Source organism: Vitis vinifera, chromosome 7, assembly GCF_030704535.1.
Source record: "Vitis vinifera cultivar Pinot Noir 40024 chromosome 7, ASM3070453v1".
NCBI classification, from domain to species: Eukaryota; Viridiplantae; Streptophyta; class Magnoliopsida; order Vitales; family Vitaceae; genus Vitis; species Vitis vinifera.
In genome coordinates, this window is record NC_081811.1 from 30295727 (window position 1) to 30356674 (window position 60948).

The 60948-nt window shown below is 32.0% G+C and overlaps 3 protein-coding genes across 9 annotated transcripts in view; 2 read left to right on the forward strand and 1 right to left on the reverse strand.

The window, feature by feature from the left end:
• LOC100257651 (probable magnesium transporter NIPA6) overlaps positions 1 to 6592 on the reverse strand; it is an 11596-nt gene extending 5004 nt beyond the window's left edge. Inside the window, exons 1-6 of one of the 2 annotated variants that reach the window (XM_002270933.4) lie at positions 6137 to 6587; positions 5990 to 6046; positions 4790 to 4880; positions 4538 to 4698; positions 4327 to 4454; positions 4027 to 4164 (exon numbers count right to left, since the gene is read on the reverse strand). In XM_002270933.4, the coding sequence (XP_002270969.1) occupies positions 4027 to 4164; positions 4327 to 4454; positions 4538 to 4698; positions 4790 to 4880; positions 5990 to 6046; positions 6137 to 6308 (747 nt within the window). In that variant the 5' untranslated portion in view covers positions 6309 to 6587. Of the gene's footprint in view, positions 1 to 4026; positions 4165 to 4326; positions 4455 to 4537; positions 4739 to 4789; positions 4881 to 5989; positions 6047 to 6136 lie in introns of both variants that reach the window. The other variant, XM_010654671.3, reaches the window with a different exon arrangement.
• A 15072-nt stretch (positions 6593 to 21664) lies between these two features.
• LOC100244111 (protein PSK SIMULATOR 1) lies at positions 21665 to 41499 on the forward strand. Of its 5 annotated transcripts, none has more exons than XM_010654674.3 (14): positions 21665 to 22143; positions 22586 to 22686; positions 23604 to 23953; positions 26685 to 27010; positions 27137 to 27229; positions 27328 to 27418; positions 29473 to 29563; positions 34119 to 34216; positions 35050 to 35119; positions 37503 to 37606; positions 39922 to 40038; positions 40258 to 40334; positions 40473 to 40517; positions 40665 to 41499. In XM_010654674.3, exons 3-14 carry the CDS (start codon positions 23615 to 23617, stop codon positions 41167 to 41169), a joined length of 1956 nt encoding a protein of 651 aa, XP_010652976.1. In that variant the 5' UTR covers positions 21665 to 22143; positions 22586 to 22686; positions 23604 to 23614; the 3' UTR covers positions 41170 to 41499. The 5 variants fall into 5 exon arrangements, with proteins under 5 accessions (XP_010652976.1, XP_010652975.1, XP_010652974.1 ...); XM_010654673.3 differs by having other exon boundaries at positions 21723 to 22143; positions 22573 to 22686; XM_010654672.3 differs by lacking the exon at positions 22586 to 22686 and having other exon boundaries at positions 21723 to 22143.
• Positions 41500 to 45932: 4433 nt separating this feature from the next.
• Positions 45933 to 60099, forward strand: LOC100249278 (oxysterol-binding protein-related protein 1C). Of its 2 annotated transcripts, none has more exons than XM_002272541.4 (10): positions 45933 to 46719; positions 47241 to 47597; positions 48527 to 48626; positions 48756 to 49201; positions 56088 to 56243; positions 57068 to 57235; positions 57309 to 57449; positions 59153 to 59383; positions 59473 to 59586; positions 59738 to 60099. In XM_002272541.4, exons 1-10 carry the CDS (start codon positions 46270 to 46272, stop codon positions 59906 to 59908), a joined length of 2334 nt encoding a protein of 777 aa, XP_002272577.2. In that variant the 5' UTR covers positions 45933 to 46269; the 3' UTR covers positions 59909 to 60099. The 2 variants fall into 2 exon arrangements, with proteins under 2 accessions (XP_002272577.2, XP_019076421.1); XM_019220876.2 differs by having other exon boundaries at positions 48759 to 49201.
• Positions 60100 to 60948: the final 849 nt, after the last annotated feature.

Genomic DNA, 60948 nt, shown 5'->3' on the forward strand with positions numbered 1-60948 from the left:
CACATTCATACAAGCACTTTCTTCTTTTTTGAAATGCCCTCTTCCCTGTACCCTGCCATGTTCCCAATGTGTTTGGCTCACTTCCATGGTCAAAAAATCAAATTTTTTCAACACTGATCTCCATGGAGCATGCCCAACATATGCCTGCCATATCTTGAAGTCATGCCTGTGCCCTATGCATGTTGGAACCCACTCCTATGCTAGCTAGCATGTCCATGCCACAAATATTAACCATGAAGATGCTAAACAGGCAATATAACCAAAACATTAATACCTAGAGGCAACAAGGTCAACATAGAATAAACAGGACTGACATAAAATAGAATCGAAAACAGAAACATAGAATTTTCTGTTTATGAAAATAACAAGGAAATCTGTCTATATTGGATGAAGCTTGACCAATAAATTGTGCCAGTTTGGCAAAATTCAACATGAACCAAGATGACTCACACCATTTCATAGCAAAGTTGTTGCAAAGTAGATAATATTGCAAAATCTAGAAAAGAAAAAAATAAAGAACAAAATTACTTCTTAAATCAATTTTTTTTTTTTCCTTAGATTTAAGCTTACCCGATGAAATGAACTACTTGAGACATGAATCTATAAAGATATGGTAATGTAAACCCATATATGGAGAACATATATAGTGATCCAGCCCTTCACCCATAAACTCTTTATTGTGATTTCCAAGAGCATCTTCCTTACTGAAATCTATGTTGATACTTTTGCAAGTATTAACTACGTCCCAAGGTCCAAAAACACATTCAACCATTATCAAATATCATTCCCTTAGTTGAATTAGTACCATCATTTAGTTTTTATGTCTTCAACTTCTATAATATTATTAGGTAAAAAAAATGGCACATGGTGATGTAGGACAACCCTAGGATGGTTGCCTACACTCAAATAGGTGGGCTAGGGCTTTTATTTTTAGGGTGTAAGAAGAGGAACAAGGTATAGAGTTTTTGGTAGAGAAAAATAAAATTTAAAAAATAATACAGAGAAAGAAGACACAACAAAGAGATGTAAACCTTAAAGGCTCACTAAAGCTTTCTAGGAATCTCACTTAGAAGAAAATCAATGAAGTCTCACTATTGAGGATTGCAATACTTGTAATAAAAAATTATATATATATATATATATATTAATATCAATTAATTCAATACTTTGATTTACATTGATTAGCCTTATTTATAGACTTCTATAAAAAACCAAAGTCTATTAGGATTCTAATAACCTATTATGACTCTAACTCTAATTATCTTATAACCTAACTAGTTAACCCTAATTTGACTTCAACTAATACTAATCCTAATTTAATTCCAATTAATACTAACTCTAATTTAATTTCAACTAATATTAATTCTAATTTAATTCCAAGTAATACTAATCCGACTTTAATTGTAACTAATACTAATTCCCTTTCTTGATGTATATCTTAGAGGTTCATCCTCATCAATTTCCCCCGACTTGAAAAAAACTTGACCTCGAATTTTAGTGATTTTCCACAGTCAATTGAAATTTCAAGCAATGCTTTCCACCCTTTCTTTCTTCATCGACTATTTACCATGATAAGACCAAATCTCAAGATTTCTTGGACTTGTTCAATTTCATGCAAGATAAATACCAAACTTTGCTAAACTTTCTAGTGTTGTAAAACAAGTTGATAGTTCTCAAAATAATCATGTGTCATCAACAAGCATACGGGTTTCCCACACTTTTCTTGTAAATTGTCTTATGGAATAATAAGATTCTTAAATTCCCTATATTCAAAAGAAATTTCAGCAGATTCTTCATGTTTGCTACCAACAATGATAATGTTTTACCTTGGAAATTCAAGCATCGGTTCTTCTAAAGTTTTAACAACTTCTTTTAGCTCTCCTAAAGATTGCTCTAGAATTGGTTTCATCACCTCTTGTATTCTAGATTCATCATTGACAATTTCTTCCTCCTTACTAGTAACTTCGTATTGCTTCTTAATGGGAGTATTTGATAGCTCTTCTGGTTTCAAGGATGCTAATTTTTCCTCCAGTTGCTTAAGTGATAGAATTTCCTTCATTGGACGAAGGATCTTCTCACACCCATTGTGCACAAGCGTGTAACTGTTCTCACATCCATCATGTTAGACCCTCTCATCAAAAAGCCAGTCTTCCAATCACAATAAGAGCAACTTTCATCGGTAAAACATCACACCATGCTAATAACTCAAAATTATTATTGAAATTAACTGTTACTAGACAACCAAAACTCACCAAATTAGATGTTTCATTTACCCATGCTATTTGATAAGGATTTAGATGCTCTTCTGTCTTTAGATTAAGTTTCTCAATAAGCTCCTCTAAAGCTAGATTGGAACAACTACCTCCATCAATAATCAAAGTTTGAAAGATGAGTTTGAAAGATGCTAGTACATCGCTTATCCTCCTCTTTGTTTAGCCTTGCTATGTTCACCTACAGTTGCATAAAAAGGTTGTAGCCTTCAATCATGGTTACATATGTTGCTCCACTCCTCAAATGCATACACTTTCAAGCCAAGAACTTTCACTCTAATACCAAAACTAATGTAGGTCAACCTTAGAATGGTTGCCGACACTCAAATAGGTGGGTTAGGGTTTTTATTTTTAGGGTGTGAGGAGAGGAACAAGGAATAGAGTTTATGGTAGAGAAATAAAAAATAAATAAATAAATAATAGAGAGAAAGAAGATACAACAAAGAAGAGATGGAAACCTTAAGAGTCTCACTAAGGCCTTCTAAGAGTTCTCATCTAGAAGAAAATCAATGAAGTCTCACCTATAAAAAAATTAATGAAGTCTCACCATTGAGGATTGCAATACTTGAAAAAAAAAAAAAAAAAACATAATATTATTAACATCAATCAATTCATTACTTTGATTTACCTTGATTAGTCTTAATTATAGGTTTTTCTAAGAAAACCAAAGTCTACTAGGATTCTAATAACCTATTATGACTCTAATTCTAATTATCTTATAACCTAACTGGCTAATCCTAATATGACTCCAACAAATACTAATCCTAATTTAATTCCAATTAATACTAATTCTAATTTAATTCCAACTTATATTAATCCTAATTTAATTCCAAGTAATACTAACTCTAATTTAATTCCAACTAATATTAATCTTAATTTAATTCCAACTAATACTAATCCAACTCTAATTGTAACTAATACAAATTCCCTTTCTTGATGTATATCTTAGAGATTCATCCTCATCACATGGTCTTTGATTTATTGTTAAGGGAAAACATGAAAGGCAAAGAAAAAGGAGGAGCAACAAATCAAACCCTCCAAGCTAGCATGTCATGGAAAGGGAATTATCAAGCTCTATTGCATAAAAATGTTGGACCAGCAGAATGCAGATAATAAAGCATATTTCACCAGCTTCCGCAAATACAGATCTGTCCAAAGATTCCTAGAAAAAGAAAAACACTAATCGCAGAGCTCAAGACAACCATGAAAACTGTTCCCTTGACTTGAGTGGATATGTCTTTCAATGTTTCCTTGCATCTCAAAGGAATTCTGATGGTGGGAAATAGAAGAAACAAGAAGAAAACAATAAACTCTTGTTTACAGGTATAATTAATGAGATAGGATGCTACTGGAAGATGCTGTAAAATATATTCATACATATGGTTATGAAGCTGCACCTAATGAAGATCTCTGAACTCTCCACACTTTGGTAACATTAAGCAAAAAAAGACACCACATTCTGCATTGAAACAACCTCAGAGAAATCTCCATCGGATCTATAACTCCATTAATTGTTTTATTTAGAGGTTGGATGGATTTTTTATTTTATTTATTTATGTATTTGTCAAAAACAAACTATTCATTGATATGAATTTAAGTACAAGCAAAGGATGAGAAGTCCTTCCAAAATCCAATGGATGATTAAAAAAAGAAAAACCTAACAAAAGCAGCAAAATAACTATACCAAACAAGTATGAGACAAGAATGTATACAACATATGCAACAATGTGCAACTCAAAGGGATAAAAATACTAACCATGTTCAAATAATTTAATTGGGTCATGATACAGGTAACTGAAACCATTAAAAAGACCCATGCTTGGAAGTACTTAAACTGATTTGTACCCTCCAAAGTGAGTTCTATGGCAATGCCAACAGCTTTTATACTCATTACCTGCATAAGGGGAGAAGCTCAATTAGAATCAGCAAGCTAAATCATGTGTTACTTAAGGATTTAAATGTCATAAGCTCACATATACAGTGACAAGACAGAGCCCAAAAATAGAAAAGCAAGAAATTTTGGAAATAAGTTAGCCACAAAACCATGATTACTTACTGTCAATGATCCAATTATAGAGCATATGCCAATATAAACCAAGATATTGGTTTGGCCATACCGGGGCGCACAATACAAGATGAGTACAAGTGATACAGCTATTGCGGAGGCTGTATATAATAGAAAAGCTGGATACAAAAACACATCAAGCCAATCAAGAGGTATAGAATGATGTTAAGAATAAATGGAATAAAAAATCTCATCAGCATACCTGGTTGGATAGCTAATTCCCAAATTTCTTCTACTGAGGCCAGGGAACTCTCATCAGATGCATGGAGCACAATCACTACAGATCCCACTATGCATAGAAGACACCCCAGCATCCCCATTTTCTGTAGTTTCTCATTCAACAAAAAGTGCGCTAAAACAGCACTATCCATTGGCATACATAGTACACACATCCTGTTAGAAACTTTTAGAATAAAGAAAAAAGAAAAGAAAAATCATCAAGAAATAAATTTACCTAACAATAATGCTCAATGCACCAAGAGGCGTTACAAGCGTAGCAGGGGCAAAAACATAAGCTACAAAATTGGCTATTTCTCCAACAATCACTGTCAATTTTCACCCAAAAATAAAGAGAAGGAAAAAGAAAATCAAATCGATGCTTCCCAATCCTGCCTTCAGTAAAATAACAACAAAAAAAAAAAAGTTGTTTCTTCAAAACAATAGAATCAAATTTACTCTATTTGGCTAGGAATAGAAAAGACATTAACACTTTAATCTCAAAATTTTCAACAGTTATAAAAATGAACACAATGAAGTTCTGAATGCAGGAGTGGCAATTGACCATTTCTGCGTCAGTCACTGACAATTTTCTAAAAAAACAAAACATCAAATCATCATTTCCCAATTATGTCTTGTCCAAAACCAATAAAACCCAGGATTATTTCTGTAGAAAAAGTAATGAAAATTGCTCTACTTAGGTAATAGAAGTTAAGGAAAAGAAAAGAAACAAATATGTTGAATCTTGGATTTTTCAGCACTTTATCAAAATTCTGATACAATAACTCACTAGTAACATGCCCATCCACCAAAAATGAAACCAGATTTGTTCTCAAAAGAATAGCATAAAAATTGATGTGTTTGGCTAGCGACAAAGTCAAGCAAAAGAAAAAAAAAACTATAATCTTTATCCTCAAAATTTTCAGCAATTAATCAAAATTCAGATGCAGTAACTTACACCAAGACCATCCACCAAAAACAACCCAGATTTATTCTTAAAAGAATACCATCAAAATTGCTGTGTTTGGCTATGAGAAAGTAAAGGAAAAGAAATGAACTAAAATTTTAAACCTCAGAATTTTCAGCAAGTCATTAAAACTCAAAACACAGCAACTTCTTAGTGACCCTGCCCGCCCACCAAAAACAACCACGATTTTCTCAAAAGAATGGCATTGTAATTGCTGTGTTTGGCTGGTGAGAGAATTTAGGGAGAAAAAAAGAGAAACTAAAATCCTGAATCTTCAAATTTTCAGCAGTTTATCAAAACTCAAATACAGTATTCAACAAGACATCAAATCAAAACACTTCCCAATACCACCTTTTCTAAACCGAACAAAATCCAAAACTAATCCTGTCACTAAATCAAATATGCTCTGTTTGGCTAGTGAGAAAGTGATGGAAAATGGAAGAAATTAAAAACCTAAACCTTAAAACTTACTAGTAATCATGCCCATCCACCAAAGTGGCTCCAACAGGTACCCATATCCTCCAACACCTACCAAAACACCAAAAACAACAACAAAATCAATTAGGGCTAGTAAAAAACCCAGATTTTCTGAAGTGGGTATTTCCCAATTAGACTCACTAGCACGAGGGCCAGAGGCACCAGCCTTCTTGAGACCCTTCTTCTTGATTATGAAGCTGGATCCAATGAAAGCACTGGAGACAACAGCAAGAAGAACCCCTTTGAAGTTGCTGCTATTGAGAAGTGAAGCAGCCATGGATGGCACTGGTAGTGGTGGTGGAGGTGATGCCATTGAGGACCATGTTCATTTATGGGAATATGCTCACTGCATCAAACCCCAGATTTGTGTGATTCTCTCTCTTTCTATCGCCTGTTGGAGGGTTTTTTTTTTCCCTTCTTTTCTTGGGTTTGTTTTTCTTGTTCTTGCTGCCTTGGTTTCATGGGGATGATGGGGTCGTTAAGAGAAAGGTTAATTTTCTCCTACCTGCCAGTCCACTCCAATGAAGAGACTGACTTTCCTTTGTTGACAGTACTTCTTGCGAAGAAAAATGCCAAATCACATGGAAATTTCACAATCCTGGTTGGATCCTCTTTCACGCTTCAACAGCCTTTCCCATGTAAATTTACACATATGCTTCAAATAATTTTAACAATATTTGGATATAACTCTTCAACAAACATTTGAGTAAATTTTGAGAATAAATTTTACATTTTTTTTTATCTGATTTTAAACTCATTTTTTTAGATAATGAAAATTTTAAAATTATGTTCAAATATTGAATACACTTTTTTGTTAAATTAATCAACAAAATTCGTATGACAAACATGTAAACAAATTAAACATATTCAAACATATCATATATAAGACAGATCAATTTCATCTGTCGGCCACACGGAATTGTTTTAATTAATTTTTGGCCGATTCTAACAAAAAACATTAATTAGACATATGGAGTTTTAGACGAATAATTTATTAGATATTTAGATATAATTTAGAGTTATACAAGTATCTCAACAAAATACAAAATTATATCAATTTCATTTGTTTGTGGTATAGGGTTTTCTATTAATTTTATGCATAGTAGAGTTAGAATACCTCATTTTCCAATAAGCACAATTAGAGTGAGTTTAAAAGTGATTTTAGGAAGCATTTTTAACATTTTTAATACTTGAAAGATAGAATTTTCAGGTGCCAAAATTGTTAGAAACGCTTTCTAAAATCACTAAGAGTATTAATTGTTAATTAGATAACACTAAAAATAAATATTATCTTAAACGCGGTCAAATTTTATTAAAAGAGCTTATAATTAAAAACACTTAATATGAAAATAAAAATTATTACTTATTATAAAGACTATATTTTAACTTATACATAAAACTATTTTATATTTAATTTTTTAATTTAAACATTATAATTTATGACTTTGATTGAACTTCAACTTCTAGTTAAAAAGTAAACAATAAAAAGTTGTCACAAACAAATCTAAGAGCTTTTGTTGATTAATTTTATTAGCAAGGTTTTCTATTTAAAAAAAAAAAAAAAACCTTAATATGAAAACCAAGAAAATGTTTTTTAACATTGAATCCATTTATGACATGCAACAAAGCTATTTCATATTCATTACATTTTTAACAATATCTATACTTCTCTTTTAAAACTATAGTTTTGGCTTTTTCTTTGGAGCCACTTTTGCTTCTAGTTGAAGCCAAAAAATAAAAGGTTACTTTCGAAAAAGCTACTCTAAGTGAGGTCGAAATAGTTTTTTATGAGTCAGAATAGAGTTTTTATGAAAAGTAATATTATATTAGCTTTCATATTAAACTCGGTTATTTTGGGTTTGTAATTCATAAGTGTTCATAAGGATATTTTGGTAAAAAAATAAAAGGTTATAATGGATCTTATGAATAGTATTTTTAGATTGAGTTAATTAATTAATTGAAGTCTCCAATTAGGTTAGATCAAGTAACTCAAGCTTAAGTTTTGATCAAGTCACTTAAGTCTATAAAAAAGTCTATATAAAACCCCTTAGGAGTTTAAGACTTCACTTTTGCATCCTTGTCTTTCACATCCCATAAAGAAAACCTTAGCCTCCCCCTAAAGAAGTCTATCCTTCTCTTGTGTCAAAGATAAGTGAAAGGAGAGATCAGATGGAAGATATTTAAGTATACGAGATCTATAACGCCTACGATCTACTTTATTGAATTGGATTTGATCTAAGAATTGTTTAAGAGTCTCCTACGAATGAGGAAACAATCTAATCTACCTTCTCGATATTCCTTTTTAATTTTATTTTTTTAATATACTCCTAAAATCATGTATATGTCATCTTGGTATGTTTAGAAACAGAATTTGGTTGATAGTGTATATACATATATCAATGAAATGAGAACATGAATAAGTCATTCAAACTCTTTCTTATCCCTCATTATTCTTTATATAGTATCAAAGCTTTCCTAGCTCTTACAACCCTACCTTATTTATTTATTATCTTCTTCTTTATCCATCTCATGGTTGCACTCTCTATCACAGATGCCTTTGCCACCTTTGCTCCACAATTAGCCATGGTTTTAATACAAGAACACCTTCTTCCCCTCTCAACACCATTAACATTACTATCCAAGCACCCCATAAACTAACTCAAATCGACTACTTTGCTTGGTGATTGCAGTTTAATACCCTGCTCATTGGCTTAGTTAATAACACTTACCCCTATCCCCTCGAATCAATCACCACAGAAGCAGGTATTACCCTAAATTTGACACATTCCCTTTGGACCTGCCAAGATCAACTCATTCTTAATGCCATCATTGGATTTTTCTCTCCCACCTCTTTCCTTTCATTACCACTACCACCACTTCTCAAGTTGCATGGACCACCCTCTACAACATCTATGCAAAACCATCTTGTGGTCATATCATGACCCTCAAGGGTCCAAAAGTGTTAAAACCATCACCGATTACATGCAACAAGCCAAGTGTTGTAATGATGAACTCCTCATGAAAGTTGCTTATGATGTTAATGAGCTTATGCTCAAAATTCTTCATGGCCTTGGTGAAGAATACTTCCCCATTTCTCATGCCATTGAGTGTTGAAAAATTAATCCATAAACAAGATCTCATGTGGACATTAAAGCATACAATAAAAATTGGGAATTAAGAAAAGCTGACCTTGATTGATCCCATGGAAAGTCATTCCTGTGCTCTTCTGGTGTTCAAGGATACGATCATTTCATGATGGAGAGAAACCCCGGGTTCAATTGGCTCTTCCCTTTCTACACCCAAAATAGTTTGTGTGTGCTCTAAAGAGTTCATGCAGTACGTGCTCTTCTTAGCCCCAAGAGAAAAACAAAACAGGATAGAACAACAAACTATATATATATATATATATATATATATATATATATATATATATATATTACATATCACACATACACAGTTTGGACCACTTGACTTAATGAGCCAGTCAAGTGAATTAGGGTGAGCTCATAAAAATCAAGCAATAATGTCTCCAACTCTATTATGGACCACAATGCAAAAATTAAATTAACACTGATGTATGATATTATATATATATATTACATATCACACATACACATTTTAGACCACTTGACTTAATGAGCCAATCAAGTGAATTAGCGTGAGCTCATAGAAATCAAGCAATAATGTCTCCAACTCTATTATGGACCACAATGCAAAAATTAAATTAACACTGATTTATGACATTATATATATATATATATATATATTACATATCACACATACACAGTTTGGACCACTTGACTTAATGAGTCAGTCAAGTGAATTAGGGTGAGCTCATAGAAATCAAGCAATAATGTGTCCAACCCTATTATGAACCACAATGCAAAAATTAAATTAACATTGATTTATGGCTATATTACATATCACACATACACAGTTTGAACCACTTGACTTAATGAGCTAGTCAAGTGAATTAGGGTGAGCTCATAGAAATCAAGCAATAATGTATCCAACCCTATTATGGATCACAATGCAAAAATTAAATTAACACTAATTTATGACATTATCAAATTGATTATATAAGTCCACATATAAAAATTCCAACATTAAGGCCAAAGACTGCAATTTCCTTTGAAGAATTGCATGAGAAGTTAGCAACTTTCAAGGTTCAATTAAAGCAAGATCATGGCACAAGCATGAACCCCCTACCATTGTCAATCTTGCCTCTAAACCTCCATACCACCTTCGTTAGTCCACCCAACCCCTATGCCCATTTTCATTAGTCGAGGGTCATCTTCACAAACATCTCCACCCCTATTATCTTTTTATTTTATTATCATTTTATCATTTTCTTACTCTTTTTTTTTATTCATTTATTAAGTCTAATAATTTTGTGTTTTTATAGGGAAGTTTACCATTGGATGAGAAAAGGTTGATTCTTGTGAGAGTTTGAGTTATGGAAGGGATCTTTGGGGACGGTTGCTTTGGGGTTCCCCATAAGGGATGGATATAGAAAGATGAGCTAGGGAGAGTCCTTGCCCCTTTAGAGATTGAGATTTCGCTAAGAATATGGGAGGGCACTCTCCATAAGGGGTGCGGTTGCCATTGAGGCATGTGGATGACATAGGAAAGAATGATTTTGGTGGTTCACAGCATAAGAAAGAAAATATTTTTTAGAAAAGAATCAGGCTAGTCAAGGGAGTGCATATGGATGCTTTTAGGGAAGAAAAATCAGCTTTCTTCTCTTTTTTTTTTTTCTTGAAAGAGAAAGGTTCAACTGTGATTTAGGAGCAGATTCAGTCAACATTTTAGGGGGGAATCACGCTGGTCTTGGAGAGAAAGTTTAGCAGGTTTTGAAAGAAGGATGAAAGGTCTTTGAAGGAGGAAGGAAAAAACGCGTCTTAGGGGGGAGAAGAGAATCAGCATGTTGGAGGGAGGATTAGAGCGCATTTTGAAAGGAGATATTGAGAGATGTTTTGGGAGGACGAAGGCTGGTCTTTGAGAGATATTTTGGCCCCAGGTTTGATGATATTGAGATCGTGAGATTAGGAGGAATTCAAGCCATATTTGGAAGAAGATTCAAGCCATGTTTTGGAAGAGACTCAAGTCGTTTTCAGAAGGGTTTTAGGCTACAATTTGGAAAGGTTTAGGCCATAATCTGGAGGTGCACTTCAAGTCGTGTTCGGGAGAGTATTGATCAGGCCACTTTCTTAGGCAATTCAAGACGCATTTTTAAGGAAGGATATTGTTGAAAGGTGGGTATGAAGATTGGTTTATTTGATTTTTACTCTTTTTTTTTTCGATTTTTCTTGTTATTATGCTCGTCATTTGATTCTTATTATATTATTGGATTCATGTTTGGGAGATTTAGCAGTTCTTAGGCTTTTGGTCTCTTTGTTGCCATCCATTGTTATTGTATTAAAATCTCACCTTTGAAAGTTCAGATATGAATAGGTTTTTAAACCTTTTTTATTATGATCCATGTAATTTGATTGTTATGCTATTAAAAATGTCACCTTTGGAAGTTTAGATATTCCTAGGTTTTAATATTTTCTTATTATGATCCATGTTAGTTGATTAGGTTGTTGGATTAAAGTCCTTATTTTCAGATATGAAAATTCTTAGGTGTTTTTTTTACTCTTGTTATTATGCATGCGGGTTGATTATGTTGTTGAGTTAAAAGTTCTCATCTTTAAAAATGATATTCCATACATTTCTAGATTTTCTTGTTGTTATTCATGTAATTAGATTATGTTGTTAAGTTAAAAGTTCTCATCTTTGGAAATGGTAGTTCTTAAATTTCTAGATTTTCTTGTTATCATGCATGTTATTTGATTGGGTTATTGCATTAAAGTTCTTACTATTGGCAATGGTAGTTCTTAGATATTTTTTTTTGTTACTATGCATGTTAGTTGATTGGATTATTGGATTAAAGTTCTTATCTTTAGAAGATTTAGTATTTCTTGGGCTTTTGGTTTCTCTTGTTATTATACATGTTAGTTAATTGGATTATTAGATTAAAAGTTCTCATCTTTGGCAATGTTAATTCTTAAGTTTTTATAATTTTAGTTTTAATTGAACCCATGTCATGTCTTAGTTGATAATTTTAGTTTGATTAATTCTAATTAATTCTTGAGTTTTTTTATAATCGTAGTTTTGGTTAGATCTATGCCATGTCTACAAGTTTGATCGATTCCATTTAATTCTTTAATTTTTATAATTTTAGTTTTTCATTAAACCTATGACATGTCTTCAAGTTGATAATTTTAGTTTGATTGATTCTATTTAATTCTTAAGTTTTTAGAATTTTAGTTTTAATTAAATCCATGTCATGTCTTCAAGTTGATAACTCTAGCCTTTGATTGAACTCTTTTTAATTCTTGAAGTTGAACTTTTTTTTTAGAAAAGAGCTTTTTAAATTGATATCTTGAGTGGAGTCAAAATTACCTTTTTTTTTTCAAAAAAAAAAGAATTTTCTCCATCGTGAATGAGGCTCCTGGATCATGAATGAAAGGTGGCCAAAATGATATTTCTCTTACTTTCAAATCCCTTTAAGTTAGAATTAAAAATCCTTTTTGTGTCTATTGATCGAGATTTATTAATTCACCTGGTTCCTTTTACTCCTAAAATTATTTTCAAAAGAATTTAAATTGTTTAAAAACTTTAAAAGAAAATTTATTCTAGGTTTAGGGCAAAGACCTCACTTTCTTTTTAAAAAAGCATGCAACTCATTTCATCTAAGTTACATCTCCATTTTTCGGTTTTTCAAAGCTTTGTTTTATCCACATAGGTTTGGACTCGTGCTCCCAAACTAATGGGAGTATTCTTAGCCTTGATGAATCTTTTTATTTGAGATTGAGAATGCACAAGTAAAACTTATGAGTATAGAATGAGGACTTGATGGAATCCCTACCTAAAATATATTTTTTCAAAACTCATCCTTGCTGATAATTTCAACTCGTCTACTGACCCTTTAGGAAAAACAATTCGTTTTGATTATTTTGGAATGTTTTAAAAAAAATTCCAAAAATTGCATGATATTACTCACTTTTTGTAGTTGATTCTAGAATGTTATTTGAGTCAAAAAGCTTTTCTCAAAGTTGAGTTATGATATCTTCTTTCATAATATTCTACATTGGTTATATGTTGTACACCCGAGAGCATTTTGTAAAATTAAATTACTATTTCACCTTTTTAATTTAAATGAATATTTTTTTTTCCAAATTCTTAACTTCTTGAAATTAAATTTTGACATAAAGAAATATTGAAATATATGTTTTTTAGAAGGAGATATAACTTTTTAAAATCATATCTACATTACTTGATCGATTCTGGATAACTGATAAATTTGAGTGTTTTAAAAATTCTTTTGAGTACTACCTAATCTTCAATTTATTTTTTTATGTAATTTAAACACCTAAAAGGACATTAGAAACTTATGTGCATAAATTTCACTTTAGTGGAAAATTGCAAAGAAATTTGTAATTTTGTTAATGTAAAGGAAAATGGTGCGCAAACTTGATTTAACCAAGCTCAACTTGTCTTAGGATTTAACTTGATTCGGGTTTAGCTTGAACAATGTCAATCAAGAGCTTGAATGATTTGATCTCAAATTGAAAAAGTTTTCAAATAGATCCAAATCTTGAAGGTTGTTTTTGCCATTCAAATAAACAAATTTTCTTCTTTTCAAATAGCATACCTAACAGCCCATAGTAGTTCCTTTATAATGTAATTGATCATTTATTCCTATTTAAATTTCCTTTCAAATCAGTTGAATGGCTGGTGAGGAATCAACGCCTTTTTATAATGATTGAGGGAGGAGAATACATATAAGAATTTTTGCTGTAAATTCTTGTGTTAGATGCAGTTCGGTCCAAATAAGAAAGGAAAAAATAAATATATTGCTTGAAAAATAAAAATATGTAAATAAAATTGTTGACAATTTATAAATTTTCAAATGGTTGATTCTACATTTTGAAAATTAAATAAAAGTGCAAAAAGAATGTGATGAAAAATAAAATAAATATTTTTTTAAAATTCATCTATGATCACTCATTGGTAAAATAAGAAAAGAAAAAAAATGATAAAAGGTATGTTTGGAACTATTTTTTAGAACGGTTTCTTTAATAATAATAAAAAAACACGTTTAATAATAAAAAAATTGTTTTATGTTTTCTATTCTTATTTTAATTTGTTTTCAAATAAAAATTTTAAGAAATAATTATATAAAAATAAAATACTAAATATAAAAATTATTTTTAAAATTATTAAAAACGAATTAAAAAACATTTTAGATTTCCAAACATACTTTTGTTTTATAAAAATAAAAAACAATTCTCAAAAAACTTGTTTTCAGAATTGTTTTCAAAAATAGCTACCAAGCAAACCGTAAATCACTCCCATAAACAATATCGATTTCTTTCTTAAAAAGACCAAAACAAACAAACAAACTTTACCAACTTCTTTTCCAAATATGCGTAATGGCATAAGTGTAATTTTTCCAAAAATCAGGGGTGATTAATTGATTTATTTTTTTTATTTGTTTCCATTTACAACCACCATAGAAAGTTTTAAGAGAAAATATGAGAAAGGGAAAATAAAATAATAAAAAAAGAAAAATATAATATAAATATGTTTAAAAAAAACCAAATTTAAGTAAATATTTACATAGATTTCAAAATCTTTTCCTCCACTTATTGGTTATGTAGTGTTTGAATCTCAAATTGCGTTTCCCTAATAACATAAGGGAATCCAAATTGATACATAACTAATCAGTATTGATTTTTTTCGATAAAAAATCCTTCGTAATTTTATTATAAGAGCAATTATGAGTATATGTAAACCCCAAAACATAAATTCTTACATAGATATCTAATCAGGTATCTTATCTATATATGAATATGATGTCCATAGTAAATTCAAATGATCGTGTTTCAATTTTCATTGAATAGAAAATAAAAATTTGAATTTTGATAGAGCACGACCTGTGCTGACCTGGCCCGATATTATATATCATAAAGGGGAATGGCTCAGCTAGGTGGGATAGCATAGCCGAGCCAGAAAAAAAAAAAGATTAAATATAAATAAAAAATAAATGGAGTTGAAAAATAAAGGAAAATGAATGTTTTTTAAATATGACCTGACACCAATATGTATGGTGGAACCAAATAGATTCCTACTTCAAGCATTGGATCTCCCGTCTCAGTTAAGAGGGGTCATAGAAAGAACAGGTTCAAAATCACGATCAATTCCTTTTTCAAATCCTACTACAGCTGCATGAGCCCTTATATATATACATCTAGAAACAACTCAAATTAGAAAACATATTTTTACAAGAGGCTTTCCAAGACCATTTTTAGTAAAAATGATTATCAAAATTATAGTAAAACCTCAATAAGTAATATTTGATAAATTGATAATTTTAATTAAATAATTTTTTTTTTGTCGGCTTGGGGCCAAAGTAGTAAATTAATAATTTGAATTCTTAAAATAAAATATTTAATTTGCTTAATTATAATAAAAAGATAACAAATTTTTAAAAAATAAGGAATGCCTTAATAAATTAATACTTTATTAATTTATGGATTAATTATTATTCATTTAATTTTTATATTTTCCTTAGTTTCTAGGCTATTAATTTATCAAAGTTTAATTGTATTTTGAGTTACAGCTTTTAAATAGATTCTTACCATTTATACCATTTTTTTTTACCAAATTTTATACAGGAAAAAAAAGTCATGTAAATATATTGGGTCAATCTCACATAGAGTAATTTGTGCTTGCTTTTGTACCACTATTTTTTGTTGCTATTATTTTGTGTAAAAATAAAATTGAAGTTAAAGTTTCACCATTCCAATCACTAATCATTATGTTCTCACATCATCTACATTATCACTTATACAACATCCCTAAAATTAGTGATATTTATATAATTTAAAATAATAATAATAAGTAACATATTTTTTATCTCTATAACCACCCGCTATCTTTACCTCATGGTTAAGAAGAAGAAGAAGAAAATAGAATTACTTTCGGAAAATTCAAATTCTTAATATGTTATTTCTTTTTGAGATTCTTTTTTCTTTTATCAAATATTATGGACTCTTTTATACACTCTCTAGGAGAAGGGAGTATGGTTCTAGATAGATTTAATATTTCATTCTTATTTTAGTGATTATGTAAAATTAATTATTATATATATAATGAAATTAGGTTCAAATATTAAATTAAAAATAAGTGAGTTTAATGAATTTTTAAAGCTAATTAATTTTCTAAACAATTGGATTGCCACAAGCCCTTGTCGGGTTTAACCATATATATATTGTTAATATTGGAAATTGTCTCAAATTCTATTTTTGAGATTGAAAAGTTATTGATAATTTTTTAATAAAAAATATTATTGTAAGTGAGTTTTCTATTATTATAAGGAATATTTTGATCTTCTTTTAATATAAGAAGAGATTTTAACCAAAATAGTAAGTTTCCTTTTAGGCATAAATTACGCTTTGAGACTTAAGAGTTCTAAGGTTATAATCTCCTTCAACGATAGTGAAAGTTCTTTTTCGCCTTCACCCATGAATATAAGTTTAAGACTGAACCACGTAAATCATTCTATGTTTTATTTTCGTTTTTTACCTCTCCCTATTATTATTTTTTATCATGTTTTTGCACAACAACCAAAACTTAAAGTTTAAGGACAGCTTCTATTGAAATTTGGTGAGGTATATAATAAAGCTCATACCATGAAATAGTAAATAGAAAATAGAAAATAGAAAGTAATAATAGTATTAATTTTAATCATTTAACAAATACTATTAATGCAGTGAAAATAATATTAATATTATGTTGTCTTTTATGTTTATGATAGGCATGGATTTAGTTATTTATAAATTTGAGTGATTTTTTTTAGGTAAGGATTAATATTGCAATAAGTCATTTTATAATTTCACTGTTTAGTTTCTTATGATGATTTTGAAACTTTGGTTACAAGTGGACCTACTCAACAATAAATAAGTTATTGGCCTTCGTTATTCTTGTTGGGGTAGTAATATAGTGTAACCTTAGTTAGTTGGGGTGTTATTGACTTTTGCATACTATTGATTAAAAAACATTCCATCTACCAATTAGAGGTATTATGGGCTTTTTTTTTAATACCATTGATTGAAAATCATTTCATCCACCAATTAGAGGAATAAAGTTAGGTTAGCCACCTAATGCAAAGTTTCGATATTTGGACATAGCATTATTATCAACCAATTAAAGAAAAATGTTTGTTTATGAATTTTTTTAATATGAACTAAGTATGCAACATGTATTATTTGGTTTTATCTTTAATTTAAAGTCCTTAATTTTTCGAAGAAACTGAGTTTAATTTGATAGAATAAACGTGGACCGACAATATATTAAACATTGTCCAAGATTAAGCTATCTTTTAACATGTAATTTCTGATTTAATCTTGAGTATAGGCCACCTAATGTGTAGAGCCCAATGCCATCACGGGCTTTAGATAATGGGCCTAATGCCCGTGAGGCCCAATAACCAATGGGTATGGTCCCTAAGGCAGGAGGGTATAAAAGGCTTAGGTTTGTGTCTTTTGGATCTATCACATCCTTTTGAAAGAACAGAACCGCTTTATCTCCTGCTCCCATTGCTTGAGAGAATACAGTGAAAGAGGTGGTGCCCTCCGTTGCTCTTAGAAGATCCATACCGTCTTCATCAAACACACAAATGGAATCAGGTAGGTACCATTTGACATAGAGATTTATGGTATATTATTCATGTGATTCAACATGCGATCCTGTATGATCATTGTTCAGAATATGGAATCTTACATAATTACCTATTAATTGAATTTTATACAGATGTATATCTTTTATAATTTAATTTTGAACTATATTTAATTCTCCTTATTGAACTATTTTTTTCGATCGAGTTATCAAGTTCACCCTTCAATTGTAAGTGATATTGGTAAGGAGGGATTATGGTAGGAAAAGTGTTTCTATTATATACAATTTTTGTCTTGACTTTGTAATCCTTTTTTTTTTTTTTTTAATGTGGTATTTGATGAGTTTGCCCCTTTTATATAATTAATTTTTATGTGTAGGGTTTTGTTTTTTAAAATGTGTAACTGTAATTAAGAGAGTTTTTTGAGAACTTCACCATTATAATTCTTCTTATTTATTTTGATTAGTAAATTATTGAATATTGGTACAGATGTAGAAATCACATTGATTGTCAAACCATATTAAAAAAAATCTCATTTATTTTATTTTCTGCTCATGTTTGTCATTTGGCTAACAAACATTGCTAGAAATAAAGAACATAAAAGCGGATGGGGCAATAGGTAATCCAAAATATATACTTCCTCCATTTTCTTTTATCAATTAATTTAAACAAGAATATCATGTAACACACAAATCATTTTTCATTGAAAGGACTTAACCCAACCAGGAAAGGTTTGAAAATTAGAAATTTATACAATGTTTGTGTCTTCATTTTTACATCAACATCTTTAACTAGGATGACAACCAAACAAGTTTAAGACAGGTAGTCCCCATTCCAATAGCACCCATTTTATTCAAAATAATTCTCATTCTAATTTCATTAAAAAAATTAAATGGAACAAGGTAGGGTTGAGTAGGATGGGTATACAAATTTCCCATCCCCATTTATTTATTTTTTAATATTTTAAAAATATTTTAATTATATTAAAATAAATATATTTTATAAATAATTAAGATATTATCATTTTTATATTAAAAATTTATTATTATTATGATAATATTAAAATAGGAGAATAAAAATTAAATTAAATTAATTTTTTATATAATCAGGTAGGACAAAGTAATATGTGAACTAAACCCGACCTGTCTTGGATTAAAAAAAAAAAATCATAAATCGGCCTTTAACTTGTTTATTTATATTTCAAATTGTCTCATCGATAGGCACAAAAAAAAAAACTTATAGTTGTCAACCGTTTAAAAAAATAATTATATAAACATGTATCATGATTAAAAATAAAGCTTTAGATGTAAAAAATATTTTTAAAATATTAAAAATAAGTTAAAAATATTTCAAGTTTTCAAATTGTACAAAATATCAAAAACTATTTTTTAGAATTATTTTAAAAAATAATTTCCAAACAAGCCTAAATACCCTCTTGCCTTCCCAGTTTTTTGCTCTTTTCCTATGCATATACATTTTTCTTTGAATCTCTATTTTATCACATTTTAAATAGTCAATTCATTATCATAATATTTCAAGCACATACCTACCTTTATGGAAATAAATGTTTGAACAACTTGAACTTTATCATGGTGATAAAGACGACAGGAAGTAAGTAGTGTTGAATCAAAGCACTAATAATCTTCTTATTTGACAATTTATTTATAGATCACAATAACCCTCCATCCCTACCTAACCCCAATTTTCTCATAATTAGGCCCATTGAACCCACACTGAATATAGTCTTAACTATTATGCAATCTATCACAAAATTAACTCTACCAAGTGCCTCTTCTTTACTTATTCTTTGTACATCGTATGCAATAATGCAACCTACACACACTCAACCATATCCGAGATACAAATAAATAAATAATATACACTTGACAAAGCACCGAAAAAACCAATAATGATATCATATATTGAAAGCAAAAATAAAAACCAAATATCCCTCTCTACCAACCTAAATCTAATATCCTTCACTCATCCATGTTTTGTGGGAGAAAGGTCTAGAGCTTTGACCAAATGATCGTCGAATGTCTCGTATCAAAATAAAATTTATAACCTGGTTATACTATTTTAAAGTAAAATTTTGTCTAATTTTAAGTATTTTTAATGAAAATTACAATAGCATAATGACTCAAGATACAGTTCACTGATATGATGAATGTATTTGGTAACAAGAAAGAAGATACAATTTTTTTTATCAATACATAATTTCATGAAAAATGGATACAATCTTTGAACTACTAGTTAATATCAACAATAAATTTGAAAAAGTATAAAAAAAATACCAAATTTAGATATTTGTACCCTCTTGAAATAAGAAACCATTACATATATGCTAAAAAATATAGTGCGAATTGAGATGACTTTTTTTTTTTTTTTTTTTTTATAATTCAAATAATTTTTTTTTCTTTTTACTAATCTTATGGGCACTTTATCTTCCTTTTATATGGTCATGTCATATATGATATTATTTCATGTATAAAAATTTATGTACATTTTAATATAACAATAATTAAAATTAATTATATTTTTTTATTGATCCATAACTAACTTAATTTGTGCACATTACAAATTATAAAAAAAATTAAATTTTAACCTACCAATATTTTTATAAAAGATTAATAGTAAGCATAAGAAAAAAAAAAATTAAAGTTCAAAACAAGCCTCAACCCTGCAAAAGGTCCAGAACCCAAATTTAAAGTTTAAGTGAGTGTTTGATAAATCAATTTAATAATTTAATAACTTAATTTAAATCATTAAATAAATTAAATGTATTTAATAAAATAACTTAATAGTATGATTTAAAATTAAAAAAAAACAATTTTAAATAATAAGTAAAAATAATTAATTTATTCTTAAGTCTATATATTTATTTTACTTTTTTATTTTCATTTATCCTAATTATCTCAACGATCTCTTTTATTATTCCATAACATTCATTGTTATTCGATCTCATTTGATTTTTTTTATAATTTATGAAAATAATATATGCCAATTTAATAATTTAGAATAAATTTTAAGTTAATTTTATCAAATAAACTTAATATTTAAAGTAAGAACTAAATAATAAGTTTTAAATAAACAATTTAAATATAATTTAACTTAAAGTCAATTTTAAGTTATCAAGTATTAAGTTTTACTAAATATCTCCAAAACTAATGTCATAGTTGAACTTTTCTAAGAGAAGAATCCCTATTGAATATATCTCTAACTTTACAAATTAATTTCTTCATGTTTTTTTCTAATAAAAATGAATTTCCTCATTTTTTTTTTCTCTGGTAAGTTAAAAGAAGATAATTTGAGGTTCTTCCTTTTTCTACTCCCCATAATTATGAAATAGTTATAGTTTTCCAAATTCAATTTTTTCTTAACAAATTGCTTTAATTGTTTTGAGAAACAAAATTATATCCAGGAATTCAAATGTAAAAATCAAATTTATGATTTATTTTGGTGAATCATATAAGGACTTATGTAAGTAAAAAAGTTTTCAAAATATTCTTTATATTTTCAATTTTTCTAGTAGCATTTTGGAGAAAATATTTGAAAGCAACTCAAATTTATTCTAAAAAAGAAGCATATTTTGAACAAACTTTCAAAAAACTATTTTTAGTAAAAAAGATTTGTTAAACGTATTTTTCAAGTTGAAAAATTATTTTATAATCTAAAGAATAAAAAAGTCACGTAGAACCACAAGAAATTGATAATCTCGATTTAATAATATTTTTATTTATAGCCCTAATACTAGACTAAAGTTTGTTCTCCATCCATTGAACCATGAGAATGACGAGTGAATGGGTTAGTCCAAGTATATTTTAAATCATATTTACACCACTTTTTGTTACCTTTTTCCTTTATATTTTTGTTTAAATTTCTATTATATTCTATTTTAAATAGTCATACTGTTCTAACACGGACTCACCTAAGGACATTGAAGTTAATCATGTAAAGTTGTAATACGTCCGTGCCTACGTAATCATTTGAGCAGTTTGAACTTGATCATGGAAGAGGAAAATTCTAGGAAGTAAATACGAAATAGTATCAGGATTAGTGCACGAATGTGACAAAATTTTCAACTTAATCAGCGGCAACATTTTTCCAATCCTTCCTTTAAGGATGGTCGCCCGCGCAATTCCGGAAACTCATCAACATTTTCGAGCATTTTTTCCTTTTACCCAAATGCCAAGCACTGGTAATAGTTAGTCAGCGGGGATGGTTGAATTTTCCAAGCCGTTAGTCGGAGCAGCTACCTTCCTCGCTTTCTACAGTATGCATTCTTTTATTATTTTTATTTTCTGGAGGGGTTCTGGTTGGCTGGTGGACTTTCTTCACTTCTTCTTCTTCTTCTTCATCATCATCATCATTTTCGTTCCCACCCATCTCCTCACAGATCCTGTTCTCCTCCTGCCACTTTCTGGTGAGACACCCTCTCCCTTTGATGTTTTGGTTCATCTCAAATGATTTTCCCCCTTTTTATCTTGATTCTGAAAATGGGTTTTTGTGGACTTTGAATTTGATGCTGTTTCATGTTGTTTTGAGATGTACTGCACTCAGTGGAGTATCATCTGATTTTGATATTAGTTCATGTTAGTTTCGAGTTAATTGAATTCTAAATTGCATTTCTGCTTTTCCATCTTGATTCTGGACATGGGTTTTTGTGGAATTTGATTTGTATTATACTGAGTGGAGCATCATTTGATTTTGGTATTAATTTGTTTAGTTTCGTGTTAATTGAATTCTAATTTGTATTTCTTCTTTTCCATCTTGATTCTGGACTTGGGTTTTAGTGGAATTATGCTGTTTTGAGTTGTATTCTACTGACTGGAGTATCGTTTAATTCTGATAGTGGTTAATGGCAGTTTGGAGTGGATGAAATGCTAATTTGTACTTCTCCTTCTCATCTTGACTCCTGACATGCGTTACATTGAGGGGAGTATCATTTGATTTGACACTGCAAGAGGTTAGTTTTAAGTTAATTGAATTCTAGTTTGTATTTCCCTTTTTAATCTTGATTCTGGACATGAGTTTTTTTGTGGAATTTCATTTTGGTTTTGAGGTCAAGTGCATTCAGATTTGTACATATATTGAATCAAATATCACTTAATTTTGATATTTTCTCTTGTTAGTTTTGAGTTAATTGCCTTAAGATCTGTATTTCTTTGTCTCTTCTTGATTTCGGCGATTGGTTTTTGTGGAATTGATTTTGATGCTGTTTCATGTTGGTTTTGAGCTTTATTACATTCAAATTTGTGTAAATATATTGAAGAGAATATCATATGGGATAATATCTCATCTTATTTGAGCTAATTGCTTTCAAATTTGTATATATTTCTAAATTTTGAAGTTGTATTTGAACATAGTGAAAGGATTTTAGAAGGTTCCAATTATGTGGTTGGAGGCCCATTTTAAATGTGGTTGTTGTTGATTATTTGGCTCTTTTGTGTATTTGTATTCTCATTCAAGTTGATTGCATTTAGATTTGTATATATCAAGTGGAGTGTATTTTGGTACTATTTCATGTTTGTTTTGAGTTAATTGCATTCAAATTTGTATATAATTCCCAATTTCTGAGTTGGGTTTTTGAATACAGTGAAATGATTTTGATACAAATTTCATGCTAAAATTTGAGTTAATTGCATACAAATTTGTCTATATTTCTCAATTTCTGAGTTGTGCGTTTGAATACAATGGAACGATTTTGATACTATTTCATGCTAACTTTGAGTTAATTGCATTCAAATTTGTATATGCTTGTCATTCTTGAAGTTGGGTTTTCCAGTATAGTAGGATGATTGTGGAAGCATGCAATTATGTGCTTGGAGGGTGAAATTTTGTGTAGTTTTTGTTGATTATGTGGTTCTGTTGTGTATTTTGTAGTCTGAGAGGCAATGGGAGGGTGTTGTTCCAAAAAAAGAGTTGATAAGAGTAACTTATATGCTGCTGGCCGTGGTGGTAATTATGGATCTGGTGTGGCTTATCAGCCGACTCAGGTGTCCTTGAATTCAGGTGGCATGAGCCCACAGGTGAGGGAAAACATGGAGAAGGAATTACCAGAATCAGAGGACGTGTCAGAACCGAAAAAATCACGAGAACCATCTCCAAATCATCAGAAAGGCATGCCTGGATATGCGAACAACATGGATGATTTCTATGATGGGATTCCACGATATACAAGGGCTCGATCTCTGAAATCTAGATCATTAAGGTCACAGGGGGCGGTTGCAAAGGTAGGTGCATCTGAGGCTGATATTCTCTTGTATTGAATGGAATATCTAAGCTGGAAAGAATGGAAAAATCAATTGTGAGTGGGAAGTTGCAAACGAATGCACTTGTGTTCATAATGCTTTAAAGTTCCTTAACCAATAGAATATCAGGAAGGGCCACCCATGTCAATAAAAAAAATTATATTGTCCAAGGCAGGAAAATAGTTTTCAGATGCTATGCTGACAATGAAACAGATTTTGTTAGGTTTCCAATAGGGCCTATGTGCCTCTCTTCGATTTAGATTTTCTTTTGATTTTATTTCATCATCTAGTTAGATCAGCTTTTACATTTGTTAGGTTGGAGGTAGGCCTTGTGTCTAGAGGGAAACCATATGCACTTGGGCAGTTGCATCAATGTCTTTTTTGTAGCATGAGTTGTTAGCACTTCAGCTAGCATGTGGTGTATTGGCAGTGGTGGATTGCCATCCTCTCCAAAGAGTTTGTGTATGCTGTGAATCAATGTGATAAGAAAATTCTAGATCATCTGATTTGTGGAGTTTGCCAACAAAGGTAAGAGACAATTGGTACCATCTAACATGGTAGACCACAGTCTTAATTCATCATTGAGTGTCCGCATTAGTAACCAAAAGCTAATGGAAGACAAGAAAAAAAGTCATTTCTGACCCTTTTGTTTCAAATATAGCATCTGTTGCTGATAGATATCTTTGAAGACAAGGGCCCTATTTGGCAATTGTTATTTAAAAATTAAAACAATTTTCTGTTTTCCAAAAAAGAAAAAAAAAAAAAAAGGAAAACATGTTTGACAATAAAAAAAACAAAAAAAACTGAGTGTTTTTAGAGAACATTTTTTAGTTAATTTTAGTTGTTTCACTTGTTTTATGAGGGCTATTTTAAAAAATAATTATACAAATATGAAGAATGATTAAATATAAAGCACTACTAATAAAAGTTATTTTTAAAACATATTTAAAAACATAGAACATAGGCTAAGAACATTTCAGGTTCCCAAACTTTTGTTCTACAGAATATCAAACAACAGTTTTCAAAAGTTGTTATGAAAAACTGTTTTCGAAAATATTTCCCAAACAAAGCTTAGGTTGTTTCTGAATTGGTTGGTCAATTACACATATGTTGGTTGTTAATATAAGGGATCAACTTTAAGGTCATTGTCATGAAGGTTTAGTTCAAAAAGATTTATGTGGTAAGGGCAGAAAATTAGGGAAAATTAGAGTAATTGAAGTAGATGAATGCTAATTGGGGCTTAATAAGGCTTACCATTAGGATAAAGTTTTAACACTGCTCTTATGATAGGGATTAAGGCTTTCTAAGGACTTTATTTAAGGCTAAAGGTCATAGTGGTGGGTCTGGATGAAGGTTTAATTGATTAGACAAATGGTTGGCTTATACTTTAAATTTGGACGTGATGGCAACTAGGATTGGGAGTAGACTTAATATCCTGCCAAGGAAGGAATTAATTGAAGGGTGCATGGGAATTGAAAGTATGTCTGGATGCTATGTAAAGTAGGGATACCTAAATGTGACAACAGCTAGGGGTAGTAACGACTATAGCTGGATGAGAGCAGAAAGAAAAATAGGTGCAATGGCTGCTGGACAAGATCCAAGTTTGACGTAAAATGTTGAAGATCAAAGGTAAATAACAGCCACGTTCCAATCAGAAGAAGCCTGTCAGGGTGTGGCCTAGAGGTAAGGGTGAGTGCTGGGATGTGTGGATGAGGCGCACGGTCTTGGGATCAATTCCTGCCACTGGGAATCGTTGATTACCCTGTGTTGGCTATGGCAGACAAGGTTAGCCCTACGGTTTGGTAAGCATGGGTTGACCCAAAGGACCTTTGCCATGGTGAGGTTCCTGTTATTTAAAAGAAAAAAAAAATTCCAATTGAACAGAAAATAATAGGGAAGTAAAAGAAAGAATATATACCTATTATGACCACAGTACTAGGACCTAGGCATAACCTCTATAAGGGTGTAGATTTTTCTGTCGCATGGACCCCAGCAGAGAATCTGTAATGATCATTCTACTGATCAAAAAAGAGGTTTACAAGCCTATGCATAAGCCTAACTTTAATCCAACCGTAATTTCTGAATGATCTTAAGTTACCAGATGGGTTAACCAATCAAAATAGAGGGAAGAAAAACTCTTAACATAAATATCTAGGGGCTGGCTACCAAATCAGATCCCACATTGGGCTGGTTCCTCCTGGGTCCGCAAAATTGATGTATTATGATGGGTGATAAGCCCTCTCTTGGTCTGCTTATACACCTTAATGGCACTCTATTGGTATTAATTCTGCAACAACAATACATATACCATTTAATCTGAAATGCAAATGTAGATCAGCAGATATGGCCTTGTCATAATTGAGGTTGCAGAAAACAAGGGAAGTTTGTTTCATGTTGTTGTCCTACAGTAAATAAAAGAAGATATGCAAATATTGCACTTCTTCATAGTTCAAGGGACCTTCTATTTCATCCTTCATTTCTTAGATGCATTATATTGACAAACTGTTGATGATCTTTTTTCATGCATCATGCTTTTTCATGCTGTTAAGGTACACTTAGTATGCCTACTGCAATTATACTTGCAAATTCTTGGTGTCTTAACTTTTATACTCTTGTCATTCTGCTTAGTACAGTCAGCTTAATATGGAACTTCACTGCTCAGTGTAAGTTTTATTATTTAACAGTCTTACTAAGAAGTGATATAATATTGCAGGTTTCAGAAGTTAGCACACGTTTAGGTAAAGCTGGTAGTCTTGGGCTTGGAAAGGCAGTGGAGGTCTTGGACACACTTAGTAGTACTGTGATAAATTTGAACCCTACCGGTGGATTTGCTTCTGGGGGTGGGACTAAAGGCAATGAAATGTCAATTTTAGCTTTTGAGGTTGCAAATACAATTGTTAAGGCTTCCAACCTTATGCAATTCCTTTCAAAAAGAAGCATGAGACATTTGAAAGAAGTGGTGCTTCCTTCGGAAGGTGTACAACGTTTAGTATCAACAGATATGGATGAACTTCTAAGAATTGTTGTGGCGGACAAGAGGTGGACTAATGGATACTGGCTAAATAGTTAATATTGCCATCAATGTGCTTGATCAGAATGGTTACTATTGTGTCTATTTCATTTCTGCAGTGGTAACCTTGCTGATTTACGGTATTATGTTTTCAGGGAAGAGTTGAAAATTTTTGTGGGAGAAGTGGTTCGTTTTGGAAATCATTGTAGAGATCCTCAGTGGCACAACTTGGACCTTTATTTTGAGAAGTAATGTTTATACCATTTACTTGCTTTGGTTATTGAGTTTAGATGTCGGATTTGTTTATTATGTTTCTAATATAGTGCCTACTTATTTCATTTTCCAGACACAGCAGAAGTCTTACTTTTCAGAAGCGGTTGGAGGAAGAAGCAGATACAGTGATGCAGCAACTAATGACCTTGGTTCGGTATACAGCTGTGAGTATGATTCTTTGTTCTACTAAGGGATTTTACTGTTGTAATAGTTGTACAAGAAGTGCACTTTCTTTACTTCAGAAGTGTTGTGTTCAACATATTCCGTAACAAACTTATCTGTACTGGGCTTCAATTATCTTTGAAATAGATAAGCTTCATCAGGATGGTGATCAATAACCTTTTGTGTTGTTCTGCTGTCTTAAAATGACATTATCAAACATCCATCTACTATCCAATAGATCAAATTGAACCCTTAAGAAATATTCAGAGCATTTTAATGTGTATTTTATGTATGGAAAAATCAAATTGTAAAAGAAAGTATTTAGCATTTTTACCTCAAAAACAAACCTACATCATCCAAAGCCATTGTAATTCTGAAAGTTGTTTAGTTTTTGCATCTAGACAATGTTTTATCATGCACGTAAGTAAAAAATAACTTCCATTTTTACTCCAATATTCTTTTTTCATGTGCCATAAATTCCTAAGACTACTGGGAATACTTGTTCTCTGAAAACCAACCAATTCATCTTAATCAGAAAAATTCTTCCATGCAACCCACTTACTGGAGTTCCATTCAAGAAACCCAGTTCTGTAATCATATTGTGCATCTTTTCCAGACAATATGGAGTTGTGTAAAACGGAAAATGTGATACATATCCTTCCATATCTATTTATGGTGAAATGAAGGGGATTGATAAAAGAAAATTAATTAATAGAACTTTTCAATGAAGAGATCTTATTGCTTGGGGATTTATCTGAGGTAATATTTCCCTTAATGATCCTGGAGAAGATGCTTAGAAGGATGTGATGGAAATATAATCAATCAAATATCCTGGACCTTTCCTGGGAGCTGAAATTAGAAAAATAAACTGTTTCTTGAAACCAAGAAAACATATAATAATAAGCTATCTTGATAAAAGGATCTAAATCTTTGGGTGATTATTTAATGACCCTGACAGTTGACAAAGTCACAAAGATACGTAGGTAACAACCTGTGATAAGTATCTCTTAAGAACTGCCCTTTCATGCTAGCAAAATATATCCCATAGAAGATGAGCATTCCATGGTTATATCACTTGGACCAAACATCAACCCCTAGGGAGGGGTGGGTCAGTGACCAGTTGAACTGTTGCATATAATTGCAGAGTTTAAGAGGTGTACTGGTAGAAGAAAGAAGTTTGATTTTCTTTATGCAAAAATGCTAAATGTTTGGTTCATTACCATTGCAATGCTCCGCTCCCAGAATGTCAGGAAATGGGAGCTAGGCTGGTAATGACCTTTGTGCATATATAAATAGTATTTATTTTTTATAGGTAAAAGGATATTTTATTAAATAAAAAATATACATGAATAAATAGTATTTATGCATATAGTCTTGTGTATTTGTGCACTTACCCATGTGCGTGCATGCATGTTGATATGTTCTTTTAATCTATAACTTTATAAATTAAATAGTTACAGATATTTTAAAAACTAACATTCAACACACAAACTCATATAGTTGAATTGTTTAGAAGTGCAAATTGGGAGAGTGCTAATTTATTCAAAAAGGCCAAAATCTATGAATTGTCTTCTCCTCAAATTATCAAGTTTCAGTTTAGAAGTGCAAATCGGAAGATTGCTAATTTATTCAAAAAGGCCAAAATTAGGGACACATCCCAAATGCATGTGAAGTACATACAAGGATTGCCCAAAAGAAAAGATGGAAACCAAAAAGAGAAAGATTCACTTAGGTAGTACCCATTCTATCAATGAACTTATAAAAGACCTACTCCCCTTCCATCATAACCTCCAGCACCCACAAAAAGGGATCTCAAGATTATTCTTTTCAACTTCCATACCAGTAACTAGGCTCCTCAATGGGCCTTCTCTTCACATGTGAATTACCCCCACTTATGCTCACCATTATTCATCACTTCTCCTTCATAGACTACCTCTTAAAACTGTTTGCTTGTAATTTTGTTTCCATGTGATGTATGAGTTTTGTTGCAAGCCTGTTGAATAATTGTGTGCCTCAAGCTTAAAAGAAAGAAAAATTTATACTCTTTGAGCCACAGGAGTTATACCATGAGCTGGGTATGCTGGACAGATACGAACAAGATTATCAGCACAAGCGTCTGGAAGATGCTATTTCAATTGGTCCTAAAGGTGATTTCATCATTCACTCATATAAATGCCTTCATTTGAATCTTTGAGTTCTGTTAAAAGTAGCTATTTTTGTTGTTTAGCAGTTGATCTGTATAGAACCAAACTAATCTTGGATATAGCATCTCTCTTTCTCTCTCTCTCTCTCTCTCTTGCAGACATGCCTGTGTACCCCCATTTGAAGGGTGAGTTGGGCCTGCAAACAACAAAAACTAAAAACCAAGTAACACTTTCTTAGCCAACATGGAAATTGACAATTAAGCTCATCCCCTGGGCTATATGACATTAAAGGAAAAGGGCCCCAAGTACATAAATTTTTTGAACACCTAATCTCATGATTCTTATCAGGTACTTCTCCTGTGGAGGAGCATTACTTCCATTAGAGATTTTTTAAAGATAATAAGGATGGTTTTGATGAGCTGTTTCAGACCAAACGGTTGCTTGGTCTGAATCCATCATTTAATTTTTTTAATAACTAATCTTCAATCATCTTGATGCTCAAGTAAGTGATTGTATTTGGGACGATGGTGGTTAGAGTAGGAGTGATTTCCAATTTGTTACCAACTGATGGTGCTAATGAAGTGATTCGGTGCTCCCATGACTATGATACAAAGTTTAGACTTGGAAGGACTTTTGTCAACCAAATCAGATTTTCCAATGTTTACCAAATGGCATTAGTTATATCCTCCCTCTTTCAAATGGCCAAAGGGGTGGAAGCTTCAGGGCCTAAGGCTTTAATTCTTCCTCTAGAAAATTTTGAATAGAGGGCTCTTGACCATTGAGTTTTGGCTAGTTTTGAAGATACCCTCCATGAATTGTACAATTGCCATTTTGATAGGGTCTTTTTGTACCAACTTGATCATCCTTCACTGAATCAAACCTTCTTGGTTGATTCCTTAGCTAATTGATTGTATGCTAATTTTATAAATGATTCTTCTCTCAAGCCTCATGATCTTCTTGGGAAATTAATTTTCAAGGTTCCTATTTGGCAATGATACAAGAAATACGGAGATATTCAATGATACTCCTTTTCCCTTTTAACCTTCCACCTTCTTTCTTGGCTTACTCTTAGGAAACTATGAAATTTATTCTCAAAAAAAAGAAAAAAAAAAAAATCTCCTTCGGACTTTATATTCATTTCTTGGATCTTTCTCATCAATGGGTCATTTAGATATTGATGGTTATTCTAAGAGAACTGGGGGATGGTCATTGGCACTAGTTTGAACTAGGATGATCAACAAAGATGACTGGGCTTTTACTACCATGACGGAGCTTGCAGACATTAGGCAACACCCCATTCTTGCTTGCAAAAAAAGGGATTCTTTGAGGTTATTTGTGAAACAGATGTACATGCTATCATTATTGAAAACCCTTAATTGGACTCTAACGATTCTGTTTTTTAGGACTGTGTGGCCGGCCTTGGTTCAAACTGCAACATGAGCTTTGTACTAAGTGGAGGGAACTGATGTGCTGATTTTTTTTTGTCAATATGGGATCTAAGGACTTTGAAGCTTGTTCCTATTGCAGGGGGTCCTTATGATGCCGACGATATTGATAGGAACAGGAAAATTTGGGTTTATTTGGGATTTTCTTTATTTACAATTATTATAATACATAAGAAAGGTGTGTTACAAATTTTATATTAGGAATGTTTGTAATCGAGAAGTTAGTAGTTTTGACTATGGATTGGTTTCTTTAAGGCCTAGTTGAGTCCTATTAAGAATTATAGAAAGTTTACATTCATAACCTTTGTCCTTAGGCTATATTCTTTGGCTTCCATATCCAAAAATCCCAAAAACTTCCTAAACCTTGACCCACCAATAAAAATAGACAGTGAAGACAACATATTGAAGTTCTAAGCATTGAAGTTCTGAGTTATGTCCTGTGTCAACTCCTCCCCAGAAGACTAACTTGATGATGATCTTGTAGAATTTGTCCCTTAGGGCTTGAGTATTCTTTGTTTCCCCTAAAACAAAGAAAAAATAGCACTTTCCCCATGACCAAAAGTCTTTCTTGGTTGGTGTAGCGCAACCATAGTCTTAGAACATCGAAGTTCACGCCATTTGTATAAAAGGTAGATAGTTGTGCTACTAGCCTCAAGAATAATGTAAGAGCAAAGGTTCACTGAATAAGTAATTAACTTTTTGTAAATTCAATAATTGCATGTTCTTGGCACAAAATAAGAGCACAATTTTTGTTGCCATCAAGGAGAGATTCTGTTAACAGGTGATGCATGTTATGATCCTATATCCATGTGAAAACCTAGAATGTGGCAAAGGCTAAATAGTAGCAATTAAGCATATCACCGACAGATGTCATGAGCCTGTTCTGAATTTCATCATGATCAAATGATCTGCAACTGCCAGTATATGACATGGTAACAAAATGTATTGTTGTGAGGGGTATCAAGATTTAGTCGACGGTTTATATCTCATCCATCAATCCTTCCTAGTCACTTCTCTGATGAAAAAAATCATTTATCAAGTTTTTGGATGATGATCCGGTATTGAATATTTGTCTTGGTAGGTTGATTGGTTATGATAATAGAGGATATGCCATTTCTCCATCATTTTGCATATCAAGAAGGCAATAGACTGCCATATTTTCAGAACTTGCGGTGTAGCTTGTGCATTTTGGGAACCTTAGATTACTCTGCTCCCATGCCTTGGATCTCGTAGGGTACATGTATCTATCCCTAGGCATCTTTAAATCTATCGTAGCGGAAGAAAATGATAATAAAAACATTTTAGAGTAAAAATTTAGAAATTTGAACCCCATACTTGGATTTAAATGTTCTTAGATCAATTCCTTGCGGTGAAGAACATGTCTGAATAGTTTGGAAATCTCGTACATCCAAGATCTTCTGTCTGATGACTCGAACCATGATCTTGGCACTCCAAAGTGTGGGCTTTGGAAGGGTGGAAACATTGGCTTTCTGTCTCTCTAGAGATAGAAGACGACTAACTAAAGTCATTAGGAAACCTTAATTCATAAGGGGATATTTATAGGATTGCCCATTGGGCTTAAATGACTTGAGCCCATCTGGGTCGGTAAACTAATGAAGTTAGATATTGTAAAGTCTTTAGACAACATAGATCATGGGCTTTTAAGTTTAGGTTATTTAATCTAGCTCAAAACAAGTCTTAATTAATTAATTAACTATATAAGGCCATCTAGTTAATCAATTAGCCTAATCCAAAGACCTTGTTCATTATCCCTTGTGCAACTTTGTGTGATTACCAAAACGCCCTTATGCATAAGAATAAACCTAGAGTCAATTTAACACTCATAAACCGTGCCATCATGATATATGAGCTTTAAGCGGGTACTACTGGGACCCATAGGAGTATTGGTTCTCTCTGAATCCAATTTTGAAGTTGATTTAATATTCCACTAAAGAGAATCAACTGCACTTTAGTACTCTATGTAAATAACCACGAGACAAAGTTTAGGTCCGTGACTTACTATCCACTACATGTAGACTCTCCATGAATTGGTGTTCGTAATCTAACAAGGTAGTGTTATCACCTATCAAGATTATTTCTCAAATTCTTGAGTTACAAATCCTACTTATTATGTGATTAATTGATATACTCTAACTCCAAGGAGCATGCCAAATTCCACTAAGAGAATTACTGCGACGCTATAGATTTTATGATCACATGTTCTTTGGGCCACCCAAGGAGACACACTGTCTCAATTCCATGAGATATCATGATGTTTTTATTGAAAATACCTGTTACCATTAGCCTCCATTAATAGTGACCCTATCCATAAGGATATGTGACCACTTTAGGATCTCACTCATAGGTCAAAGCCTCTTATTGATTTTGACATAAGTTCAATATCCTTTCAAGGTTGAGAGTTCATGTAGTGTAATAACTTGATGAATCATGACAATTGATATCCTTGCATTATGATTCACTGTAGGTCCTATCCAATGTGCACTCACCATGGGAAACCCATCTTGACAACCAAGACAAGTCATCCTTCTAATTTGGAGGTGGTTCACTATAATCTTTATTGGATTGCCCAAATCCATGCACCAATTGAGAACAATTTATCTACTTACAAGGAACCTATGACTTGTATTTTATGTGCAACTCCTAATGCACCAAAGTCATGTACAATGTAAAAGATATGGGTTAAATGTTCAAATTAATGTCAATACACCAAAGGGATAGTGAGGAGATAGTTAAGTCTAACTTTGTTATATCATGTCTTGCTTTTAGGGATTCAATCCCAATGGCGCATGGTTCTAGTTTCTATCTTATGGGATTTTATGTTCTATGCTTAAAGGTAATTGATGGCATGCTTTGTGTTGATTGAGTTTAGGTCATTACATGTTAATGTCTGTTTATATATTTCAATGGTTGTCTATGTTCTAATGGTAATAGCCTTGATGGATTTTATTGATATAAGCTTTTGTTGGAACTTGATAATAGGCAATGGTGTATGCTCTAGTACATTATTGAGGTTATAGTTTGAATGTTATTTCCTAAAAATACTTTCTTTGTGACCCTCAATATTTAATTGGGATCTTTCTTTTGTCATGTAGGTGGGGGCCTTGCAATCTTGAGGTCAGAATTGAAAAACCAAAAGAAGCAAGTACGAAATTTAAAGAAGAAGTCACTCTGGTCCAGGAGTTTAGAAGAGGTAGCTGAACAGTACTGTTTTATTAGCTTTTCTAGGGAAATCATCAAAAGTGTATATTTCCCCCCTTTTTTTTCCTTCATAAGAATTGGAAACTCCATTAGTATTGAAGAAAGGTACAAGAGAAGGATGAGCTATCCTTCAAGCCAAAAGAAAAGTAAAAATTACTAGAGGAGAACCAACAATAAACCAAAGGGATCCTAAGAAAAACCTGCTCAAGAGGAAAGGAAATCCCTGATAAAATTCTCCTGCACTAAAGCTCTATGCTGAACCATATTGACTGTGGTCTAGTTGGCTGCTCTAGATATCCATGTGAAGGAGCAATGCCCTCTCCAAATATCAATAATTTTGTGGAACCAGCCATCCCATCTCCAAGTATCTCTCTTGGGTCGAGAAACCCAAGAGATAACAACAGCAGAATCATCCATCGAAAGATTGTTAATGCCCAAAGAATATGCCACCTACCTTCTAGTAAGGCTAAAATTTCAGCTTCAGTGGCTAAGAGAAAACCCTATGACTGCACTCCATTGGAGATTTCCTTTTCCTAAATGTACAGTAACCCCACATGATTAATTAAAATGCTTTTAGCAAGCATTTACTGCAGTTGTGATGGTTCTTAGCTTTCTTATTTGGTCTTGATTAATTTTAACAGTTATGAACTGTTTGTTATGTGGCTAACTTCATTCTTTTCCAATTGCCTTGCAATGCCAATTTCTATGAATAGAAGAGGACACTACTGAATACAATCTGGAAAGTCATCATTAGAAAATTGTGAATTAGTAAATAATTAGAATTTGAAATCTCTTGGAGGGAGATCTAACATGAGCAGACTGCAGGTGATGGAGAAGCTTGTAGATATTGTCCACTTTTTACATCTGGAGATACGCAATACCTTTGGCACTGTAGGTATGTATGCATATCTCAAGCAAAAACATATGTTTATTCTTGTCTCATCATCTTTTCCCAAGCCATTAAATCATATGTCATTGAACACATAGAACTCTTGTAATATTTAGAGTTTTAGGTAGTTCATTAGAAAGGAGTATCTAAATCACAAATATAATTTCCAATGGACATTTGCAAGGATTGCTGCTGCTATCCCATCCTATATTATTTCCTTAACGGTCTCAAGCAAATCAAAGTTGATTATCTTAGGATTCAACACCAAAAAGGGGGGAAAAAGAAAGAAAAGCAAAAGAAATTTTTTATGTCTTACATGTTTATATCTTTACTTTTGCAATAGGGCCACTCTTTGTCTCTCCTCTTCACAAATATATGCATAACTGACTCTGACAGTGCTTGATTAAGATGTTTCAAAATCTAAATACCTTGAAAGTGGGAATGAGGAGATGAATAGTGTTTTGTCAGTAGTCTATGGTTGTCACTCCTGTATGCCCTCATTTCATGAAATATATACAATCATGTCATTCGCTGTATTTACAACAATGCCACTCACTATGTTTACAATAATGTTGTGCTGCCATATTTGCAACAATGTTAGTCACTATATTTACATTGTCATCTTACTATCATATTGTAATTTTATTTTCTAATATTAAATATTGGTAATAAGAAGCCTGCATAGTCTATGAATCTCAACAATTTCTTTCTTTTAGCCCATCTTAATTTTCAAGATAGCCAAATTTTAAAGTATAGATTTTTAATTACTTTCAAATTTTGAAAAACCAATTATTTGAATGAACTAAAATTAGTGTTTTTTTTTTTAAAAAAAAAAAAAAAACCAATAATCTTGAATATATTTTTAATGGTTGGTATGTGAAATTTGAAACGATGCATGCATCATGAAATTATTATTATATAATTTAATATTTGCACTTGAATATTTTTTTGTAACATCTGACAAATTCCAACACATTAAATTGATATATTTGCATTATTGAATTTATTATTTTATATAATATCGAACATATATTATAATTGTATTTTTATTTTATAAATTATATTAGTTAGACCTAGATTTTCTGCTCTAAGGTGGGGAAAATTTTGACATTTTAAATAACCATAAATTGTCAAAGGAGAAATAAAAAAAAAATCAAAATAAAAAAAATACATTTTCTATTAACTTATATCATAGAAAGATAATAAAATTATAAATTTATCTTTTTTTTTTTAAATTATTATTATCCATAGATCTTTTTTATTCTTTGAAATATCGTTAAGCATAGTTTTTTGATAAAAAATATTTGATTTTTTAAACAATTTATAAAAATATTAAATTTTTATATCAAACAAATTAAATATGTTTTTTAATATAGTTATGGATCTATAATATAAAATTATCTACATTTTAAAATTTTCTATTCTTTGTCACCTCAAGTGAATTATGGACTCCTAATACACATGATGCAATTAAACTCAAAATTAATATATTTTAAGATATATAAAACAAACAATAGGTTGTACACAAAATTAACTTTATTAATTAACAGGTCACATTCCTTGCATGTGGGCATGCCTAGTGTTTCTTAAAAGAAAGAAACAGAGGATTCATATCAATATTTTATTTTTCTCTGCCAAGCATGCAGTTTTTATGGGGGCAATGTCATTTTTAGTCATATGGTTAACAAAAGGCTGGATGTGGAAGGAGGGGAGGAGCTGTGCATGGTTGTCTAATAGTTGTGGTAGTAATGAGGATGGTGGTGTCAGTGATGGGCGTTAATTATTGTATTGTAATTGTGGTGGTATGTTGGTGATGTCAGTTGTAGAGAGGAGAAAATGATACTTTTACTTTCGAAAGTAGTTAACTTTTTCTTCAACTAGAAGTTTAAGTTATTTTCCTTTTTCTTTTCAAAAGTTATCCTGACAATTTGAGATATGTGAGTTCCCCACCTCAAGAAGGTTTGTATTTGAGTTCTACATTGACTGGCACTCTGTTGAGATGTATAAATTTGGGTGGTACTTGATCACATCTTCCACTTTTAGTGCCTTTTGGAAGCTTGCTGTTTTTGGCTTTATTAGTAGCAGACATCGGCCCGCATTAGAGCATATCAACTATCTTTCTTTAGTTTTGCGTGGCTATGTCTGCTCCTGCTAGACTTTGCATGGCATGGCTGCTCTAGTTTTGGTTTGTTTTCAAGCCTATTTCATTTCCCGAATTACATTTTATGGTGGAGAGATGTTGCTTTTGGTCAAGGTTCCTTTATTTTATTTTCTTTTTTCTGTAGTATTTTGTCCTTACCTAAAAGGATCTAGGTAATGTCAATAGAGCCAGTGGTTCTTATAAAAGAAATAAGGCATCTGATAATGTTTCCTTATGGGCAACCTGCAGATAGTGATACACCTGTAAATGGATCTGTGAGTGATCATCAAAGATTGGGACCTGCTGGTCTTGCATTGCATTATGCAAATATTGTTATGCAAATTGATGCCCTTGTGAGTATATGATCTCTGTTGATTTCCTTATATTTTTTTCTGCATGTACTTTCATTTATTCAGTTATTTTCTTGTATCTTAGGCAGTTACAAACTTCTATAATTTCCATTCAAATTGGCCGCCATGCCTCATAAATTCGTGTAATCTAATTTCACAAGAAAAGTGCAACCATCCAACAAAAATTACGGTAATAATTGAACTATTTTGTCTATATTTGGCATATCCAAACCTATATTACATGAATACTCCAATATGTGAACTGCCCTTGTATGACATGACAAGGGTTTTCTTACAGGTATGTCTCTGACATTGCCTATTAGTTAGATATGCACCCAACATTTCCAACCAAAAAAAATAATAATAATTGAAGAAAATAATCCTAAGTTGTTTTAGGTTACCTTGACTTATTTTGGTCATTTTTTACACTTCAATGTAGCCAAAGGTATAAAAGCGGAAAAAGAAAGTTGTAACTGGATCACTAAGCCATGCCCAATGTCCTAAGGTTTGCAGATTAAATGAATTTGATACCCAGACAGAAACCAATACCTGATACTTGTATCCTAGTCCATGTGTCATAGACCCAAATAGTTGATATTATAGTCAATATCGAGATCTAGTCATGAGCTGGAGTTTCTGGGGAGGAGCCCTTAAAACTGAGAAAGTCATAAGTCTGATTTTCAGAAATAGATCATAAGAAAGCCTTTGCATATTATTGGATTCACTGGAGTATTGGAGTATTATAATTGCCATGTGGGCACCCTCAAGCTCGAACTCTATTTTCTCATCCTCTTCTGAAATCTTGCCATGTTGTTGTGCTAAATGTTTTTGAGGAGTTTAAAATATGAGAGAGAGAGAGACAGATTTATATTAGTATCCCCTAACATCCGGCATGGATATTGTCTTAAACAAACGAGTGGGTTATAAATATGTTTTATTCTTGTTTACTAACAGTGGAACTCTAGAAATCAATTGACTTCCACTGGAAACAATGTGGTCTGCAGATTTGTAGCTTGATACATTCTGCATCTTAAAGTAGGTCTTCCAATAGGGGGATGCTTGTACCACTGTCTACACAAAGTGAGCAATGGCTTAACTTGACATAGCCCAAGTGCTTGCTTGTGGGTACCTAGGCTGGTGACATACAGCTTTGAAGCCTTAAGGCCCGTAAGTTAGATTTAGACACCTTATCAGACAAAGTGTTAGACCACTTTAGATAGTTTGTTTTCAACCTGAAAAAACCTGACATCACCTATGTTTTTGCAACATCTTTAGATTAGGAAAATAACATGGTTTTATGAAACCATGTGCTATGGCTCAAATCCTCAATCCTATTTCCGATAGGAGCAATTGACAATTAAATCCAATTTTCCCATTATTTTTGTATCTGTAGTAGTGCAAAATGAAGGTCCGGCTCCAAGTTGTTCAAGAATAGTGCAAAGGTCAATTGAATCAATCTAATTGGGAGAGAGGAGTGGAGCTGAAGCAGAGTCTCAGAGTCAGCACCTCTCCCATTTGAAAGCCAGCATCTGAACCGGAGTGCCAATTACCATCCAGACTGTTAAAAGAGATCCAGCCCCTCTTGTTATATCTTTCACAATTGCTGCTCGTTCTGGGGATCTACCTCAAATTCGATAGATGATATCCTTCCATAAGTAATTGCATATATAGAAGAGAATTTTCTTTGTAGCTGGCTCTTCCATCCATTCATGAAATCTTTATTCACAAGATGGAAGCTGGCTTCATTAAATTGAGAATACTGGACTGAAATTAATTCAAGTAAATATTAATATGTCGATCTATACTGTATCTAAAATCCATCAATTGGATTATTTACATATACTTTGTGATTAGTTTCAGGCTTAATATAGGTACATAGCATATTTGGGTTTTGGGTTTACTTCTCCTGGATTGATTCAACATTTTTCTATTCTCATAAAATCAAGGACTTTAACATTGATTATCACTTTGAAAGAGAGTTTATGTATATTTGGCAATCATCTGTTTGAAGATTGTCCACATATCTGTTGTAAAATCAAGGGCAGTTTTAGTGACCAACATCTGAAAAATCAGAAATCCATTTTCTGGAAGAATCTGATTAGCCAATCATCTTACATTTCACATATATAGGGCACTTTGTAGTTAAAATCTTACTATATTCTTTGGTTGTTCCTATTATTATCATGGAACTAACTGCTTTAGTTAATTCTTCAGTTCATCGAGTTTCTCGTTTACTTATGCAGTGTTTTAAATTGTGTTTCAATTTGTATATATGCATGTTTCTATTTTATTTCTGAGTAAGCTTCTGATGAATTCAGGTAGGTAAATCAAGTAATATGCCTCCAAGCATAAGAGACGCATTATACCAGAACCTGCCACCTAGTATAAAATCAGCTCTGCGCTCCAAGATACAATCTTTCCATGTCAAGGAAGAGGTATTTTCCCTTTTTTTATTCCTCCTGCTATATTTTCTAAAAAAACTCAATTAAATCGCAAGGAAGGAAGGTGGAAAAGGTTGGAATCTCAAACAAGGGCGTCTTCTTTTCCATTTTCCCTGCACCCAAAGAAAATAAAACGTTTTCAATTGAATTTCTAGGTTCTTAAAATTCCAGTTACTTGTTTGCTATTGTTGTAATTTGTTGGTTTGCACCCAGCTAACCATCACAGAAATCAAAGCTGAGATGGAGAAAACATTGCAGTGGCTTGTTCCAATTGCCACAAACACAGCCAAGTGAGAACTCATCCTTTTCTGTGAACAGCCATATTCCATTCTTCTCTGCAGTTGTTTTCACATACTTGGTTCATTACCTCTCCTTTTCATTGATAATCACTTTTTTTTTTTCTTTTGGTTGCCAATGGTTTAAATCAGAGCCCATCACGGCTTTGGTTGGGTTGGAGAGTGGGCAGGCACAGGGTGAGTTGTGATATCCAACCTCTTTTCTTCCTTTCTTAGGTCTTGGTTTTTTTTTTTCCTATTTTTGTTTCATTTTTTGGGAATTGGATACGTATGCAAGCATGAAAAAAAATATGGGTTCTCATGCGTACAGTTTTGACTAAACAGGAAGGCAGCTGTGCAGACTGATGTGATTCAAATTGCAACATTCCATCATGCAGACAAGGAGAAAACTGAAGCATTCATTCTTGAACAAATACTGTGGCTTCAGCATTTGGCAAGCCGGTCCCAGCATGGAACCAATGGTGTAGGTGTGAGGTCAACTATCAAATCCCCAACAAGCTCATCCACCCATAAACCGAATCAACAACCCAATGACAAAGCCACCAACGCACCCTCACCCATCCTAACTGAAAAAGACCAGGAAATGCTGCAGAACATGAGTAAGAAAAAACGAGCCTCAAGAATCAGCAAGAGCCTGGACTTCGACTCAGTGAAAACCGGGCTAAGAAAACACAACAGGCTGAGCAAGAGCGGCAGCTACTCCCCAACAAGAGGAAGCAAGGAGTTAGCACCTGTGACCAGGTTCTCATCAGGCTTGCCTGTCATTGATTTCGGTATTGACAAGAAGAAGGCTTTGGATGTGATTGATAGAGTAGACACGGTCAGATAGAAGGGCTTCACACATTCTGCAGATTGCAGCCTGTGTAGCATGGAAAGATGGGATTCCATTACTTTGGTTCATATGCAAGGCAGGTATCTAAAAACAATACAGTGCTGAGTTGTGTGTATATGATTTTGTGGCTCAAGCTTGTGTAAATATGACCCCGTATTTTACCCTGTGCGTAGAAAACATTTCCGGGAAAATTTGTAGCTCCAAGACGATGACGGTGATGATGATGGTTTCCAGTATCAGAAGGAAGGCCAATTGAGAAAGATGTATTTGTAAATGTCACACATTTTCTGAGTTTCATAGCCCAAGGCGGAGGTTTTGTTTCTTCTATTCTTGGTTGTGCTTTCTCCCATCGTTTCCCTGTAGTTGAAACACGATTCCTACTTCATTTTCTAAGGTGGGCCAAAAAAAGAAAAAGAAAAAAAGGAGGATTAATGTAAAAATTCTGATTAAGATTGAGTTTTTGACCTTTTAGTACCAATTCACAAGGGCTAAATGTGAGATTAATTTGATTTTAATGTATTTATTAAAAATATTAAAGATAAAATCATACCACATAAATTCATTTTTTTTAAAAAGAAAAAAGAAAAAGGAAAATTATGCATTAAAAATAAGTCTAATATGCTTATTAAAATTTTGGAAATATCATTTCAACATTTATATTATTTAATGGGAGAAATCTTTTTCTAAAAGGACAATTTCCTTTGAAAAATAATCAAAAAACTCAACTATGTTCACTAACTTATGATTTAATGTTTTATAAAAGTGTCGATGTTAATGATATTTTCTAAAAGTTATTGAAAGGGATTATTATGCTTTAAGAGCTTAAGGGATTAAAAATTATTGTGAAAGAGTTAAATTTTACATAATTGATGGAAATGATATGTAATAGTAAGGGACGGAAATTCCCTTTAAGCTACCACATAAAAAATATATGTATATATATATATATATATATAATATTGTAATTGTATGCATATGTGGCTCTCTGACCTGGAGGGTCCAATTTAGTAAATGAGAGAGAAATCATTATAAAAAATGTACTTAGAGTTTATTTGATGGTGATTCTAAGAAGTGTTTCTAATCTTTCTAACATTTGAAATTTTTTATTTTTTAAGTATTAGAAATGTTACAAATGTTTTTAAAAATTAGTGTCAAATGCACACTTAGTCTTGAAACAAATAATATTAAAAAAATATCTCTTCACTACAAAATATAAATAAATAAATTTAAGCTAAATTCCATTTTTGACTGATCTTTTATTTATATTTTTTTATGGTTAAAGTTTAAACTTTTTATTCGTCTTTTCTTGATTGCAAAAAAATAAAATAAAATAAAAACAAATAAATAAATTTAGGCTAAATTATATTTTTTTTTAACACATCTTTTATTTATATTTTATATGGTTGAAGTTTAAACTTTTTATTCGTCTTTTCTTCTTCACTCAAAAATAATAAGAAATAAATAAATTTTGGGTTAAATTCTATTTTTTATTTATATTTTTTATGGTTACAGCTGAAATGTTTTATTTGTTTTTTATTCTTTACTAAATAAATAAATAAATTTGGGTCAAATTCTATTTTTTAACATATCTTTTATTTATATTTTTTATAGTTAAAGTTTAAACTTTTTATTCGTCTTTTCTTCTTCATTGCAAAAAATAAATAACTAAATAAATAAATAAATTTGAGCCAAATTCCAATTTTTAACATGTCTTTTATTTATATTTTTTTATGGTTAAATAAACTGTTCCATCTCAATCTTTAAGCCATTTTACAATTAGTTTCTACATATTTAGAATTAAATAATTTACCTCTTAAAATTATTTAATAGTTTGACTTCACTTTAAAAAAAAATACTAATATAAAAACTCATGTGTGAAAATATAATAATCATTTAAAAAGTTTGAATATTAAGTGACAATATTTAATAATTTTGTGATAGATTATAAAATCTAGAACTTTATGAACAAAGTAAAAAGATCGAAAAGTTCAATGAAATAATAGTTTTTAAATAAATTTTTTTGTTTTATTTTTAATTCTTTTAAATGTTAAACCATTATAAACATGGTTCACACACCATGTGGACATAATTTATGAATGTGCATGAAATTTGCACCATTATAAAGGTGTTACACTAATTGTACAAAACAAATATACTAATTATACAAGGATCATACAGGGTTGTCATTTGTGGAGGATTTCAATCGATCTTTAAATACTTTTTTTTTTCACACACTGATACCATATATTCCTCAATCACTCACTTATGCCGTACACTTTATTTAACTCACACTTGATAATTCGAATATTTACCTCAATAATGATATTTGAAAAAAAAAATTGTTTTTATGTCTTCCACCATTTTTTGAACCAAACAATCGGAAACATGGTTCATACATCCTATGTCGACACATCATTTATATATGTGAATGGAATTTGCACAATTATACAAGGGCATTAACCTAATTGTATAAGATAAATGTACCGACTGTACAAAAGGTGTACAACGCTTCCTTTTGTGAATAATTCAAATTAATTTTGAACAACTTTTTTTTTTCTTATCCAAGGACTGCACACTCTCATGCCACACATTCCTCTATCATACATCCATCTCATATACTTTATTTAATACACATATAGTAATTCAAATGCTTACTACACTAATGATGTTTAAGGAAAAATTTTGCTTTGAAATTAGCATGTATAACAATGGAATCCCGTGAGGTAGTTGTGTGTTGTCATTTCAAATCAAAGTGTATATAGAAGAGTCATCAAGGAGTTGTCAACATATATGAATCTCACTAGGATATGGACAAAAGTGTTTTTTGTCACTATCAAAAAAGTAGTTTTCTCTTTTCACTTTGAAAGTGGCACATATAACAACCAATTCTATGTTGTCATATCTTTGAAGCTAAAATGAAATCAAGGTAGTAAATTATGAAGATTTATTAACCGCCTCCTACTCTAAGAGTTGTATATATAGACCTACAACCTTAGCTTGTACAATATATGCTTATAACAAGGGTTTAGTATATTACAAGATTTTTATTTTCCATCGTCAGATATAGTTACTAATAAGAAAATGGATTTTAGAAGAAATTGGATCCTTGTTGATGACCACTTACGTATTCCAAATAAGGCAAACTTCATTGATTGAGTATGCATAATGCATAGGGAGGGAGTTTATAGGGTGCACAAACAAAATGGATTAGTCATGGACTTACAATTGCTACATGCATAAGTTCTCCTCTTATATGCAATTCAAATGCATCATGAAGAAATGCATCCTTGAGAAGATGCATTATTTGAGATGCGATGAAAAAGTAATCAAATGGTGTGTTGTAGAACTCAAGAGCCATTGTTGCGTATTTGCATCCAATTTGCGCAAGACAATGGGCAAGATTTGTTAATTCAAGAATATGACAGTATTTTACGTATACTAGAGCACATGTTTGATTAGAAACAAGTTTTCTTAATAGTATTGGTGCAACTAACCGAGTGTCTAGCCTGTGGAACCAAAATACATTGTTAATTTGCACCTTATGAAAGAGTGAAGTTATTTCCTCTATTAGCTATTATTATCATTCAATCGTAATATAAATTACAATGTCCTTCCATTTTTGTAATCCATTGTTTTTGTTTGTATATCTCTATGTTCAAAGGCTCCATATTTAGAATTTTAAAAATTCCAATTCTAAATCAGTCGTGACATTATCCAACCATTTCATCTTACTCCACCACTTGAAATTGAAGTACAATCTATGGATAGCTGAGAATATTATTAATTTGATCTAATATAAATAATTCTATATTTTATAAATATGTTTTAAAGTTAATGTTTTTTAAATATAATAAAAAAATTTAGTTATAATAAATATATGATCTTATTGAATATTTTTAGTAATTCTTGGTTAATTGAACTTTAACTTTATCATATTTAATACATAAAACAAAAATAAAAATAAATGAAGTTAAATATAGAACAAAAAAAATCAATTTTTATAGTAATTATAAATACAATATTAAACTAATTTATACTAAAATTATTTTTAATATATAATTATATGGCATTGATGTTATACCTCTTGAAGGTTTTATGATATGTTGATAAGTTCATCTTCCATCTATATGTACACTATTTTAAAAAATTTATTTTAGTCATATTAATTCTATGTAAGTTATGTTATGACTAATCCAAACCAACTAATTTTTTTTATAAAAATCATTTATTTATTCCACTCGAGTAACCTATGAACCTTATTTGAAATTGGGTTGAGAATCTCCAACTGAAAGCGAGGTTGAGTTGGGTTTGAATCGACTTTGGACCCATACAATTTACATTCAAGAATATTTATGATTATTTATATAAATCTACTTCACCTTATTATTAATTCCCCTTCCTTCAAAATTTTTATAAAGACAAAATTAAAAATAAAATGATAAAAAATGTAAATACATGAAGTTAAAAATACAAATGCACTTTCATTTTTGAATTATTTGTCCTATTGAATTTCCTACTTTTGAAAATTTTAATTTCACATTTTTGCATGATTTTTTTATCTTATTTATTTATATAATTTATTAATTTAAGATATTTAATTTATTGATAAATTAAATATTAATTTATTAGTATTTTTACATATTTATAAATTAATTTATTAAATATTAATTAAAAGTTTAACAGTGAAACCACATTTGAAAATTAAAACTTTGTTAAAAAATAAAGTCACATTTGAAACTTTGTAATACTCTGCGCGGAAACGTGTGATGAAGACATGAAATGCCACGCCCACCGCTCAACGTCTCTCTCTTCTTCCTAACCGTCACTCCGTATTTCTCGAATCCCAAAACCCAAATGTTTAAATTACCCAGTCATTCCTCCTCCTCCTCCTCCTCACCAATTTTTTCTGAGCCTGTTGCAATAACCTCCAAATATTTTTTGTGGTCAACACTGAAGAGGTTATATTCAATTGTTGCTTCTCTTTCCAATCATGAAAGAATTCCACGAATATATTTCTCATGATTCATTGATGTGAATACATAAATCATAATTTATCTTCAAATTTTCATATTCTTTCATGTAAATAGATATCTCTGAATGCAAACACCTCTCAATCTCAATCCTATAATGCCGCCTTCCGCAGCAGGCTCCTTCCGATCCCATTCCACCAAGCATCGCCACAACTTCCGCCTCTCTTCCCCTCGCTCTGAATCCCCCTCCCCCAATCACCGCAGGCATATTCGCCGATCGGCCTCGTCGCTCCAGCCGCAGATGTCGGTGATGATCAACGACATTGTGGGCAAGGGAATCTCTGGGATTTTGTACAAATGGGTGAACTACGGCAGAGGGTGGCGCCGGCGTTGGTTCGTTTTGCAGGACGGTGTTATGTCGTATTATAAGCTTCACGGCCGTGATAAGATCACAGTCAATCAGGACACGGAGAGGGGATCCAAGGTGATCGGAGAAGCGTCGTTCCGGAGGGTATGTAGTCGGGAAATTAGGCACTCGCAACCTCGGTGCAAGCCTTTCGGGGAAATCCACCTCAAGGTATTCAATTCTGGTTCATTTGTGATTCAAATTTGAGTTTTTGTAATGATTTTATGATTGTGATTTTGAAATGTATCAGGGTTCGTTGGTGATTCAAATTTGATTTTCTGTGATTATTTTATGATTTCGATTCCTAATTGTATTAGAAATTTTTGTTTTTGTGCTTTCAAGAATATGTTGATTGATTTTAATTCAAGAATATGTTTTCAGTCTTTTCCTATAATTGATTGCCATTTTCTAAATGTATTGTACATTTTATTGTGATTGTGATTTGTAAATGTGTTGTTGATTTCTTTGAATTTTAATTTCTGTAATGATTTTATTGATTGAGATTAAAGAAAAGATTGTAGGTTTCTTCTTGACAAACCATGTGATTTGAGAATGTATTGTATGTATATTCAAATGTTAATTTGTGCACTGTTTTATTTGACAGAATTTCGAATACAATATTGGTTTCTCCACTATGATACAGAAATTGAAGAAGTGGGTGTTATTGATTGCATTTTGCAAATGTTTCACAGGTTTCTTCTATACGGGAGAGCAGAACAGATGACAGGAGGTTTTCAATATTTACTGGCACAAAGAGGCTGCATTTAAGGGCAGAAACTCGGGAGGATCGGATGTTATGGATGGAGGCATTGCGGGCCATGAAGGAGCTGTTCCCTCGTGTGTCAAACAATGAGCTTATGGCTCCTTCTGAAAATGTTGTTGTCTCGACTGAGAAGCTGAGGCAACGGTTGTCAGAGGAGGGCATTTCCGAGTCTGCAATTCAGGACAGTGAGCAGATCATGAAGAGCGAGTTTACCAAGATGCATAGCCAACTTATGGTTCTCAAGCAAAGGCAGGTGATCCTTGTTGATGCATTGAGGCACTTAGAGGTAATTCAAATAGAACTCCGCGATAACTGTGCATATCATTTGCAATGAGTCTTTATTGATATTTTTTCTGTAGGAAATAGTCTTTATTTTATTATATTCATTTATCCGACTCAATAGATACATTTTTGTCTTTGATGGAGGAGAATCAATTATTGCATATTTTTGGTTTTTTGAATTGTATATTCTACAATGAGATTTCTTGTTTGGACTCGCTATTAGTCCTGGGTATTCAAGTATATACTAGTTTGCTTTAGGAATTATTTTTCAGGGTTTATTTGAAAATAGGGATTGTTTAGGTATGTGTTATTCCACAAATGTGCATCCATATTTGAAAATAAACACATGTATTAATTTTTTTAAAATTAAACCTGAACCTATGTTTTGTCTTTATGATAAGATAAATGATATCGCTGCTTCATACTTGTATCTCTAAACTATGAGCTCATGGTTATGAGTGGAATTTCTTTTGAATTAATAATAAATTTTGTGTTCAGGTTATAAATTTGTTGGATAAACACTTGGACCTACAAGTTACTGTCTTGTCTTTTATGTAGGTAGTGATATGTTATATCTACATAAGATTTAGTAACTGTGTCCACTTAGCTTTTTACATGACTTGGCTTTTCAAAATAGTGATAATATTTATTGAAATTGAAGTCAAATTATTTCTTAGATAACAACATAATGTATTTAGATATCCTCAAATTTGGAAATTTCCATATTAGGTGATTTATGTCTCCATAAATTGAGTTCTAGAACATCTCCAAATTTCAATCCCTAGTGATGACCTTCATTGAATATATTTTCCTGTACTTCTATTTGGAAATATTTGAAGTTTTATCATGCATTCTATCTTATTATTACTCATAAGATATCTGATCTGGATATTTGTTTGGGATGTTGACTAAAACCTATATTTCATCTTCTAGGCAGAAAAAGTGGACTTGGAAAACACACTTGTTGATGAGAGCCAAAGACAATCTAAGGCGCAAGAGGCTTCTTCAACTGCTAGGCAACACCAAGATGATGGTACCATGATTTAACTTCGTTTTCTATTTTTATTTCAATAAATATTTCTTTTGTTGTCGTTGTTGTTGTTGTTATTGTTATTATTCTTGCTGTTGCTATTATTATTGTTATCATTGAAATGTATTTCAGAAGGAAGTGCAAGTGACTCTGATGTCGACAATGATGGACATGATGCTGCAGAGGAAGACACAGATGATGATGATGATGATGAGTTCTTTGATACTCAGGATTTCCTCTCATCAAGTTCCTTAAAATGCAGAGGATCTGATTTTCGGAGATTGTCATTTGATACTGATGACCAAGAACCTCTCAATTCTATGGATGATATTGATTCTTCCACTAGATCTAATGGAACTAATTATCCTCATGTTAGGCGCCGAAATAAATTGCCTGATGCAGTTGAAAAAGAGAAAGGAGTCAGTCTCTGGTCAATAATCAAAGATAACATTGGCAAGGATCTCACCAAAGTTTGTCTTCCAGTTTACTTCAATGAGCCCATCTCTTCCCTACAAAAATGTTTTGAAGATCTGGAATACTCATACCTTCTCGATCAAGCGTATGAATGCGGTAAAATGGTAATTTTCACATAGTATATAAGGATTCATCTTCATCTTTTTCTGCAAGTAGGTTTGCTTGCTACTAGAGCAAGAGCATTCTTTATAATATTATTTCTTATCAAATTCAAATTTCCTGATAACATATTTTTTCTTCTTGGTTGTGTTATATCATAGCTATGGAAGTTTTCTTGACAATTTATTTTTAAGCAGTAAGCAAAGTCACTAGCACATGCCAGAGGGGAGTCCAAGTATTCACATTGCATACAGAAAACACCCAAGAACAAGAAAAGAAGAATGAATTATAAAAAACACCACTCACCTAAGATTCAACCACAAGATGGCCATCACCAAAGTCCTACAAAGATAATGAGTAACTCCTTGTTGCCCAATAGACCATCATGCTCAAGCTCCTCTGTTTCAGCTTCTTGACAGATATCTTTTTGCCTTCAACAGTTATAATCCTTTCCCTCCAAATACCCCACATAATCATTGTGGAACCATTCTACTCTCCTCCTTCCTCTCCCCACAGGAAAATTTTTGCTGTCAACATGCAAAGATTTTTCACAATGACCTCAGCATCACTGATGATCTCAAAACAGAGAAAACACCAAAGATCATGACTTGAACGCTAAGCCCATAATCACAAACAAATGGTGACCATTTCTGCATCACAGTTCCAAAAGCAATGCCTTTTAGAAAAACTTTTGCCTCAGATTATTGTCTGATCACTTAAAACACTTTCCTTAGCAGCAAACGATTCAATGAAAGATTACCTTCAACTTGCTTGGGTTTTCCAAACCTCCTCCCATGGGGCCCATCCCATCCATTACCTCCCCCCAAAAGAACACAATAATAAGATTTAACCAATGAAGTGCCTTTGCTGCCTTCCACCTTCTTTAAATCTTCCTCTTTTCATTGCTTTTCTATCTCCTTGAAGCATCTTGAAGAGGTGTTAGATTTCCTCCACCACTTCCCAATCCTGGAAAGTCCTAATGAATTTTTGATTGTTCACTCAAACCAGTTTCCACGTCATATGTCCAGCCAAAAATGGAATATTCACCTCATCTCTCCGCAAACCTGCATAACCCTCCCAACATTTCTTACTGCTGAAGGTTATATTTGTTACCCAAGATCTTAAATTTTAATGTTGATGGAGATATTGAGGTTTAGGGTTTGCCTCCCCTTGATTTGGATTGTGTGGTGGGAAAAATATGGTAGAAACTTTGAGGATAAGTGGAGAACTTTTGAAACTCTTTGGGACCTAATTCATTTCTATTCCTCTTTATGGACATCTTGTACCATTGCTTTTAAAAGGCATTCCTCTCAATGTTGCTCAACTCGATTGGAACTCGGTGTGTAGAACAAAAGGGTATGGATTGCAAGGAGAGGGGCATTTATTAGTCTCTATTGGTTGGAGATGAGCTGAACCCTATTGACTGATGAGATGCTTTATTTGCATATTCTCATGCGGTAGAATTTGGATGCAGAGGTCTCCTTAGTATAATGGAGGAGTTCAATCCCGTTTTGTATTTTTGGGTAGGATTCCTCATCCTTCTAATGTACTTACTATCATATATAATACATATTTTGTTTATGATATGTGTGTGTATTTGAGGGTCTAGAAACATGGAGATATACACAATTTATCAATTTTGGTTTTAGTTTTGAGGTAATGACCGAAAGTAATACCAAACTTGGAAATACCAAATGAAATTTTGAGAGAAGTATTAGCAGTAGTGCATCATTTAGAATCAAAACATCTATGCTAATTGAGAAATCCAACAAAAATTGTGATGTCTGAAAGACTTAAAATACCAAAAGTAATCTTATAGAAAGCCAACACAAACTTGATGTCTCAAAGACCCAATACCAAAAGTTATCTTATAGAAAGGCAATTAGGTGCAGTCTTCCTACAGGTGAATGGCGATGCAAAAAATTTTAGACTTCCAACTGTCTTCTTACTTTTTCACATCTTCTGAACTCCAATTCCAAATTTTTGAAAGGCCAAAATTAATCCTGTTACCAATTGTAGTCTTCCTAAACATCTAAAATTCCAAAGGTAATCGACAAAAAATTTAGGCCCCGTTTGGTAACTATTTTCAAAAATAGTTCTAAAAACAGTTTTTGCAAATTGTTCTTTGATGTTTTGTAAAACAAAAGTCTGTTTGGGAACATGAAATGTTTTTAACATGTTTTTAATATTTTTAGGTATGTTTTAAAAATAAATTTTATATGTAGTGCTTTATTTTTAATCATTTGACATATTTGTATAATTATTTTTTAAAATAACTCTCTAAAAAAAAGTGAAAATAAATAAAGATGTTCTTTGAAAACATCATGTTTTCTATTTTTAATAATAGAAAATAGAAAATAGTTGTCAAATGTATTTTTCCTTTTTTTGTTTTGGAGAACAGAAAACTGTTTTTGAAAACAGTTGCCAAACAAACCCTTAAACTTCCATTTGTCCTCCCATGTTTTCAAATCTTCTTAACTCCCCAAATCCAAATTTAAAAAATTTCAGAGTTCCAACTACCTACAAGTGTTTCCACATTCTTGGGATTTCAATTCCATATTCAAAGAAATTCAATTGGTAAATTTGTCATCCATTTCTATCATGTTTGTTGAACTCCAACTCCAAATCTAATACTTATTCTTTGAAAAGAACCTTAGTTTTTGTTTTTTTTCAAAAAATATCCTAGAAGATTGCACGTATGCTTATAAATTTTGGACAATTGATTTTTGTTTTTTTTTTTTTTTTTTTTTTTTTTTTGAGCATTCTATGAATTTTGTTGCAGATTCATATGGCTGCTTACAAAATCTTCCGAAGAGGAGAATATTCCTATTTGCTTTTCATTTTCAAATCAATATGAGGTATGAGGTGCTTCCCCTTTTACTTTAGGTTTCAGTTAGTCTTCTTCAAATTGTCTTTACTTGATTAGGTCTTCCTTCATCTTCTTGAGACTCATTGTAAAGCTCATAGTATCATTCTTTGCTTGAGAAAAATTGGAACTGAAAATGTTGGTGGCTTTGAAATTTTCTAAGCAAGAAAATGGTTCTTAATGGTAAGTGAGAACTTCATCTTACAAGTGGTAAATGTGTCTTCTTTTCCAATTGACTGTATATAAAGACTCAAAGTAAAACTCTTAGCTCAAGAGACCTAGCTCAAGTGGTAAGGAGTTGGGTTGGGGTTTTGGGTGGTTCAAGGTTTGAGTCCAACTGGGACCAAAAAAACATAAAAATAAAAATTACCTATCAAAAAATAATAACTATAATAATAAAATAAAAGCAAACCACTCTTGTAAAGTCCATTGTATTATTTTATGAAAGCATCCTCACAAAATACTTTATTTTTTTATGATGCATCTCTCTTGTATCATTCAAATAATTAATTGTTACATAATCGATTTAACTTTAATTTCCCATGAAGATTTGTTATGGACAAAAAGATATGCAAAATGGTGAACATGGTGTGTATAATTTTATATTTTATCCTTCTAAATTAGTTTAATTATAAAATTTTATAGAATAAATCTAAAACATAACCACGACCTTCTCCTTCCTCCCTACCCCATGAAACGTTTTTTATTGCCCAAGGAAATATTGAAGGAAGTCACTATATATGGTTGAGAGATGAGCTCTCTTTCGACCAAAACTTTGAAAACCTACCTATAAGGTTGTCCCAATGGTGTAAAATTCCTAGGAGGCCTTATACATTGCCCAGGTGATGAGACAGTTGGCTTTCTGAGTAACAGGAGGAAGACTTTGATTGGAAACCAAGGGGGCATATGAAGTTACTGACAGAAAAGGTTAGGAAAAGGAAAAACGTGAAAGGATATCAATGCTAATATGAGCCTAAATAAGAAATCCTCTTAAAAGTAAATAACTAAATATTAGAGTGGGAAGAATGAGAAGGCCATTTTTTGGGGGAAGCCATGAGATAGAGATTGTTTTTGAGACACCATAGAGGAGTGAAACAGTTTGGTAGAGATGCAAGAGAGAAGCAATTTTGTTATTTTTGATTTTAGATTAGTAAGAATTTGGTAGCAACAAAGAAGTTAAGAGGAATTATCAGCACAGTGTCAGTTTTTACTTACTACAGTCAATTTATCAACTTATCTCTAAAATATTTCATGATTAATAAGTTGGAGGGAGAGTGAGGTGGTTAAGAAATTAAGAAACACTAAATATTGTTAGAGACCTAGGGACAAAGAGGGGGAAAGTCTTTAAAGAGATGTTAGAATAATGATTTATCTGATTTAGTAGCTTAAAAATGACAACTTTGACTCATTTTTCTTTTAAAATCATTATCAGGAGTAATTTCAAAAGTTATGAGGCTTTTCAGTAAGGACATTGTGAGAAATTATGAGAGAGATCATAACCGCTACTAGTAAGGAAGATTTAATTAATATGTTATGTAATAATAAATAAATTGGGACGAAGTGATGATGGAGAGATGAACAAGGGATAGAAATTGTCTGATAAGATGGTTGTGAAGATTCCCAAGGTTAATAAAATGATACTATGTTTTTAGCAGAGAGCTATATTGTAAAAGGACAAGATCTTTTTTCTTTTTTTTGGTTTATTGGGAAAGTATACTTGGTTACCACTTACCATCAAGAACCATTTTTCTTGGTTGGTTAATCTCAAAGCATAAACTTATTTAGTGTTTATTTTTTGACACTTTAAAAGCAAACATGATACTGTGAGCTAGAACAAACACAGAAAATTTGAAGAAAATGAAGTGATGCCCTAGTCAAACATAGGCAATTTGAAGAAGATGAAATGAAAATCCCTAATCAGTAAAAGGGGAAGTATCTTGTACAATTTATTAATTCATAAGTGCAAAGTAGATAGAGATTTAAATTTATAAGTTTTTAATATTGTCTTTATGTCATTTTTGTTTCTAAAAAAAAATGAAATTGATGGTGAGAGGAAGATTTATGGTTTGAGATTGACCAATTTTCAAGGTCTGTACATTTTTTATATTTAACTAAATAAATATTCTTCTTTACATTAAATCAAAGTTAAAGTGGACATTGTCTTATTTGCCATTTCCATGCTTATATAAAGTTATAAACTTTGAGATGGGAAGGCATTTATGGATTACCTATGGCAGGGAGAGGGTACTTATATGGATTTCATTTTCACTTTATCAAAGCAAATTTTCTGTTCTATATTATATTTGACATTTGCGAATACATTTTTCTAGTAATGGCATCAAACACATGTTGCATTGCTCACGGATCACATGTGTTGATCCTTTAAGTATTTTGTCATTCAACATCAAAATATCTTATCTCTGTGTTATAATAAATCTACTTCACCAAATTAGTTAAAGTAAGTTACTATATTTCAATAAGATTATATCCAATAATAAATGCTGTCAAGTTCTGGTTAGTGTGTGTGTCGTCTTTTTAATGTAATACCAATAATTGGATATTGTTAATCTAGATGTTCTCAGGAATATGGATCAAGATGTCATTGAGAATGGTTTGTCATAATTTCTCTTTCTTTTTTTTTTTTTTCCTTTTGTTCTGTGTGTGTGTGTGTGTGTGTTTGGGATTCAAACTTTGAAATACCCAAATGGGCTTTGTACTTGTGCAGATAATCATGTGCATAGTTATCAAGCTTGTTTGAATATAATACCATTTCATTAACTTACATTTTTCATTTAAACTCGACTCTTTCTCACAGTTGTTTGGTGGGTTTAAGATCAACCTTGTATGTATAACTGGTGGTATTTTTCACTCTTCAAAGGAAATAAATAGTGGGAAATTTTATTGCAGAAGTAATGGAAATTGCAAAATAATACCTCTAATAATACAAGAAAAGGAATCTTATAAAACAAAAGTCTACAAGAAAAGGAAAAAGGCCCCTTTTTCCGGTGTATCCACTTCACTACTGGTGCTAGTCAGTATAGATAGTTTTTTTTATTACTATGTGGATACCTTATGGAATAAATAATGTTGGCATATGCTGCATCTGTCCTTGACCAAAACCTCTTTTTCATCCTCAATCTAATTATTAATTGACTTTAATGTTGAGATATGGAAATAAATGATTGGAGGATTTCAGTCCGTTTGGATTGGAAAGCAATTCTGCTTGCCTTTTCAGTTATGTTAAATTCTGTTCCCCCTGTTAAAGAATCTTGAATTACTATTTTTGCTTAAATAAAACCTCCAAGTTTTGGGAGTATATAGGAAAAAAAAAAATCATGTTTTTTCCTTTTTCTTTTGGGAATATCTAAGTACTTCGCAAGGCAAAACCTGATCGAAGATATGCAGGTCACTCCATTTTTGTATTAGAAATCTGGTAGCAGTTGGTGGCATGCAATCATCCTTATTTTGAGGAACCGGCTTCTTGTTCCTTGTAGCAGGAGACAAGATGTATGCTGGCTTTGTTTAGACATATCTTGGACTAGAAAATGCAAGCAGCAAGCTGGTGCAAGAGACCTCCTGTTCAAGTTTCCTTTGATTCACCAATGCTAACTGATCCCCTATTCTATGCAATGCATTTTTTTTAAATAGTATTATTTATCAAACTCTATGAAAAACTTGGGTAAATGATGTTCAATTAAATAAGAAACTTAATGTAGAAATCTGAGGATGCTAAAATGAATGAGCTTGAGGGAAACTACAGATTTAGTAAATTTGTTTTTTTCTTTCCTCATAATTTAGAAACATAGGCTGCAATGTTTTATGTGTCATTTCATTTTGTACTTGACATTTCTGTTCTAGTTATGATTTTGTATTTTGTTCAAATTTCATATGATTATAAATATGCTTGGAATTTGTTTCACTTTGAAGTGTCAAGTTTTAAGTTATTTAGTTACCTACAATTAATTCCAAAGTTGAGTATTCATCTTTTCTGATTTTTTACAAACCTTCTCTGTAAAACTTTGTAGGGTAATAGCCTTCTGAGGATCCTAAATGTAGCAGCATTTGCTGTATCTGGCTATGCTTGTACTGATGGTAGAAATTGTAAGCCATTTAATCCATTATTGGGGGAGACATATGAGGCTGATTACCCAGATATGGGCCTGCGTTTTATCTCAGAGAAGGTATCACTTATATTATTAGAAGCTTCTTGAAAACATATTTCTTTCATTTTTGTCCAACTTTGTGGAACAATTTTTTCTGTGTGCTTATTTTCTTAGAATTCACCTTGATCTTATAGTTATCATGACTCTATAAATAACACAGACTGCATTTTCACCTGTTGCCTATCTGGTATGATCTCATTTATGTTGAGTTAATAATTTGTTTTACTATATTGAGGTTGTATTTGGAAAAAGTTATGAATTAAGTTCTGTTAGATAAAATGTCTGATCACAGAATGAACTACAGATATGACATTTGACATGCACATAGGAGAATTCAATCTGGTGACATTACCCAATTGTCCTTGTGTAAATAAATATTGCCTACATACACACCATATGCAAAAATAGGGAGACAAGTTTGGAATGTTTGGAAAAATTGTATGAGTAATTATCTTTCAAATATTGAAGATATTGAACAGAATTAACAAGTGGTTGTAATACTTTAGTCTGTTTTAAATGCAATCGTGGAAGCCTTAAAGCCTTTTGTGGTCTCTATTAGTATTAACTTCTTTACCATGGGTCAAATCATTATTGCTGGCACCAAAAATTTGTGGAGCATTTTGTTCTGGAGATATCGGACTCTTATCTCACCTAATAGAGGGGTATGATGCTTGGTCTAGTGAAATCTCTTCCCATATAGCATTTTTTAATTTTTTTTCCCCTTTGTTTTTGGGTAACTGAAACTAGTGGTTGGCTCCCTTTTTTTTAATATATATATATGCTCCATATTATTTTATTGGTAATACTGGTTAAATAATTACACTTCGGTTATCTTGATATAGGTTAGTCACCACCCTATGATTGTTGCATGCCATTGTGAGGGTCATGGTTGGAAACTATGGGGAGACAGCAACCTAAAAAGTAAATTCTGGGGCCGTTCTATTCAGCTTGATCCTGTAGGTCTTTTGACTTTGGAGTTTGATGATGGAGAAGTTTTTCAGTATAGGAAGGTATGTTTATGACAACAGAAGAACTTCCATTCTTTGTAACATTCCTGCTTAATAGTGAACACTCTAATATCAGGTAACGACATCCATCTACAACCTGATTTTAGGGAAACTCTACTGTGAACATTATGGCACAATGCATATACGAGGAAATCGTGACTACTCTTGTAAGATAAAATTCAAGGAGCAGTCTATTGTTGATCGAAATCCTCATCAGGTGCCCTTTCTTATTCTCATTCTTTTTAGGAAAAATTAAATATTCTTCATGCAGCAAATTCCTCGTCTATCAACATTTGAAAATAATTCTTTTATGCTACATTTATCTTAATAATTTAAGTTGCTATTCAAATGGGTAAACATTAAGGTCAATGGCTGGACACTCTTTGCCATTAATATTTTTTTTCTGCTTTTGCTATATATTTACCAATCTGTTATGTGATTTTTTTCGGCAAGTTTAAGAAGGGGTTTCATTCTTGTGATGCATGTTGATAGAAATACTTTGTACAATGCACACTTGGGGAAAAAATAAAATAGCATAAGACATGATTATGTAATATGTCTTACCTTACATAGTTGCAAATCTAAAATTGCCATTATTAGGCCTTAGAAGCTAGTGCTGTCTAAAGGCTACCAACTTCATACATAAGCTAATAATTTTGCAGTGTTTCCTAATTTGAAGCAGGACGTAAGCATTAAGATTGTCAATGATCGCCTTATTGTACTAAGGCTTTACCCTTTTTTCTAACCTCAAGGCTCTACTCAGAGTGTTTGCTGGAAAAGAGCTGGGTTTTCTAGATTTTCAACCTTTTCTCTCGAACAAGAGAGGCAGAATCAGTCCTGGAAGCCCTAGTTTTGAGCTGATATTTTTGTTTAAATGTAGTGAGAAAATAAAAGCATTATCAACAGCTAATGCCATACACCTGTGATTTCCACAGAGATGGTGGAAAGTGAGGGGTCAAGGTTGAACACTATGCTGCTTGTCAACTCTTCACTTTTTTCATTTGCCTGTTAACCAAGTGGCAGCCCTAATTTTTAGAGGAGTCTTAGAGCTTGTTTGGTAGAGATTCTAGGAAATGTTTCTAGCCTTTCTAGAACTTGAAAACATTTCTTTTGATGAAAATTTTCAAGTACTAGAAAGTTTAGAAGCCTTCCTAAAATCACTGCAAAACGGATTCTTAGTCTTCCAAAGGGGTTTGGGTTGGAGACAAAGACCAAAACTCTTTCATCATGAATGCAGGTGATTAATAAACATGCATTGAGGAGAGTTGGGAGAATCCTCCCAAGGGGATTATGAGTAAATTTTAAAAAAAAAAAACCAAACAAACAAACAAATGAGCATGTTAGAAATTGATGTCTCAAATTGATGAAAGACTTAAGAGAAAATAAGCGAGGCAAGCAGGTGGGCAGCCACGCTTGAGATCCTCCCACAGTTCAATTCTCAATCCATCACCAACAATGCATCAACTTTGGCAAATCAGGGATGACTTTCCATGGGCCATTATGTGACTTCCTCACCATGGAATTGGCATCCAATTGATAATGGCATGACTAACAGGTTATCTTAATTCATAAGGAAATGTCGTAATCACCTCACAATACAAATAAAGATGAATAGTAACGAGCAATAACCTATTCTAGCCTTGGCCTTAAAAAGTCATGAGTCATGAGCACTGTGTCTTGTGCATGAATTGTGGAGAAAGAGACTTCATCTAATGAAATAGCTTGGGTTTGTATCTCACTGCCACTTATTCTAGCCGTCTCATGAATGCTACCTGTTGTCTCTCATATCCCTTGTTCTTATGCTCAGGCTTCCTGTGTGTTATACAGGTTGTTTTAACATCCGTTGGAATTATCGTTGCATAAATTTTACTCTGCAAGCATGTAATGGAACTCTTGTAACCCGAGTCAGTATTATTGCAGGTACAAGGCATAGTTCAAGACAGGAAAGGGAAAACAGTAGCAACATTGTTCGGGAAGTGGGATGAGAGCATGCATTATATGAATGGAGACTGTTCTGGGAAAGGAAAAGGATCAGATCCATCATCAGAGGCACAATTGCTTTGGAAACGGAGCAAACCATCCAAATTCCAAACTAAATATAACTTTTCAAGTTTTTCTATGACCCTAAACGAGCTCACCCCAGGACTTGAGGTATGTTTCTTACTCATCTGCATTGGTGTGGAAGTGTAAGTGGAAGCCTTCCTTCCATGTTCAGTTTGCATAAAAACTTTGAAACACAGGAAAAGCTGCCGCCAACAGACTCAAGGCTCAGACCTGATCAGAGATGTTTAGAGAACGGGCAATATGAAATGGCCAATTCAGAGAAGTTGAGGCTGGAGCAGAGGCAGCGTCAGGTGATACGCTTTACACAAAAACGCTTGCCTTTTACTTTCCATTTTTATTTTTGCTTATACTCATGTGAACCTGCATCTGCATTGTGATCATACATACCATTCATGATAAAAGCAGTGGATACCAATACACAATATTGTCATTGTAATGCAGGCCAGCAAGATGCAGGAGAGAGGTTGGAAGCCGAGATGGTTTGCGAAGGAGAAAGGTGAGAATGCATACCGCTATGTTGGCGGTTATTGGGAGACCAGGGAAGCTGGGAAGTGGGAATCATGTCCTGATATCTTTGGCCAAGTTCACAAGGATCATACTTTGGACTCATAAAATGCTGAAGAGCCCCTCCATTCTTTTATTATTATCACTATTAGTATTATTTTTGTCAAGTTGTGTCCATTCTTTTTCCCAAATATATACCACAAAATTGTCCCCCATGCTTGTATTTTTAGCCAATTGAGATACCACAGGAAATGCATTGAAAAACTATTAATAAGTTGCACTTTTTTTTTTCCGTCTTCTATTACAATTTGGTTCATCAAATTAGCCATTTGCAATGTACAGTTCCTTTTGTGCCCAAACTCTCAGAGTTCGGTTTGGGCCTCGGTTCACACAAAAAAATAGTTTCATTTGCTTGTAAGAGTGGTGTTATTTTTTGGTTGAATATAAAAGGTCAAAATATTTGGTTTTTTTTATTTAGTTAAAAGTAACACCCGTTGATATCAACCAACATAGTTAAAGTGAACTTGTTATCAATAGGTTTAGTTTAGTTATGTTATTAATATCAACAACTTACTTTTAGCTAAACTATAAAAACAAAATATTTTAATTTTTTTATGCAGCAAAAAAACACACTTTAGATCTTATTTGTTTGTAATTTGATCTAATTTGTTTCTATCTAAATCTCTTTCTTTTCTTTTCTTTTTTTCATATTTTATAATTTATCAATAACTCACATTGAAATTTTAGTTCTATAGGTATCACTTCAATACCTTATTTTTTACAAAAAGGTTAGCTTAAGCGTATAGATTATTTATTATTCAAAAATTCATTTTAATTAAACAGGAATTTTAACTTGAAGGTTTTAATTAGGCTTTAGAAACCCATGATGTAAATCTTGTGTTCCAATTAAGGAAATTGTATCTACAATTGAATTTAACTTGGTTGTTTTAACACAATTATGATCATTTTTTCTCCAATACAAATCAAGATCCTTGTGGTATCCTTATGAAAACATACCCACCTACCACCCAAAAAAAAAAATGAATTTGTTTAGTAAAAGGGACTTGACTAATCACTTATAGATAAATATGGTTGGTGAATTTTAAAATTTTATAACTTTTGTTCTATATTTATCCATTTCTAAAATA

Bases quoted from the DNA above. Each gene is read 5' to 3' on its own strand.
- LOC100244111 (XM_010654674.3), top strand. From the start codon at position 23,615: ATGGGAGGGTGTTGTTCCAAAAAAAGAGTTGATAAGAGTAACTTATAT. The intron at 27,011-27,136 runs GTGGACTAATGG...TTATGTTTTCAG, and splicing joins ATTGTTGTGGCGGACAAGAG to GGAAGAGTTGAAAATTTTTG. The intron at 40,039-40,257 runs GTATTTTCCCTT...GTTTGCACCCAG, and splicing joins CTTTCCATGTCAAGGAAGAG to CTAACCATCACAGAAATCAA.
- LOC100249278 (XM_002272541.4), top strand. From the start codon at position 46,270: ATGCAAACACCTCTCAATCTCAATCCTATAATGCCGCCTTCCGCAGCA. The intron at 59,384-59,472 runs GTATGTTTCTTA...TTTGAAACACAG, and splicing joins AGCTCACCCCAGGACTTGAG to GAAAAGCTGCCGCCAACAGA. The intron at 59,587-59,737 runs GTGATACGCTTT...ATTGTAATGCAG, and splicing joins TGGAGCAGAGGCAGCGTCAG to GCCAGCAAGATGCAGGAGAG.